The sequence below is a fragment of the Lynx canadensis genome, chromosome A2 (genome assembly GCF_007474595.2).
Source record: "Lynx canadensis isolate LIC74 chromosome A2, mLynCan4.pri.v2, whole genome shotgun sequence".
NCBI lineage: Eukaryota > Metazoa > Chordata > Mammalia > Carnivora > Felidae > Lynx > Lynx canadensis.
Genome location: NC_044304.2, coordinates 134127440 through 134199528, shown reverse-complemented (window position 1 = coordinate 134199528; position 72089 = coordinate 134127440). Strand labels below are relative to the sequence as shown.

The 72089-nt window shown below is 38.0% G+C and overlaps 1 protein-coding gene across 1 annotated transcript; it reads right to left on the bottom strand.

Moving 5' to 3' along the window:
* Nucleotides 1-23559: 23559 nt before the first annotated feature.
* TES (testin LIM domain protein) lies at nt 23560-70857 on the bottom strand. Its single transcript, XM_030308274.2, is given in 10 exon segments — nt 23560-24845; nt 30531-30562; nt 30565-30688; nt 31105-31320; nt 32571-32584; nt 32587-32905; nt 33790-33869; nt 33872-34041; nt 45397-45482; nt 70665-70857. Coding segments are annotated over 10 exon segments (1257 nt in total). The 5' UTR covers nt 70692-70857; the 3' UTR covers nt 23560-24656.
* Nucleotides 70858-72089: the final 1232 nt, after the last annotated feature.

Below are 72089 nucleotides of genomic sequence, written 5' to 3'. Positions count from 1 at the left end.
AGTCGGATGCTTAACCTACCTGGTTAAGCCACCCCGGCACCCCAAAAATCATAACATATTTAAAGTGTACATCGTGGTGATTTGATATATATGTACATTGTGAAAGGATTCCTTCCATATAGTTAATTAATGTATCTATCGCCTCACTATCTATTTTTTTTTAATGCTGAGACCATTTAAGTTCTCTTTTAGCAGATTGCAATTATATAATACATTTTTATCAACTATAGTAATTATGTTACACATTAGATCATCAGACCTTATTTATTGATAAGCAACTTTTAATGAAGTCGAAAGTTATTTCTTTGAAGGAATATAATTTGTTTCTCAAAAAGAAAGCCCACATAGTAACCTGCTTCAAAACTAGACAGCAGGCAGCTGTAATTATAGCATGAATGAAATTAGTATACTTGGTTTCTGTCCTAGCACAGCTATTGATGAGCTCTGTTATCTTGGAAGATCAGTCAGCTTGTATGTGATTCAAGGAGATTATGGGCTAGTTGGTTCCTACAGATATCTTTAAGGTCTAAATTTCTATAAAGTAACTAGAAAGTTTGTTGTTTTGTATTGTAGTAATGTATTTGCCAATGTAGTGGACTAAAAACTGATTGTACTAATATTGAGTACTTTTCAACATTATTTGTGAAACAGTTTTTTTTTTTTTTTCCAAATCTACCCAGATTCAAAGGAGGGGGTGGAGATTCACTATTATAAGAGAGGAGGTGCTATATCTTGATTTTCATTTGGATGACTCTTAGCTTCTAAATTTCTAAAACACACAGATTATAAGTAAACTAAAAAAGAAAACAAACTAAAATAAAAACAATCTGGAAAATACGACATGGTCATTTGGAACAATGGTTCTCAGATAATTTTATCTGCAATTTTTCTTAAGTATGTTATTTGTGCTATTATTCCTCTTTTCTCTACATTTTTGTTTTCCTTTTTTATTCACCTCCCTCAAACAGCACAACCTGGACTACTCTTATAAAGAAATAAAAGTCACAGTTTATGCTTCCATTACTACAGATTCTTGACTTTATAGATCTCAACAGAGATTGATGTATGAGGCCAAGGAGGCCAAGGAGGCCACTCTGCTCCTCTGCTTGACTTCAAGGCTGTCACCACCAGCCATACCTCGGAGCACAGCTCTGTGGGTGTCCTAATAGAGTCCTAGGCAAGAGAAAGTCTCCTACGTCATCTCATAAAAATCTGCTTATTTTAAAGATAAGCAAAGTGAGGATCAGACTTCATAAAAAGTGACTTGCACTGAGTGCAAACTGGATTCCAGTACTGTGATCTCTGAGTCCGGTCAACTTTACCATGTGCCATGCCAACCACTGGCATTCTGTTTGCACACAACCAAATCTTATATTTGCCCCTGGTATCAATTTTGTTGTTGTTGTTTTCCTTCTTAAATTGGTTTTTTCATATGCTGATTCCTCGGCTGTGGAGTCCTAAGTCTCACCCACTGAGGAGCCAACTACATTGAATAAAAATATGGCCATGAACTGATTGGCTTAACCTACTCTTACCCAAGTTCCTAGGGTCAATGATCTTATGGGGGTTTTACCCTCACTCTTTTCCAGGAAGATCAGTATCATCTCAGCTATTTCAAAGCATACCTAATGTTCCAGAATACAGGGAATATCGAATCTCAGGGAAAGACTGATTCTCTGGGGGCATATTTCTATGTTCACACCTTGTTCTTTTCAATGACCTCCCCAAGAGTTTCTGGAATGTGAAAGCTGCTTTCTTCTGAAGAAAAAAACCACTGGCCTACATACTTTTTTTTTTTTTTTTATTGTTACAAGGGGCACTGCTATAACCAGCAATATGAAATCTTGGACTGTTTCCTAGTTATCTTTCTGCTTGCTCTTTATCCACCAGCCTGAAAAGAGAGGTGCAATTTTGTGAGCTAGCTAAATAAATTAAATAAATAACAAATAAATAACAAATAAATTGAATAAATGAACAAATAAGTATACTGAAGAATAGGCACTAAACTGTGAAGCCAGTGCTTCCAGAATAGACTCCTTTCTTTCACATGACTTTCTTCAAAAATATCCTTTTTCTCCTAACCATTCTGCATTTCTAACACACTAGCCTTCCCTTAAACCTTCCTTTACTTTATTTCCTCTTTCTCCCCTTTCCTTCTTCCTTCTCTCCACTGCCACATTTTCTTCTTTAACCATTCAAACAAAAGGGAAATTTTAATTGTTGAATTGTACTGATGCTGTGTTGCAATCACTTATAATCCATAAATAATATTTAGATGTAAATTTTATTTTGATATTTGCTCAAATTTCCTCATGGTGACATAAGACTTTTTGTGGTATTAACAATGAATGTAGAAAAACAATGAGTATGTTGGTATGTGTGTTTGTGTATGTGTGAGAGTGACAGATACAGAAACAGAGACGGAAAAAGACACAGATTTCAGATGAATATTATTTTATATTATTTAGCATCACTAAAAAAAACCTAAAGGACATTAGTAAAATCAAAACTGTGTACTACTGGGGTGCCTGGGTGGCTCAGTTGGTTGAGCATCCGACTTCAGCTCTGGTCATGATCTCTCGGCATGAGTTCGAGCTCCACATTGGGTTTGGTGCTGTCAACACAGAGCCTGCTTCAGATCTTCTGTCCCCCTCCTTCTCTGTCTCTCCCCTACTTGCGCTCTCTCTCAAAAATAAATAAAACATTAATTTTTTTAAAAAAAAGCTGTGTGCTACTTAAGTGGAGTTAAAAAAAAAGTAGCAAAATATACTGGAAAGCAATTTTTTCAAATCATATAATTATGTAACAATGATTCTTTTGTTTATGCCAAGCTTTCTAGTTATGTTTTTATGTGAATGACATACAATGATTTCCTTAAATTTACTCCTGCCCTGTTCTCAGGGTGAAATCTTGTTTCCTAACATGTTTTAGGAAGAGAGGTAGAAGTCAGGCTGGCCTCAGAGTGACATGTGCCACTTCCGACTCCGGATCCATCAATTATAATTGGTCATGTGGCCTCACCTGATCTCTAAGTGGGACTGGGGATAGAAGGGATAGCCATAACCCCTGCCACCCTTGGGGGAATTGAAAATTCAATAGTTTTGGAGTCCAGAAAAACTATGTTCCCATCTACCTCAAACTCAGTGCAGGAGACAACACTTCATTTTCCATCAAAAAGCATGCTATACTTCCCTGTATTTCCAATCACATTTACAATTCTGCCATAACACCTAACTTTTAAATGTACATTGTTTGCTGAAGAACATATAAACCCTAACATACAAGGTTTATTGTTTTTATCTTAGTTGAGAACAGTGGTGTCCTATCCAATGATTAACATTTCCAACAAAATTAGAAGGGAGCATTAGAAATAAAAAAGGCAGAGAGGCATTTATTCTACTCTGTTTAAATGTGATTGAAGAAAATATGCATGTAGAAAAGTGTACATACTGTTAGTGTACAGTTCAGTGAATTTTCACAAACTGACCATACCGGGGTAATCACCCTCAGATCAAGAAATAAAACATTTCTGCCAACTCAGAACCCCCTTCTAGTCTAGAGCCTCCTAAGAGTCACCACTATCCTGCCTTCCAACACCACAAGTGAATATGTACTTTATATAAATGCAGTTGCACAGTATGTATTCCTCTGTGCCATGCTTTTTTCACTCAGCATTAAATTTATGTTATTACATTATGCTGTTAGGTTGTTCCCTCATAATGTATTCCACTGTGTGAATATAGCACACTATTAGCTTTGGGTTTATTTTTGACCATTAATCCCTATTGGATAGAGAGCTGGAAAGTATTTTCATAGGTAATTGATGTCCTGCTTCTCTTGATCAGTTTCCTGACTTCTTCTGGTCACTTCTGACTGCTTCCTTTTGAGGCTTATAGTCATTAAATTTCCATGAGGGCTTTGCTGGCTCTGAGGCAAATCCAGTTCTCTTCTTGTTTTCCTTGTTCATTCTTTCCTGAATTTCTCTGCTACTGTTCATATGTATATATATTATATATATGATCTATCTATCTAATATTTTATATAACACACATCTTTTTCATGATTATCTCATATATGAGTTATTCCCAACTTTTTCACACTGGGCTAAACTGGAGGTGATTTAGAGACATTTATATGACATGTGTTGAAAAAATTTATTATATAATTGTTATTTATATAATTATGGTAAAAAATATAGCGTGTTAATGAAGAAATTGAGTATTGTTTTTACATATAGATGACAAATAATTGCAGTTTAAAATGAGAAACTTAAGTTTGCTTTGGTGATGAACCTAATTGTTTTGTGTCACATTTTTATACCTGAAGTGGCTATAGATTTCCTGTGCAAGTCTTATTAATGATACAAACTCTTGGTAATTACTATTGATGTGACACTTTTTTTGTGCAAGTGTTAAAAGTATTAAATTCATTAAAATGTTGGGGTGCCTGGGTGGCTCAGTCGGTTAAATGTCCAACTCTTCGTCTCAGCTCAGGTCTTGACCTCAAGGTCGTGAGTTCAAACCCCAAGTTGGGCTCCACGCTGGGCATGGAGTCTACTTAAAAAAAGAAAGAAAGAAAGAAAGACAACCATTAAAATTTACAACGTTAAAATTGTATTTGAAAAATTTAACAATCTCTTCCTTTATTTCTCACTGATAATTAAGGATAGATTTTTTTTTTTAATTTTTTTTTCAACGTTTATTTATTTTTGGGACAGAGAGAGACAGAGCATGAACGGGGGAGGGGCAGAGAGAGAGGGAGACACAGAATCGGAAACAGGCTCCAGGCTCTGAGCCATCAGCCCAGAGCCTGACGCGGGGCTCGAACTCACGGAGCGTGAGATCGTGACCTGGCTGAAGTCGGACGCTTAACCGACTGCGCCACCCAGGCGCCCCAAGGATAGATTTTTAACCCAACAGAGTTTTTTTCATATTAAGCATTTTGAGATAACAACAAAGCTCTATTTTGGGATAGATCTACCTACACATCAGGGAAGCTACCATGTAGCCAGCACATCAACTGAAAATGGAAAGAAACATTCAATATATGGGAAGCTAGAAATGTGGGCTCACTGCCCTGAGCTATTCCCTTCCCAACATCCCATCTGCCTCCCCTCCTCTTCCTCCTCTCTACCAGGTTTACCTTAAGCTATTTGGCACCTCCAACCCCAACTACTTCAGCAGCCTCGCAGGCTGTGTAGTAAGATGAGTGGTGGTTCCCCAAAAGATATGCACATCCCTTAATTCCTAGAAGCTGTAAATGTTACCTTATTTGAGAAGTCTTTGCAGATGTAATTAAGTTAAGGATCTTGAGATGAAGATATCATCCTGGATTAATTGGATGGTCACTAAACCCAATGACAAATGCCTTTAGAAGAAACACACAGGAGAGACTTGACAGATGGAAGATGAAGAAGTGGTGTGACCACAGAGGCAGAAATTGGAGTAATGCTCCACAAGGCCACAAGTCAAGGAATATCACCCCTGGCCTTGCTAGCTTCCCTGGGGCTGAGGCTGACAGGATAGTGTAGCACGGCCAGTGAGCCCCCGCGACGCACTGTCCTGGGGGTGGTCACATGGGTTATTAGCATTCAACTCACCCTCTGCTAGTTATGCAGTTACCTCTCACTAAGATTACCGATTATCTGTGTTGGAAAGAAAACTACTTTCTTTAAAAAATATCCATAGTTTCGGTAGGAAAAATATAAGCTCAGGATGGGTCAGTACCAGGAAAATCACCCCTCAGAAAATATTCCCAATTTTTATTTTTATTAAAGCATTCCTTGAGCATAATACAAAAGAGCCTGAAGAGGTGGTAGATGGTGGTGGAAGCCCTTCTATACTGGGATTAGAAGTATCTAGAATTCATGTGTTTGTCTATATGAACTTCATTTTTATTAACTCTCTGACACATTACTTTTTGAGGGGTAACAAAAGTTTTGAGAAATTTTCTTCAGCCCTCTTCACATCACAATCTGATCCTTGCAGTTCCTTTACCAGTCCTCTGTCCCTGCAACCCCCTCCCCAACCCACCATGTGCTGCTCCTCAGGTAACAGTCCTCCTGCCTCTCCTAATAGCCTTGTGCCCACTTGTTTGAACTTTGCACTGGGATAGAGATATTTTCCCAAGGTGGCCTATCCTCCCAATTTATTGAAGAATTTTATAAAGAAAATACAAAAGTAGGGGTTCCTGGATGGCTCAGTCAGTTAAGCGTCCGACTTCGGCTCAGGTCATGATCTCGCGGTTTGGGAGTTCGAGCCTTGCGTTCGGCTCTGTGCTGACAGCCCAGAGCCTGGAGCCTGCTTCACATTCTGTATCTCCCTCTCTCTCTGCCCCTCCCCTGCTCGCACTATGTCTCTCTCTCTCTCTCTCTCTCTTTCTCTCTCTCTCTCAAAAATAAACGTTTCAAAAAAAAAAAATACCAAAGTAGACTTCTTGACAATTTAAAATTAGTGATTGATTAGCTTTTGGGCTTCCAGAGCTACAATGATAGGCTTATAGATTTCACAGTTGTTGGGGAAGAGTGATAAAAAAAGGAAAACAGGTTCCCTTCTTCTTCTTCTTCTTCTTCTTCTTCTTCTTTTTGAGAGAGAGAGAGCATGTGTGTGAGCAGGGGAGGGACATAGATAGAGGGAGAGAAAGGATCTTAAGCATGCTCCATGCTCAGGGCAGAGCCTGATGTAGGGCTCGATATGGGGCTTGATCCTACAACCCTGGGATCATGACCTGAGCCGAAATCAAGAACCTAACACTCCACAAACTGAGCCACCCAGCCGTTCCAACAGGTTGCCTTCTTCTAGGCCAGAGCATGGGAATATTAAACAAACACAAGCAGAGCATGAACAATGCCTTCTTGGGGTGATAGAAATGATGGTGGTCACAACAGCACACAGGGCATTCATTTCTAAAATTGTCATTGTATGAACAATCCTGGTGGAGTCCTCTTGTCTCATGGAATACTGTCTGAATTTCAGTTGAAAAGTACTAGGACAGACCCTTTGGATATAAGTAAACCCTCTTGTAGCTTCTTAGTAATACTAAGGATGGGCCCCTGGAGGAAGCTGGAATCTCCATTCATCTAGGCAAGTGGGATTCATTTTACTCTGACAAACTGATATAGCACATACTGTGACCACTGCTCTAAGTACTGCCACTGTTCCATTTTATAGATAGAAAAACAAGGTACAAAGGGATTTAACACCTTGTCCAAGGTCAGAGTTGAAAAAGGACAGTGAGGGTCAAACCCAGGCACTCTGTTTAGACAGTCTCTTTGATATGATTTGATTAGCTTTTAAATCCAGTAAAGAGAATGGAAGGGTTCTTCTGCTGTTATTCAAATAACTGTTCCAAGAAATAAAAAGACATTGTGCATAAGGTAGTTACATATTAGTGTGAGTTGGTGTCACAGCATGATGGGAGGGTATCTCTGGCATTTTACAACAGGCAAAAGTCATACAAGAATATCTTGCATTTAGTATTGGAAAAGTTGAAACTGCTTTATGTACACAAGATTGAAATAATATTTATTTCAGCAAAATATTTTGAGCCTGTTCATACCCTGAGATTTGGAAAACCTGACATTTTCTTACCCTAGCTAGTGTAATCTATTTTAGCATTGGTGTTCTCCATTTTCTAATAAAATTAGAGTTTTAGGTTAAAGGGAAGTCTTTATTAAAGCAAATGTTGTTTTCAATGTGATGTTGTTTAATTTAACCAAACTGGTATCCAGGATGCCCCTGGGACATAAGCTCTGTAGACTGTGAGTTTTAGGAAGGTTAAAACATATGTCCGCTGGGTATTCTTGAGGGATCTTAAAATCTCAGGTAATATGTTACAATTTTCAATCAATTTTTGAGAATCCATACAAAAAACTCTTAATTGCCATTAATGTCTAGGAAGCCAGGTTGTGACTATTAATCCTTAACATAAAATTGAGAATCAATTACTTAATATACCTGAAGTTTTCTTCTAAACTTAATTTTTTTAAATTTTTTTAAATGTTTTTATTTATTTTTGAGACAGAGCATGAGCAGGGGAGGGGCAGAGAGAGAGGGACACAGAATCTGAAGCAGGCTCCAGGCTCTGAGTGGTCAGCACAGAGCCCAACACGGGGCTCGAACTCACAGAGTGTGAGATCATGACCTGAGCTGAAGTTGGACGCTTAACCAACTGAGCCACCCAGGCGCCCCTAAACTTAATTGTTAAGTAAGTGGTTTATGTCAGTATCTTTTTGTGGAGAGTCTAGCTCATCAAAAAGATGATAAAATTTCATATATTTAGAGATTAAAGATTGAGTCCAAGCTAAAATTGAGTTTGCTCTGGGTCAAGCAAAGTTGTTTGAAGAGAGAAGCTGTCATTTAATTAAAAACACCAGCCGGTGGAGACAATCTTACGAAAAGGTTTTTTCAAAATTTCAGACTTTAATGTCCTTTGTTTTCAGAACTTCAGGCACATCTTACCAGGCATATCCCCCTGGATCTGATATTGGCATTTTAAAGAAACATATCCCAACAAAACTCACCATCTTTATCAACACAGAAACTCCCCAAAGCCCATCCCTTTTGGTTTTTTTTTATGGAGGCCTCACTACCTAGGTGTGATTGACTAAATCAATGGCCGTTTATGACTGATCTCAAATTCTAGCCCCTCTCCCCTCCCAGAGGGCTGAAAGTTCCAACCTTCCAATCACATGGTTGGTTCCTCTGGCAAACTCAGGTGTGCTTGAAAAGGGTTTCTTATGAATAACTGAGGACACGTTTATCTCTCTCATAGCTTAGGAAATCCCAAGGGTTTTAGGAGTTCTGTGCCATGAACTGGATGAATACCAAATATGTATTTCTTGTTATAAATCACAATATGACAGACTTCCTCCCCTTTGCCTCCTGGGTCACTTACACTCCTATTAATGGCCCAGTTCCAGTGTTGCCTTCCTCCCTGAAATCTGCTTTGCTCTCACCTCTATTCCCTTCACACACCCCTCTACTGAGGGCTTAACACATTACATAATCATTGCTTGTTTGCACATCCACCTCTCTACCCATCTGGTGAGCTTCTTGAGCTCATTGGCTCCTTGTACACCTTGTAAACATCACAGTCTTTTGTCAACTCTGAGCGACTGTTGAATAAATGAATGAACACGAGCTTGATGTTTTCTACATATTCATGAGACTATTATCTGGAGAATTTTCTGACATCAGCTCTACTTGGTGACCATATAAGATTATTGATAGTGAGAGAACTTTTGTATCAACCCACAATTACATGTATCTAAAATAGTTCATTTACTATTAATTTTCTTTTTCTCATATCACTCACCTACATTTGGAAATATATGTTACAAGGTATGTGAGCAAAATAGCTGTGTTGTTTCTTTTAATATTAACCAAAATTACCAGGTATCAGACTTATTTCCATTTATAAGATTCATGAAGTAAGAAGATATGATCGTTTTATTACCATGTAACCAGAGAAAACTTTGGAGCATAGATGTATTCTACATTTCTGAAACATGATTTGGGAGAATATGTGAGTTTGATACACTTAACTTTTAGGGAAAATACCAAGCTTATAGCCACAAATATTCTAATTTTTCTAGACATTCAGAATACCTTCACAAGCCTTTTTTTCTTTTTTTTTTCATTTGAAATATGTGGGTATTTTATGGGATTAAGAAGAAAAAGGATTTGGCTAGCATATCTAGTTTCTTTGAAGTGAAGTGAAATTTAGAATTTGATAGCTGGTCTAAATTTTCCAGATAGTGCATGTTGCTGATACATAAACCTATTTTCCTCAACCTAGTGTAAACAAATAAAGACACATGGTGGGATACAGTGTTCTCATGTCTATTCTGACTTTTAAAAACACACCTATCTTGTAATATTCCTTAGCCTTCTTCTTGTCTTAAAAGATATGACACATCGGAATGTATATTTGCTCAACAGAGTTGATGGAAGTCTTTGTCCATGGCAACCATGAATCTCAACCACACTTCACTTCAGCTCACCAAAAGATGGACTACTTTTATTACCTGAACAGGAAAACCGAGTCATTTAAAAGGGTCAAAAACCAGACTCTTTCCTAATCAGAGACCTTGGACCTTGGAACCCAAACATGTGCAACTTGGGTCCTGTCCTTTTGGAGACTAACTAATGGGAATAAATTTTTCATAGCAGAAGAGACATTGTGATTTTTCCGTATTGCACTCCAATTTTTTGAGAATGTGCTTGAGAAGGATGCTGAACTAAACTCTAGATTTCTGTCTTCTATTTCAAATACATTCCATGCAGATTATGGCACAAGTGTAGGGTGCACTACTCAGCCTCCCCACACACTATGATTCATACGGAAACCCCTTTTACTGGCTGCCAACAAACCAAGAGCTTGGGATAGCAGGATTTGAGAAGGCACGAATTCAGAGTGAGCTCGGGCTGGGCAGGAACACAGTGTGCATTCCAGGCTGGCAAAAGTGCCCAGTTTACAATTGCAAGGGAAGGCAGACCTGCTGATGCTGAAAAACAGTCAAGGAGGCTAATAAATACTTGGTAAATGAAGCCAAGAAGTGCACAATTTCTCTCTGTCTCTCCACATTTCTTTTCTTTTCTTTTCTTTTCTTTTCTTTTCTTTTCTTTTCTTTTCTTTTCTTTTTCCTCTCTCATTTCTCTAACGTGTTCTCAGAGCTGAGACGTTAACTGTAAATTTTCCAAAGTCCCTATTCCTTGTGTAACGGCAAGCCACTGTGTTATACTTAGCTATCTCTGCAGCTACATACTGATCCATCCTTAAACTTGTAATGCTAAAGTATGTGCTGGTTTGAATCGGCATTACCATACAAGGCAGCTTTGAATTCCTCATGGTAACCTTTTTATTACTCCTTTTGAATTTCCCAAGCACTGCCAAAACGTCTTGAACTTTGGGAATGATTATAAACTTTATAAACATAAACCTTTGATTCCACTTTGAAATCTGTTAAAGAATGCCAAAATTATATTAGCAATGCACACTTCAAAACCAAAGACTTGGAATACTATTTTGATTACTCTAACCCTAGAAAACATTTGTTGGTATCATTGGACAATTGATAAATGGGCCTTGCAACAGCTGTGCTGGTTTTCAGGAAGATTCTACAACCCAGAAACAAAGACTGGGCTGCAAAGCTAGCCTGTGTGTCTGTGTTTGTACATGCCTCAGATATTTAGAAAGCTGCCCCTTTAAAATCTCCAAAACATTTGTTAGAAACACTTCATAATATAAGTATGTTTCCCTTGGCACCTCAGCAGGGCAATTCTTGTTTTCAGCTCAAAATATGGGGGATTTGGTTCAGAAACAGAAAGGGTTTTGTCTTGAACATGGTTCTGCTGCTGGTTGTATGACCCAGAATCAATGCAATGTGGAGCAACTCTATAAGAAGGAGCTTTCTCCAGAAACTGGGTGAAAGCTTCTGAAGGATGCAAATGTGCATGGAATAAATCCGTATGGAAGTGCAAACAAGCAAAAGAAAACTATTTTTATGTGGTCTTGGTATAGTTTATATGAAAGGGAAGAGACATGTACTCAGTATGACAATATGGCAAGGTAAGAATTCAGACTTTGAGACTGGATTAACAAAGCTCGAATTCCAGTTCTTCTGCTTCCGAGCTTTGTGGCCTTGGTCAAATCACACAATCTCATTGTCCTGTTTCCTTATCTGTAAAATGATATAATAAAACCTACCTCCAAGGGAGTGAGTGTATATGTATAAAGCATTTAGAACAGCGACTAGGTCTGCCATTCAGAAGAATGATAAGGCAATTTTGATTTTTATTTTAGTTTATTTATTTTATTTTCAGAGAGAGAGCAGGGGAGGGGCAGAGAGAAAGGGAGAGAGAGAATCCCAAGCAAGGATTCCCACCATCAACATGGAGCCCATTCTGGGGCTCGAAACCATGAACCGTGAGATCATGACCTGAGGTAAAATCAAGAGTCGGACACTTAACCGAGTCCCCAGGTGCCCCTGATAATGGCAGTTTTAAAAAAGAGAGTGACTAAGAATGAACTTTGTTTAAAACAATGTAATAGCAAGCTCTCATGTAATAATGCTTGCCCCATCACTCATACCTAGAAAAGATCATTCTAAAGCTATTAAATTTTCCTTTGGTAAAATGCAGATTAAGTACTCTGAAAAAGGCTAAGATAGATCTTTTGGCTAGACATTAGTAATAGAAATCCTATGCTCCTTTTACAAGTAGAGAAGCATGAATTATCCTCAGCCTTTAATGAGGAGACTGACCCCTCCCTCTGGGATGCAACCCCTTACAGCCGGGCTTAGCCTGTGTTCCTACTCTGTCTTATGTCACCATAGAACAGAGGGGAATCCTTAATAAATATTAAATGGTGATGATGATTTCACAATAGTGCCTTACAGTTACCTCCTAGATTTTGCAAAACTGCATAGGGTATTTCTTGATACTGTAAAATACGAGTGTAGTGCCATTTAGTAGAAAATAATGGAAAATCAATTCAGAATGAAAGTACTTTCAGTTGCTGTGGTCCTATATGGTCTTCCAGCTTTTCTTCCCAGGCCCCATTTTAAGTCCATTAGCAGAACTTCTTTTTCAACAAAGAAAGAAAGAGAAAATGTGTGTGTGTTGGGGTGGGGGGGGGGAAGTACTATATGCCTTTGTTAAGCAGGACTGCCAAAACTCTCATCTCTCACATAATCCCTTATAATTCACTCTTATATATGCTTAATTACGTTGAAGGTAACTGTATAAATTGTATAAATTGCATAAATTGTATAAATTGCAATTCAAGAGGTGCCTGGGTAGCTCAGTAGGTTAATTGTCCAGTCAGCTCAGGCCATGATATGGTTTGTGGGTTCAAGCCCCATGTCAAGCTCTGTGCTGACAGCTCAGAGACTGGAGCCTGCTTCAGATTCTGTGTTTCCTTCTCTCTGTGTCTTTCCCCGACTTGCACTCTGCCTCATTCTGTCTCTCAAAAATAAATAAATGTTAAAACAGTTTTAAAAATTGCAATTCAAAGGAATCAACTCATTTTTAAATGTGAGAAAAAATGGTAAGAAATTGGGTAAATCACTGATTATGAATAGTATTACATACTCTTTGATAAACTGTAAGTATTGACAAACTTCCAGGCTAATCTCCAGATTTTGTCTCTACTATTCTACTTATCACAATGGATTGAACACCTATCTCCCTTTTAATATATAAGATGTGAACTTCTTGAAGGCAAGGCCATATTGTACACAGTTTCACACCGATAGTACTTGGGAGCTTGTGGGTGACTAATCAGTCCCCCCTCAATCTTCCTTAAATAAATGACTTTTATTTCATAGAACTTAGAGAATAAACAAGGACCTGTGTTCTAAATTCTTTCCCACTGAATCTTTAATAGCACTAAAGGTGTTTCTCATCTTGGCAACTGGAGTGCTCAGGATTCCATTTGTTCAGCATAGGAATTCAAGAACTGAAGATTCCCAGTAGGAATATAGGCCTTCCGTTTGCTCCAGGACAGTGATCCTAACCTCCAGAATGTACTGTCCTGAAAACAGTACTCACCAGGGTTTCTGAATCTGGATTATTATGAATGTCCTTATGTTTATAAACTCTACAGATAGAGTTTATGGGCTTATGTTTATCAAGACTGCATATTTGTATAAATCTTTAAGCAAAGGGAGAGGAAAGGCAGACAAAAGGATGAGTTAATACCTTAAGTAGTATTTTTGTATAAATAACATTTTGTAGTATATGGAGTAAATTTACGTATTTTACAAGAATTCTTCTTTATGTATCAACTAAATCTGTTACATAAGTCTTACAGATACTATGGCTGTATAACAAATTACCCCCAAATTTGTTGAAACACCCATTCATTATGTCCATGAAATCTATGGTTGGGAATATGGACAGGCCACAGTGGGTTCAGCTTGTCTGCTGACATCAGGGCTTTAGCTAGAAGACTTGAGGTTGGGAATGGAATAGTTTGAAGAATCATTCACTCATGTGTCTGGAAGCTGATGCTGGCATTGGGCTGGGCCTCAGTTCCTTTCCATATGGACCTTCCCACATGGAATCTCCATATGCGCTACTTTGGGACTCCTCACACTCTGATGACTGGGCCCCGTCCCTTGAAATAGCCTAGAGAGGTCATACTTGTTGTGATCTAGCATATGAAGCCATGCCTGCCACATTCTGTTCATTTTGGTAGTCACAAAGTTCCCCTCAGACTCAAGGGGAGGGAAGATAGATTTCAGGTGGTAAGTGGCAAGGTTCTGGAAGAACATGTGAAACCATAAATATTACTATGGCTATTTTTGAAAATGCAGTCTGCCACATAGGGAATGATATTCCCATTTTATGGAGGAGAAATTGAGACACAAAAAGGTTACGTGGTTGCTCAGAACTTTCAATGTCTATTGTAGAAGTTCCCAAACTGCTGATTTTTAATTCACCAGTAAAGAGAACATAGTGCCTTAATTTTACCCTGGAAAAATAGAGAGTAACATGAAAATAACTTCAAAAATATCATTAACATACAGTCACATTTCATAAGGACACTAGTACCCTTTTTTGTAAGTTAATCTGAGATGCCAACATAACTTTTATTCACTGACTTCTTTATCTACATCTCTAGCTAGGTTTTCTTCGGATTCAGATTTCAGGTTCCAGAGTATACTCCTACACCTGCCTCAAGTTCAACGTTTTCCAAAGCAAACTCATTCTTCTCTCAACCTCCATAAGTTTAAGGAAGCTCCTCCATAAGGAGATCTTCCATTTCTGTTGATGTCACTGCCATTCTTCTTACTGGCAGGAATAGTGTTTTGGGGTTGTCCTTGACTCCTCCCTGTCCTTCAATCCCACTGTGACTAGGTATTTTAGACTCTGGTTTTGTAATGCTTTTATTTATCTATCCACTAATCTAGGAAAATGGGAAAATAGCCTCTGTTATTGGAGAAGACATTTCAATATCTCAGTCACCTTTTTTTTTTTTTTTAATATTTTAATTTTTTTTTTCAACGTTTATTTATTTTTGGGACAGAGAGAGACAGAGCATGAACGGGGGAGGGGCAGAGAGAGAAGGAGACACAGAATCGGAAACAGACTCCAGGCTCTGAGCCATCAGCCCAGAACCTGACGCGGGGCTCGAACTCACAGACCACGAGATCGTGACCTGGCTGAAGTCGGATGCTTAACCGACTGCGCCACCCAGGCGCCCAATATCTCAGTCACCTTAAGATCATTTCTGTTGTCTCCTTTCAGGAACAGGATGTCATTACTTTAATGTTCTGTTTACTTGTTTGTCTCCTCCAGGAGGCTATGAAGAACTGAGAACAGGAGTCTTACCTTATTTACCTCCAGTTTCCTAGTATCCCAGTGTAATACATGATGTAGTCAAGGTATGTTTGTAGAATTAGTAAGTGATCTACTTTATCGGTACTAGTTAGGAAAGACTATTAACTCCCATGACAAAAACCTTAAACTCAGTGGCTTAAAACAATAAATGCTTACTTCTTGCTCACATCATGTTCCAGTGGGCAACAGTGTGATAAAGGGCTCCTTTATCTCTTGGCTCCACTATGTTCTAGGGAATCTTAAGTTTTAACAGCCAAACCTAGAGTGCCCTTGCAGTGAATTCTGGGAAATAGAGTCCCACTGGAGATAAGTTTAGTTATCATCTAGCCAATATCACACAATCCTTTCAATGATATACTTATTTTTAATTATAATAGTCATCTTGTAGATCTGCTGGCCCTCCCCCTCCCCCTTTATTTCCATTCTATCTCCCCCCCCCACCTCATTTGGGGAGAGTTTTATCTGTTTTTGGCATAAACTTGTTTGCCAAGTGTGACACAATTGGGGTTAGATCATCTTTTGGGGGGGATTTGGACTCAGAACCTAGAGGTGGCCCCAGTCTCTCAGTGTGATGAAATTTGTAACCTGTGAACCCAGGAATGTCAGGATATCCATCATTCACTAATCATGTGAACTGAGGACCAGAACATGTCCACAGAAAAAGAAAAATGGAACAGATATGCATGGAGGAACTTGGATGAAAGCAAGATGGGGGAAGAGAACTGGTGGTTGTCCATCCCCGTTTCTATTCTTTCCTTAGGCTGACAACTTCCTGCCTGTACCCTTATAATGAATAATGCTTTGGAAAAATTTGGAAAAGCCAAAAAAATATGCTAATCAGAAAGACACTTTCTGCAAAGAATTTGAAGCAGGTCAAAAGGAGAACTCATATAATTAAGTTCTCTGGAAAAATCACAGAGGTATTTAAGTCTCTGTGTTGGGTCATATTTTGCTCAAAATCTCCTGGAAGTCAAAATAAATAGAAGAGATAGTTATTTATGTCACTCTCAATTTCAGAAATGAGGAAACGCATACCTGTCTTTGGATAGTAATGCTCTGGTAGCACTGTTAGGGAGGAAGAAAATTTCCTCTACTTTACTGTGTTCTTTGGCTGATAAATTGAATTAAGACAGATTAACAGGAGAAAAACATATTTAATTACAAATGTGTGGGAGCCCCATAAGAATATGAGACCCCACAGGCAGCCAGGCAGTTGAGCCTCATATACCATCCAGAGCTAAGGAGAAGGGGGTAGGGAGTCTGGGACTTCCAAGAGGAGGAAGACAATTTACAGGAAGATGGGAAAAACAAGTATTTGGTAAACAAATGTTTGCCATACCATACAAAGACAATGGGACACAGAGAGGAATTTGATCTCCAGACCAGGCTGAGCTTCCCCCAGCTTAACCACACCTAGCACATATTCTTTGTAGTTATCTCTGGTGATAGTCTTTCCCTGGACCAGACACTCTGTCTAAATTCTTTTAGGCAGATAAGGGAAAGGGAAAGCTTTTCCCAAGTCTTTGGACCTTGATTAACTTCAGCTCAAAATAATCCACATGCCAAATTGGCAAACTCATTCTGAAGCCCTTCAGCACTAAGCTCTAATAGTAATTTCTTAGGCAGTGGGGTATAAATGATTCATGTGGGAGAGTCCACAGCCTTCTCTCAATCCACTGAGACTATCAAAGAGGATCCCAGTTCTCAGATATTAAGATAAAGGCAAATACTTGGAATCTTAGAACAATTGTGATTTCATTATAGCTACTATGCATGCCCTTATTGTCTAATATTTTTAATGGCTTTGACCTATTTGTATATTCTCTGATCTTGAATCTATTTTCCCCCATTTGGCCACATTTAATTTTATGTATTAGAATTCTTTACTTCCATTCTCTCTAGAACATAAAGCACCATGAGAACAGGGACCTTGTCTTATTCACTACTTTGTTCCCAGTGCCTGCAGGCATTCCAGGCCTATAACAGATGTTCAATAAATATTTATTGACTGTGTGAGTAGTGAGTGAATGAATGAATGATTCAATGGAGACAAGTGGAGATGGAAGAGTGCAAGAGAAGAGAAGTTGGGTAAGACTGAAGTTTGGTGGCCTTGTGAAGAGAACAGCTAGAGGTGTGGTGAAACAGTTTGGAGAGAAGAGGGAATTTTAATAAGTATTGCTGAAGGTAATGTGTTTTGATCTTTGTATCATTATTTTTTAAAAGCTAAAGTAACTATTTTTTCCACTTCCCTTCCCCCATGGTCTTCTCAAGTTCTACATATGAAACCATATGATATCTGTCTTTCTCTGACTATCTTATTCCACTTAGCATAATAGACTCCAATTCCATCCATGTTGCTGCAAAAGAGTTGAGGGGGTGGTGAAGGGGGAAGAGAAAAAGGGTGATGGGCATTGATGAGGGCACTTGTTGGGATGAGCACTGAGTGTTGTATGTAAGCAATGAATCATGGGAATTGACTCCCAAAACCAAGAGCACACTGTATACATGTATACATTGTTTTTTATCCAACTTGACAATAAATTATATTTAAAAAATAAATAAATAAAGTTGAGCTCATATGGACATGCATATACATAAAAATAAATGAAAACTAAAGTAAAAATTTTTTTTACTTACTGAGATATACTTCTTCTACTGATCTATTTAAAAACAAAATTTGACTGGAGCACCTGGGTAGCTCAGTCAGTTAAGTGTCTGACTCTTGGTTTCAGCTCAGATCATGATCTTGCATTTTGTCAATTCAAACTGTGCATTGGGCTCTGGACTGACAGTGCAGAACCTCCTTGGGACCTCTTCTCTCTCTCCCCCTCTCTCTGCCCTTCCCCACTCACTCCTCTCAGTCTCTCTCAAAATGAATAAGCTTAAAAAAATTTTTTTAAATAAAAAAATTGATCAGATGAATTCCATCTCAACTAGTAAAACTCTTACCTGGTTTCCTGGCCTATTCAGATGTCAATTCATTTTGTTATTCACCATTTTGGAAGCATATATCATGTGTTGAGTGTTCTATTGGATTCCAGGGAAACAACATAAATAATATATTCTTACACTCAATTAGGGCAATGATATAAGTAATCTAGTAGTATAGATCAAAACCTTTGTGGCAGCAGGGGATGGGTCTCAAACTTAGTAGGATGTGAAAGTGTCATGGATCAGCTTCTTAGAGGTAGCTGCCTTTGCAGTCTTGGATGTATGAAAGAAGTTGCTAACTTCAAAAAGCTGTAAGCATCTGGGTATGACTAGATAACAATGAATATGTATGAATAGTTGGAAAAAGAGGCTGGATCACTGTTAGATTTTTAAGTAAGAGAATAGAAATTCCATCTTTGTATTGCACTGGGGCAGAGTAATAGAGAACAGATCAGGACAGTGTTTCTCAAATTGTGGACCCAGATATCAGCATCAGCATCACTTGGGAATTTTTTAGGAATGCAGAAATCAGACCCCACTCAAGACCTACTGAATCAGAAACTCTGGGGAGTGGTGTCTGGTAGTCTGTATTGAACAAGTCCTTCAGGTTATTTTGCTGCATACTAAAGTTTGAGAATCATTCAGTGAGCATGAGGTTGAGAGGGTGAGACTATAGGCAGAAAGGCCTAATAGGAACTTAGAATATCCCTGGTGAGGAACAGTGAGGTCATCAACCATAGTGTTGGGTATGGTATTGGAGAGGCAGGCGTAGACAGATTCAAACATATGTTTCAGATGGTCAGATAAGTCAGCATTGTAGGGAGATCAAGGAATAAGATATAGATTGAGAGACAGACTTTAATGGAGGAAGTAACAATGACCTGTGACTTGAAATGGATCAGAAAGATAGAATGAGATGGAGAGGGGAACAAGTCAAGCAAGATCTAGTAACCAGTCACTTCAATGACTGCACAGTGTCTCTTGTTGTGACTCCACATCACCTCTGTCCATTTAAGTGGCATCCTGCCTAAGAAAGATATCCCCAAATGATGCCCTTGTCTCATCTCACAAGCCAACAGAAACCCCAAGCCTCAGAACTAAACAGCTTCCCAGCAACCCCATACCCTACAGGTAAGGAATCTGAACTCTAAATAATAATTTGCCACAATGTTGAGTTGCTTGCCAACACAATAGCCATTACCCTTCTTCCTATATCAGCAAATTAATATTGTTCTGGGTGGTCATATGCTCAGCCCTTAGGGTATGAATTATAATTGACAAGTCAACCATAACGATGGCTTTCCTTTTTCTCTGAGGGGACCTTGTTCTAGCCAATGAAATGGGAGGGTAGCTAAGTCTGCTGGGGGCTCCTGGGAAAGACTTTACTCCCTGTTAAGACAGTAAAATACCCTTTTGCCCCTCCTCTGCTTTGTACTTTGGGTACTGTTGTGTGAGGGAGAGGTGCTTGAATGAAAGGACAAACGAGAGTGGAAGGCAACACATACAGGATGGCAGAGCAGAGAGATTAGAGAGAGCTTGTTCTGAGCCAAATTTGGACTAGCCTATGTTTTGTCTTTAAGCCACTCTTAGCCGTGTTTTTAGTTACTTACAGCCAAATGCATTCCTAATTGATGACTCATTCTTCACTAGCAAACTACCGGAACTAACCTCGGTATGCCTCTCAGCTCTGTTTACCCCAGACATCTAGATTTTTTGGCCTCATTTGGAAATCTGATATCCATTCTGCCTTTTAAATTTTAATCTGGCCCTATCCCTTCCCACACTCTCTAACTTTACCTCTGTGTCCTCTGCATGCAGCTTCTGTGAACTGCAGACTCTCTGCACCCTCAACTGCTTCATCTCCTTATTCCAACAGATAGTCAATTATCCCTAAGGTCTCTGTTTCTTCCATAGTATTCTCTAGTAGAAGCCAATTATTTTTGCTCTCATATGGGCATTCCACAGTGCTTGCAGTGTCCATGTCTTCCTCATTCTCCATTGGCATTGCCACTAATTCCTTTTTTTTTTCCTAAAAAAATCACAGCTCTTTAAAGTATATGTAGTAGATGGCTTTGGACTTTACCACCTATTTCTACCCTCAGTTGTCATCTTCTATCAAATTCCAGGATACCTCTAATATTTTTTGATAACTGTGGCCTCTGGCTCATTCTTCTCTCAACCATTTTCCCTATTGTTATTTTTGGTAACTTCAGCATATTGATATATGTGGGCTTATTATTTCCTAGACTCCTCGAATTCAATGATTTGTCCTCTATCCTACTCAGCTATAACTATGAGGAGGAGAGGGACAATCAATGGGACTTGGCCAGAAGTTCTCTAGACTCCTAAACCCAGCCCTCCTTTGAACTATATCATGATGCCTTCACAGTCAGTCAGTATTTATGGGGGCATAAACTCTGACATCTCTGCATTCAGTAATGGCTAACTCCAAGAAAGATAACTGGGTGCAAGTTGTTTTGTTATTGTCTGAAGGTCAAGATATTCTGGGGGGAAGTATCATTGAAGAAAAATCAATAGCAGCCTTCATAAATGTCAGAATAAAATGCCATTCAAAACTTGTATAAAAGGTTAATGATATCTTATTTTGAGTGTTTCAAAATACATGATCAGATTAAATAGAAGCTACAATGTCATGTTTTTCCCCGTGAAAAGACAAAGTAATTAGCTAAAGCTATTTAAATATCCTGATAAATATATGAAAAGTTGTCATTGAACAGTTAAATCAGGAGAGGTCAGGAAAGGGCAGAGTAAGAATCTGTGGTAAAATGCTATTTTATGGAGACATTGAGGGAGTCGTATGTTTTCAGAGGAATTAAGCGAATACCCAGGAGACAAGTTCAGATATGCCAGGGCATCTTGAGACAAAGCCTTAATACCGATCTTGGGTTATGGTGTCTCTTTGGTAACCATGGTGAAGCTGGATGAGCCTAAATACTGTGTGTTGGAAATTCCTCGAGAATGAGTCAATAGTGAATCTCTTGCGGGTAAAATTGGGCTGAAATATTTCAAAGTCAGATTTGGAAATCTATGCTCGAAGACTTCAGAAATATCAGCTAGAGTTGGTTAAAGGACAAACCTCACAGGCCCTTATTAAAAAAAAAAAAGATATTCTACAACAAATAGGCTAGTGTGTCTCTTGAGCAACTTGTATTTCTTAATGGGATCAAATAACTGAAATCCACTGATTTCTCAAAATTATCACTGAATCCATGTGTTATAAGCACATTTCTGCTTAGAGATGAACAGGATATGTGCAGATTCTGTGAATGAGTTCATGATTAATCATTCTAAAGAGTCATATTCTTCCAATAAGGATGATAAATGTATTGCCTCAGTTTTCTTCAGCAACTGATGTATCATAATCTTCTGAACTTCCTGGGTCAGGAAACTCTTCTGTTCTCAAGTACTCACTGCTGAGTAGGGAATAAGAGAATCAGAAGTCACCATTTTACCTTTTAATATCCAAGATGGTGGCTTCAGCAGATGGGAAAAAAACATTTCTCTTACTCTCTGTGGTGCCTTCATCATGGTTCATATTCTGGTGCCTTCTCTTTCCTAGTCTAGTCCTTCCAGGGTGAGTGTCTGTCTGCTGCTGTGTAGACATAGTTGTTAAATGCCTGCTATACTGAGTACAAAATGATAAGATAGATCTCTATTAGAACTTAAATGGAATTTGGATGATAAAGATTTCCATTTATTGACCCATGAGAAATTAGTAGATCCAAAGCTTATTCTTCAATGTCTACTTTTTAAGAAAAACAACGCAGGGATCCAGATAAAAACATTTATTACTTCCCTATCTTTTTTCTATTGCAAGGGGAGGATTTAACTTTGGTCCCTATACCAAGTAAACCATTGTTTAGAATTGAAGAAAATGCAAAATATAAAATGATGGTGGTGAGGGAGGGATCTCACTTTAAATGCTAAAGAAAATACTAGAAGAAAAATAAATCTTAGAAAATCTAGTAACAATCTTAGTCTTTTGTTAAGTGTTTATACCACAAAATATTGAAGAGACTTTGTTTTTCCAAAAAAAAAAAAAAAAAAAAAGCAAAACCAAAACTGATTAACAATTAAAAATGGCACTCATTCTCTTGTATTACATTTCACTATAGTTCATTCTCTTGTATTACAAGACCAAACTAAAAATTAAGTCAGGGTAAAGAGTAAAAACCAGTGGCTCTGTATTTCTCAGGTAAAATAGTTTATTCTTTTAGGTAATGCCTAATATACATGCACTAACCATACATGATTAGTGAATGATGGATTTGGTCAAATTTCTTGTATGGAAATTTCTTTTAGGCTATGGGCAGACATGTAAAGTGTAGCCATGTTAATATGCAGGGGAGTTGCTTCAATTTATTCCCATATAGCCATGCCTGGGAAAGTAACTTATTCAACTTTGTGACAAAAAAATGGTATGGAAAATGTAATTTTTTCATTTGAGATAAAGGTAAAAAGAGCAAGCATAAAGTGATATTTATAGACAATGATGGACATTTGTGATACAACCATTTAAAATTGTATGTAGGATTAGATTACTCCTTTAGATAAGGTGAAATGTGTTCAAGCCCCAAAAGATACTTTTTCATGACTGGGGAAGGCATAGTGCAGAATAATGTATAAATGTATATATCTGTATGTTAGTGATAGTGTGTGAGTGGTGGGACGGGGTATGGAATTTAAGAAAAGCGCCATCAGCCAGACAATCATGAGATGGGAAAAAAAAAATCCAAAGCGAATTATTTTGAGTATGTGCCAGAGAAAACCACTACTCCCACTATGACAGAAATACTTTAGACTGGAAAAAAAAAATCTCATGATCCACTAATACCAGAAAGAATTAATCCCCCACTATTCCACACTTGCTTCCTTTTTCACATTAGGTTGCCATAAAGAATTGTTAGAAAACCAAAAAACAATTCAAGTATGAGACTAATATTTATGGGATTCATCTTCAAAGAAGATAGCTTAACTTCAGTGAAACTTCAGTGAAAATGACTTTCCTTTTCTGAAACAGAAAACTCTTGCATGAATTGAAAACCAACTTAAATGCCTTGATTTATTTAAAACTTTCCCTTCTCCATCATGAAAAGCCTAGTTTCTGTCTTGTCAGAAACAGCCTTTATTTTTGTATGAGGTTTTATCCATGGAGACAACGCCCCCTGCTGTGACAAGTGCTTAATTGCAAAAGTATTTTCCTTTTTTTTTTTTTTTTTTTTTGCTCTCAGAAAGGCTATTAAGACTAAAGGTACAATTGTTGAAGTGAAAATGACTTTATTTTGAATATACATATCATTCATTCAGTTTCATTTTTATATTGCATAGCCTTGTATGGAAGTATATAGGGAAAAATAAACAGAAATATCTAGGCATGGAAGTATACAAAGAAGACATTCAATACATATCCTTGAACAGGCTTAGTAGCGTTGTAGGACAGTATCCATTGGAAAAGAATGGGTTCATGCAAAAAATCTATCCAAACAATGGTAGGCAAGTGCAATCAGTACAAGTTATAGTTTTTTGGGTACAAAAAGTATACATGTTCTTTGGATTGAAAACATAATATAAATGAATGGCTTGGCTTTTATGTCTAAGCCAAAAATCATCTATAGAAGATGTGTGGATGTCACATGTGACAATAATGTGCTTAAGGCCACAGAGGTCACCAGCTGACAAAGAGAATGCTGAGAGGTAGGGCAAGTAAAAAAAGAAGAAAAAAAAAAAGAAAAGAAAAGAAAGAAAGAAAAATAAAAAGAAAAATAAATGCAATAAAACCACCTCTGCCTAAATTAGAAAATAGCAAAGGCATTAAATGATAACAGCTCTCCATACTATGCTGCATTTCTATTTTCTGTCAAAACAATTCACTGTGAATCACTACAAAGTTCAGTGAATAAGATAAGGCAACAAATGTAAAGCCTTGGCATTAGGGCAAGTTTAATTTCCTTTCATTTTACACAGGAGGGGGGAAAAGAATACAGAACTAGAAAATGCGCATCTTTCCATTCAACAACACTAATTTTTAAATGTTCATATATACTGTGTTTGGCACAAGAGGGATAGGCACATGAAGATTAATTAAATCTCAAGCTTCCACCTCCAAGATTTTACATATGGAAAGCTAAGCAAAGATAACAGTTCTTTACTGTTTTAAAAATCAAATGCTTAAGCAGGTTTAAAAATTGAGATGAAAAATATGATAAGGAAAAACAGCAAAGAAAGATACTGAACAAAATCTCCTCGTTTCCTTTACAGTTCCTTTTTTTCCCATTTATTTTTTCCAAATTGCATTTTACAGCAGAAATGCAGACCACTTAGGATAGCTATGGCTCAATACTGCTTGGTGCTTTCCTCTTAAGACATCATCTTCTTACACTCCACTGAACAGAAAACCATCCCTTCTACTGGCATGAACTTCTGCCCAATGAGACACTTGCTGCAGCAGGAACACAAAAAGCACTCTGTGGACGCATGCCAGCTGAAGTTGTTATAGGTCACTCGCTGCACTTCAGGATCAATGGCATTGTGGCATCCTTGACAAACCTGTTAAGTCAATTACACAAATAAGAGAAGAGGATGAGAGATCAAACTGTGATGGTAACATTGTCATGTAGGAACAAACAACACATTTCTTTCAGATGGTAAATTTAACTGAGAATGGCCACCTCAAGAATATACAGCTGAGAGTGACCTTCTGGTTAACCTTTTTAGCCAACTTAATTGGGGTCTAAATGTAGAGCACTGTGAGGAATAACAGGTGAAGGCCAAAAGGTGATTTGATGCTTGTAAGATATCCCATGATGTTTGAAGCAGAAAGTCTTGATGGCAAGTTTCAAAGCAGTTTCCTTTCAGCGTATTCTACTAGACTGCATCTTAGTAATTATAAAAAAAAGTCTTACGATTTTTCCTATAATACCAAATGCTGGTGAAGATGTGGAACAACAGGAACTCTTATTCATTACTGGTGGGGATGCGAAATGTATAGCTACTCTGGGAGATAGTTTAACAGTTTCTTAGAAAACTAAACCTACTTTTATCATAAAATCTAAAATTGTGCTCCTTGGTATTTACCTAAAGGAGTTGAAAACTTAGACCCACAAAAACCTGCACATGGATGTTTATAGGATCTTTGTTCATAATTGCCAAAATTTGAAGCAACCAAGATTTCTTTTGGTAGGTGAAGGGATAAATACACTGTGGTACATCCCGACAATGGACTATTAACCGGTGCTAAAAGATATGAGGTATCAAACCATGAAAACATGGAGGATTAAATGCATATTGCTGAGTTAAAGAAGCCAATCTAAAAAAGCAACATACTGTATGATTCCACCTCTATGACATTTGGCAAAGGCAAAACTATGGAGAAAATAAGAAGATTGTGGTTGCCAGGGGTGGGATAGGGAGGTGGGAGAAAGGAACAGGTAGAACACAGAGGACTTTTAGGTCAGTGAAAACGTTCTCGATGATATTATAATGATGGATGTGTGTCATTCGCCTGTTCTACACATTTGTCCAAACCCACAGAATATACAACACCAGGAATGAACCCTGAGGTAAACTACGGACTTTGGGTGATTATGATATGTCAATGTAGATTCATCCTTGGTAAAAAATGTAGCATTCAGGTGAGTGATGTTGATAATGACTGATGTTATATATGTTTGAGCACAGGGGTTACAAAGGAAGTTGCTGGATCTTCCTCTCACTTATGTTTTAAAAACTAAAACTGCTTTAAAAAAATAGTCTTAAAAAAAGATTTTTCCCTCACTCTTTAAAGCTTTGAAGTAGTAATTTTACTAGCTTTACCTCTGACACATGAGATTATTAACACACTAATTTCTATACAGTATGAAATGAAAATCATGTTCAAGGTAATTAAGGGACTCAATTAAAATACTGACAGTGTTTGAGAATAATTAGTTTGCACTAAAATATAACTTGTAGTTAACTGGTTTCTGTTCTAAGTCATAATTTATGTATAATCTAATATTGTAAAACATTAATACTTACATTCTTTGTACCATTCAGTGTATGTTATGTACAAATAAATATATGGCATACATGCACATTCACACCCAGACACATACATAATTTTCTCCTTTAGCTGAGCATGTATATGAAGAAAATACATGAACAACCCTCAGTATTATAGGAGAAAACAAAACTACCCTATTAAGACCTCCAAAACACTAGACAGACCATAGGCCTTCTTGTTTATGCATGTTCTGAATGAATGTGACCATCTAAAGGTTTTGTTTTAAGTATTTTTATAACAAGTGAAGAAAGGAACGAATTGTCCTGCATTACATAAAAATGTCTAATCTTCCACACCTTTGGTTTCTTAATGTCTGTCAGGAATCACTGAGAGCTGAAGGTAGGTCATTTAACCTGACCCTCCTTACTTAGGAGACCTTAAAATGTGGCTACTGTTCAGTAGGGAAACTGGTTTAGGGTATGATGTGAGACCTTGTTACAAATATCCACTTCGAACATGCAATATACTTTCCATACTTTATAGAGCTACACGGCTTCTAATTACAGAGACTATAGCTGCTTAATTCACAGGTTATGTCAACCTAGTGTTTCCTGAGAAGCAAGGGAGAGATTCTCTCTCCATGGTCAATACACTCTTCCTGAATACAACAAAAATGAGTGTTTTAATTACAAATGCACTCTTAATTTGTAGCTGTACCAGGCAAGCAGTTGCTTTTGCAAATATTCCTATCTTGTAGCTTTCTATTTAGAATGTAGTTCTATGTAGTTTTTATGTTTCATATTAATTTTTCAATATTTTAAACACGCTTGTATAAAACAGAAGCATGTCACACTCAATTTTTTTTAATCCCTTGCTTTTAGACCAAGACATACCTTTATTTCATTCCTCTAATAATACTTGTGGATCTTTTTATAATCTTTTAAACTCATGTTGATTTAAAAAAATTTTTTTTTTCAACGTTTATTTATTTTGGGACAGAGAGAGACAGAGTATGAACGGGGGAGGGGCAGAGAGAGAGGGAGACACAGAATCGGAAACAGGCTCCAGGCTCTGAGCATCGCCCAGAGCCTGACGCGGGCTCGAACTCACGGACCGCGAGATCGTGACCTGGCTGAAGTCGGACGCTTAACCGACTGCGCCACCCAGGCGCCCCTAAAACTCATGTTGATTTTAGAACTTTTTAATATTTATTTATTTTGAAAGAGAGAGAGAGAGAGCGTGAGTCGGTAAGGGACAGAGAGAGAGGGAGAGAGAGAATCCCAAGAGGCTTAGTATCATCAGAGCAGAACTTGATGCGGGGCTCGATCCCATGAACTGTGAGATCAGACCTGAGCTGAAACCAAGAGTTGGACGCTGAACCCAGAGTTGGAAACCAAGAGTTGGACGCTGAACTGAGCCACCCAGCGCCCCCTTTCATTTGTGATTTTCAAAAAGAGATAACTACTATTCAATTATATGTAAAATTGACGGAATTGTTTAGATTAAAAAAAAATGAACTAATGAACACACTGAATGGTATAGGAATTTAGGATTAGTGGTTTCGTATATTTAGTTTTTGCTAATAATTTGTCATTCGTCCGAAGTCTGACATTTAGTCCAGCTAAGGTCTACTGCTCTAATTTTTCACAAATCTGAAAGTTGCCTAGGCCTCATTGAGGGTCGGGGGATTATGGAAACAATCAGGGGATAATGTGTTTTTCACTTCTTCTGCTTGGCAGTTGATTTTCTGGGCTCTTAAACCTCTGATATTCAATTAGTCTTATATCCTTAAATTTCTCCTACTTCTTTTAGTTTATTTATACACATGTGAAAAAGCTAATGACACTGGTTTAATGAGCTCTCTGGCGGGAGGTTCCTGTGAGATCTCAGAGATGTGAAGTCAGGGGGTGGCCATGTGAGACCAGAATTCCAGAGACCATGCAGAGACAAACTAGGTGTATTTCCATTACCCTCTTTCCAAGTTAATTTTTATCTCAGAAATGCCCTGTTTGAGTTCAGTTCTTGCCTTCAGGTTTATACATAATTTGTTGTTTGAAGATTAAAGATCTTAGCAGACTGATGCTTCTGAACTAGATAATCTTCAAAATTTTACACCATTTAGTATGTGGCATGGGTAGCTCTTTTTGCCATGTGCTGGCTTGTTCAGGCAATGGAGAGAATGTTCATTTTACTTTTAGACAAAGGGCAACAGTGCATCGTACTGAGAAAGTAAACTTTCTAAAGAAATCACACCATACTGTAAAGCTAAATAATTTAGACTCTCTCTCTTTTAATAATATCTGTGGTTATTCCTCTCTATTTGTTAGTTACAATATAATGAAGACAACTTCTAACAGTTAAATAAGCAGCTTCGTCTATTTAAGCTTTATTCAGTAAATATTATTGAGTATCTACTATGCTGTTCTAGTGTTGGAAGTACAAAACAAAGCAAACAAAATTTCTGCCCCGTGGGGTCTGCATCCTAGTCCTTGAGACCAAGGTCACACACCCCTACAATAAAATACATATTATGGTAACCCTTTCTTTTCCTTTAGAGAAACTGTAGGAACAAAATTCAGAGAAGCAGTTTTTAGCTAAATTATGTACCAGGCCACATGGTGATTCATTATCTTTTCCCCAAGTACAATGAGGGTCCCTGTTGATCCCAAAGATAATGAGAAATATTAGAACACAAATCAGTCACTCAAACATTTCCTAAGGGCAGACATTAAGGACATGGAAATAAACAGGCAAGCTCTATCCACCAGCTACTTATAGTCTAGGCGAGGAGACAGATGGGTGGTATTAATTACATACAGATGTGACTCATGGGAACACAGAGAGGCATTGTGGCCAGAGAAAAGGGGTGGAGCTTGGGGCAAAAAAATCAAGAAAGGTGTTCTAAAAAAAGTTAAGCCTACATCAGTTCTGGGGAATATACAAGCATGTCAGGTAAAATAGGGAATAGGAAGGAGGGTGGATCAGACAAAGGAATTAGTGTGAATAGAAGACCAAGAACAGTGTATAAAACTAGAAAATGAGTAACTTTGTGTTAGATAACTAGTAGAAGAGGCTGGGCAGGCAAGAAAGGGCTAGATCTGTTAAGAAAAGGCTTGATGATACGTTTGCATTTCAGAAGATTATCTTCCATCATAACAGAAGGTGGCTTTGCACAAGGTGAAGAATGGAAGTGGGGAGACCAAATTCGAGGTCACTACAATAATCCAAATGACAAAAAATAAAGGTCTGATGTTGAGTAGTTGTAACTGTGAGGATCTGAGATTTACTGATAAGGCAGAATTGACAGAAAATGATGGACTATACTCGGGAATGTATAAAGGTTGAAAATTTTGGCACTGGCATCAAAACTAGTTACTTTGTTTTCCGTAGTATCACACTCCTGGAATGATATAAATATTTCATTCTATTCTTTTATGCTTTACTTGATAGCTCATGGGAGTCTTTAGCTAGTACATATTTTCCTGCTTATAAAGAAGTAAATGTCTATCATTTTAATACTGCTGGATTAAAGGGTTTACCATATATGGTCAATTTTCTTTATATACTCTTTATCTAAATTACTTATCTCTTGGCCATCATGCAATAGCAGCTCTGTGTAAGCAGGGTAGAGCTAAGAAAAAATATATATTATTTTTTATGTATTTTATATTATATTTTATAAATATATTTATATTTTAAGTATATTTATCATTAATATTTGAATGTTTGGCTGATGCAACTAAATCTAAACACACAGGTCAAATTTTGTTAGACTAATCAATTCGCAATGAGGGTTTTAAGAACTAGGCATTGTACCAATCTCCAGGTTAAAAATAAAAAATGAAGCCTTAGTGGGGGGCTTTAGGAACATGAACAGAAATCATAAACACTCAAATACAGCTAAGGAAATATGAACAGCCCTAAAAATATTAATGTAAATGACTCTGATCTATATGATGAGAATCAATCAATCTCATTCCCATTAAAGACTATTTTTTAGTGGGGATTTGATTACTAAGTAGTGCTTATAATCTACAGAATATACTGTACAGATAGAAATCTTGAGGTAGCTCACAGTGAATGTATGTATTGTTTTTGAATTACCTGAAATTTAACACCCTGTGGTAGGGATTACATGTTTCTATTTAAGGGTATTACCGTCTGTTTCTCATTTGTGAGAGGGTCAATAAAAGCATAATGTAAAGTCCTAAAGCAGGTCAAGGCGACCATATGCCTAGAATGCTCCTTACCACAGCATGATTCTTCACATAGCAGGGCTTACCACGGGCTTGTCATTGACCATCACGTATATTTCCCCAGCTAGGATGTTGTCACAGTCAAAGCAGCAGAAGTGTTTCAAATGCCAATTTTGGTTTTCTGCCTGGGTGTACTCATTGCTGAATATTAACTGAAAAGAGGGCAAAAATAAGATGAATCATGTATTTTCCTTTTTGGTACAAACGACAACGCCAGGTTCTTTAGATCAATAAAGGTTTTAGATCCACAGATAATATCAACCTACTTTCCTGGCCCAAAGTCTAAAATAACCTAAAGCTTACACTCGGCTTATTATTTAGTTTAGCGCAAATCAATCTTTTTTGTTTCTAGACGGTCTTTCATTAGTCAACACAATTAACACGGTCACTCAGAATGACTGAAGTTAAAAGATTTTCTTTTCCACTCATCTCCTCTGCATGTAAATAAGCAACTGATGCTTGGTTAATTTCATGTCACCTTTCTGCTAAGGATGGCCTTGTTAGATGGTAAGGGGACTCTATGGAGGTACGAGAAGTAGCCTGCCTGCGGTGGCCGCAGAGAACATACCTCATCACAGCCAGCACATCGTGGTTTCTCACTGTCACAGTAATGTCTGCCACAGTATAGCTTCCCATTCTTCCAGAAATAAATCATGTCGACCAGGAGTTCCTGGCAGGCACTGCAGACGAAACAAGCCGGGTGCCACAGTTTATCATAGCCGGCTCTTTCAGCGTAGATGGCTGGGTCACCCTCCTTCATACTCAGTTTGCAGCAGTAGCAGGACTGAAAGGGAAGTCATCCAAAACAATCTGGTCATCGTAACCTGGGCATTTCTCATCATCAGTTTACCAGGAATTCGGAGAAAAAATTTACAAGAGATGATTTCTACTAACATTAGTAATTTGTCCATGGAGACAACCAGGTGTTCTTACTTCCAGAAGTGGCTCCCTTGGCTTCCTCCAGTCTCTTCAACCTAATTTTTGTGCCCTGCTGGTAACAGAGCACTGTTTCCTTAATTAAAGTCACTTACAGAAAAGGGCTAACAGTAATTTTCACCACAATTTTTAAGGGGTTCTCTCAAAATGATTACCTTAGAGCTTATTATTACCTTTCTTGCTAAGCCTTATTGGTTGGATCTAATGGGAAATATATTACAGGAAGTTTGGCTCTTACTCTTTGTTCATCTGTATCATAATTCTCTTCTACTTTCAAGGCATAAAAAAAAGACTTCAATTTCTCTAAGAGATTTTTTAAAAATATGATTGACTATATAGTTGACCCTTGGACAACACAGGGGTTAGGGGTGCTGACTCCCCAATGCAGTAAAAAATCCATGAATAACTTTCTTTTCCACATATAAATTTTGACTTCCTCAAAACTTAACTACTAATAGTCTACTGTTGACTGGAAGCCTTACCAATAACATAAATGGTCCATAACACATATTTTGTATGTTATATGTATTATGTAATGTATTGTTACAATAAACTAAACTAGAAAAAGAAATTATGAAGAAAATCCTATGGAAGAGAAAATACATTGTATAGTACTATATTGTATTAATTAAAAAATCTGTGATAAGTGGACATGCACAGTTTCAAACCCATTTTTCAGGGTCAACTGTATACTCACACAAATTTAAATTTGAATTTAGGCATGTTCTCACAAAACAAAACTGAGTTAACCAAAGCATATATCATTCTTGTTTGTGGGAAGAGATAAACAATAACACCAAGATTATGTTTAGAAATAGATCTATATTAGTATGTCATATTCCAGCATGACACCAATGCTAACTACCATGTACACATACAACTCCCAATTATTCCTTGGCAACAGATAATCAGAAAACCTCGCTTTAGACAGAGGTTTCCAACATGATGATTTGCTAAAATAAACCTAAACTGAATTTAATTTATTTCCTTCACCTACCCTTTTGGAAAACAGAGGAATGGCTCCTCAAAAAAATGTTCAAAGAAGGGAAATAACCAGTAAATACACCAATGAGCCAATGGTGTGACCTCTCTACTTACATACTGAGTTCTTTGTGTTCGGCCGATTTGCCCTCCATGGCCCCCACTGCTGCGGTGGTGCTTCTGTCCCCTCCAGGGAGAAGCATTCTGTTGGGGCCTTGCGTGTCCATCTCACGGGGAAGTTTGACATCTCCTACTCCCAGAGCCTCACTCTTATATTTCTTCACAAACTGCTCCATCTCCTTCACCTCTTTGGGAGACAACTCATGGCACTTTGAAGGGTCTTGATCGTGTGCAGGGAGCTGCTTTGCCAGCTGCTTCTTTCGGTACTGTGCCCCCTCTGAGCCTGCCACGGGCTGCTTCTCCTTCGGCAGCATCTGCATGTATTGCCTGGCCTGAGCCACAATGAGACCAGTGTTAACTGGGAGATGGTCTGGCCATTAGACAAGCAATATTTTATAATACCATCAGAAGCGAGTTATTTAAGAAAGAAAAGTGTTTTATCCATTTGTAACAGTCTTCGTAATATAAATATGTTGAGATGAAAACACATTCAAAAAAGGTACAGCAAATAGATTTAGTTCAGTAAAAATAAACACATTTTTCTCCATGATATGAAAGCTTTTTTTCAGCTTATAAAAGATTTTGCTTACTAATGTCTACTTGAGCTAAATATGCAAATGTATATTTGCAAGAGAACATCAATTTTTAGAAGGCACGTTTAGATGTTTAGAATGGCCTGTATAGATCAAGTGTTTTCACCATTATAAAAAATATTATCACAAGGTTCACTTGAATGATTTTAACTAATCTTCTTAAAAGACTTCCAAATGTCATATTTAGTTGTTATTAACAGTAAAGGGAGTTTGACACAAAATTGCCCTTTTTTGGCCTTACATAGTAAAATATACTGTTTAACATTGTTTCATTCTAAAAAAAAAATGACAGAAAAATTCTATTCTTTACCTATCTTTGCTATCTTAAGAGAAATCTTCTCAAGAGTAAGCTAGAAGTTACTAGATTTATACCAAAACATCTGTTGTCATCTAATTATTAAGAATGTCAGACCATTCGCTCAAAAAGATAACATATCTAAGTAGTCAAGAAATTCTATGAAGTATCTAATCTTAGTTTTAAAAAAACCAATAGCAGTTGGAAGTCAAAGTAACAAGAACCCCAGAAAAATAATGGACTTGGGGTTGATTAGCTCACTAAAGGACTGCCCTAAATAAGTAGCCTCAGAACTTTAACAAGAGATGGCCCTTCCCCTTATTATTACCAATGCCTGATTCTGGACAGGAGGAGCCCACTCGTAGGTAACTGTATTGATCGAGACGTTCTTCTTGGCAGCAACTGGATGGTCAGTATCATAACATTGCGTTGATACATGGGAATTCCATCTGTTTTTAGCTTGGCAATCAGGGTGGTATATTTGGTGTCTTCAAAAAGTTTTCCCACTTTTCGATCCTCTTCATTGCTCAAGAGGACGTCATGCTCTTCTTGGCCACACTTGCAGTTACGACATATTTTTCTATAAGTTTGGAGATAAGTAAGCAATAACTAATATACCTAATCAATAAGTAATATACTCAAATATTTATAGTTTATAAAATACTTTTTTTTTTAATTTTTTTCAACGTTTATTATTTTTGGGGGACAGAGAGAGACCGAGCATGAACGGGGGAGGGGCAGAGAGAGAGGGAGACACAGAATCGGAAACAGGCTCCAGGCTCTGAGCCATCAGCCCAGAGCCTGATGCGGGGCTCGAACTCACGGGACCGCGAGATCGTGACCTGGCTGAAGTCAGACGCTTAACCGACTGCGCCACCCAGGCGCCCCTATAAATACTTTTATATGCATTCCATATAATGGTACAGAAAGGCAAGCCACTGGGTGGGGATTCTAAGTACCTATCCATAAATTAAGCAAGGAAACATAAAAATGGTACCTTCACTTTATAAAACCTTAAAAAGTTAGGTTTTGATTAAGTGTATGCTCAAGGGGGCATGTCTGAACATTCCTCATTTTCTTAAATAGATAAGTAAATAAAATCACCAAAACACTATCATAGAAAGAGGTTTCATATTTTATGCATGGTAACATTTATTTCATAGTCATTACCCAAGTTTTTGTTTTTTTGTTTTTTTTTAATGAGAGGGAGGCTGATATAACTTCTCTGATTAAGGACTATTATCCTAGATTTAGCTTTAGCTTTCCTCATTCCTTTCCTGTCCCCTTTCTATTTCCTTTCCTCTCCTTTTTCATTTCCTGTTTCCTTTTTCCTTTCTCTTTCTTTCCTTTCCTTTCTTTTACTTCTTCAAACACTCAGTGACCACTTACTATGTGCTTTCTTATGTATAAAAAAAAAGATAAATGAAAGTCTCTGGACTTTTCAAGAAATGAAATGAAAGATACCACTAAATGAAAGACACCGCTCCCCTTCCCCAATCTGGTCTAGCAGGTAATCATTCTTAATGCAACATATATGAGTGTCCATGTGCTAAACAATGTACTTTATTGATATGCCCTATTACTGCATTTGTGATAGGAAAGAAAAGTACAAGGCACTTTGAGAGGGTATAATTTTGACTTGGAACTGGTGAGAAAAGGACTCCATAAAAACAATTCCATAAGAAAGTAATATATTTAGGTTGAGGTCTGAAGGATGTATAAAACAGCATGAAATATGTTTGTGTGTGTGTGTGTGTGTGTTGTGTGGTGTGTGTGTGTGTGTATTGAGATGGGGTAAAGAAAGAAGAAGAAAAAGCCTCCAAATATTGAGTAGAAAGAGTATTTGTGGTGGTCCTGAATTAGGAAAGAGCTTGTGCCCTTAGGTCCCATGGTCTGAGAGAGCTGGTATGATTGCAGTGAGGTAAATAAATGGGGAGTGACAAGGTTGGAGAGGTAGGCAGGCATGAGATCATGCAGGGACTTGTAGGATACATTAAAGAATTTGGCTTTCACTCTAAGAATAAGCAGGAGGCACTGAAGGCTTTTAGGTAATGGATAACACAATTAGATCTGTAATACTTATAGTATGGAAAATGGGTTAGGGGTAGGCATAATTGGAAGTAGGGAGACCAATTAACATGTCAGTGGTGCATCCGGTTTGCAATGGCATGGTTCTAAGTAACAGGGACTACTTCACAAGTGGAATTTACATCTTGGATGGTTATTGTTGTAGTCTACATAAGATGTGTTATAGCTTGGACTAGAGTATTTAACAGTGCAGATTAAAAAAAAAAAGTAACAGATTTAAGATCTCCTTGAATGTAAAACTGACTAAACTTTGTGGTTCATTTGGATGTAGTGATGGTAAAGGGAAGGCCCAGTCTGTCAAAAAATGAACCCAGGTTTCCAAGATGAGTAAGCTGGTAGAAGAAATGTAACTTATTAAGACAATAAATGTAAAAGAAGAATAGATCTTAGGTATTAGGGGAAGATTGATGAAAGTCCTCCAAAATTCAACTACTGAAAAGTTTGAAATGCCTATGAAACAGTATAAAGGTATCAAGTAGATTGTAGGATATAGAAATCTAGTGTTAAAAACTGTAGCCTGGTAGAAAATATAAATTTGGGAATCAGGGTATGACCCATTTGCATATAAGTTGAATAGATCACTTTCATCTCCTGGGCAAGAAGAGAGGGAAAAGGTAGAGGACTGGAGGAAGGAAGGAGTCTGGCAAAGAAGCAGAACCTGGAGAAGGTGACAGAGGAAAACAGTGAAGTAGAGAGATTTTGTGGTGTTAAAAACCTGAGCTGGAAGTAAATATAGGGCAAAAAGAATATATAAATCAGAGGGAGGAGGTGAGAGTTTTAAAAGCCATTCGAATATTCTTACATTGTTCAGGAAGATATTGAAGATGTAGATTAACATTAGATGTTGTTACTACATATAATTTCAAACATATAGAGAAAATGGAATGACAATATAAAACTCAATTAATTAAACAGAAGGCAGTAAGAGAGGAGGAAAAAAGAAACTTAGGACATTAGGACATTTAGAAAGCACAAATTAAGATGGTTGATATAATCCAAATATACCAAAAGTCACAATAAACAGACTCAATTCTCCAGTTAAAAGACAAAGGATTTCAGTCTGGATAATACAACAAAATCAAACTATAGACAACTCGGAAGAAACACTTAAAATTTAAGGACACAGAAAGGATGAAAGTGTAAAGACGTAAAAAGATACATCAGGCAAATACCAACAAAAAGTAAGTTAGGCATCTGTATTAAAATCATGCACTTTGGACTTTAATGCTTTCATTTAATCTGTAGTAAAGAGTGTGACTACATAGTGACAGAAGTTTAAAATCACCTCTATGATGTAACGATTCTAAAATTAATATAGTCTAATAACCTAAATTCTAATTATATAAGCAAGACACCAAAACTTTAAGAAATAGACAAACTTATTATAGTAATGTTAAAAAATTAGAAATAAAGATTTGAGTAACACAATAAGCCTGATCAAGCAGACACATAAAAAATATCTTATCCAGTGACTGGGGAACACATTCTTTTGGGGAACATTTGAAACACTTCAGAAAACTGAACACATACTGTGCCATAGACAAAGTCTCAAATGCCCAGGAGGGGGCGCCTGCGTGGCTCAGTCAGTTGAGTTTCTGACCTCAGCTCAGGTCATGATGTCATGGTTGATGAGTTCAAGCCCCATATCAGACTCTGTGCTGACAGCTCAGAGCCTGAAGCCTGCTTCGGATTCTGCGTCTCCCTCTCTCTCTGCCCCTCCCCCACTCACGCTCTGTTTCTCTCTCAAAAATAAATACACATTTAAAAAATGAAAAAATAAAAAAAATAAATGCCCAAGGAATCACCATCAACCACATTATCTGAACAGAATATAATTATGCTAGACATCAACAGCAAAAAAGTAACTAGAAAGTAATTTTGGGGTGCCTGGGTGGCTCAGGTAAGCATCCGACTTCAGCTCAGGACACGATCTTACGGCTCTTGGGTTTGAGCCCCACATTAGGCTCTGTGCTGACAGCATGGGGTCTGCTTGGGATTCTCTGTCTCCCTCCCTCTCTGCCCCTCCCCTGATCTCTCTCTCTCTTTCTCTTTTTGTCTCTCTCTCAAAATAAATAAACTTAAAAAAAAGAAAATACTTTTAAAAGACTCCTAAAAAATTTAATATTGAAACAATCACAATAGAAATGAAAAGAAATAGCATTTTGAGAAAAGAGAAACAAAACTATTACTTCTTGAAATGCAGAACACAACTAAAGGGGTGCTTAGGAGAAAAGGGACAGCTAACATGCTCAAGTTAGAAAGAAGAGAGAATAAAATTAATTAACTCAGGAAGTTAAAAAAAAATTAGAAAAAATAAGCCTGAAGTACATGGAAGGAAAATAAAGATAATAGCAGAAACTAATAAAGCAAATGTTTGCTTCTTGTAAGATGCAGGAAAAAAAAACATTCAATACATTTCAACATCCCTTCTGATTATATTTTGTTTATTCATTTTAGCTATAGAAGGAAACTAGACAGGATTTTAGAAAGGGTTTCTGGAAAAAAGCTCAAACTCAGCACACATCATTAGTGCATTCATTTTAGGATGTGAAGCAAGGAAGCAACCTTGCCATCACTTCATTCACATAGTCCTGTGGGTACTAATCAGAGAAGTAAGAAAAATCAAAGAAATAGAAGTTATAAGGATTCATCAGAAAGGAAAAGTTAAACTGTTGTTAATCACAGATGCAATGATTGGTCATACAAATGTATTAACATCAGTAAGAGTTTAAGAAGCATTCTGGATTTAAAATAAATAAAACTGGATTTCTCTACACCAAAAAAACTAGGAAAAACAACTAAATATTTATTAGATTGATCTCTTTACTAGATAACAAATTATTAAATAATTACAGATTTTTGTGTCCTGTTTTCTTAAGGTGAGGTGTCCAAACCAAAAATATCAGATCTGACATGTGCAGTCCCAGAAAGAGATTGAGACAGAGAGGGACAGAGTCAGAGATATGAAGGCTAGGGGGGCAAACTAATTTCCTTGTGCACAAATTGGTCAGAAATCTTTATTTGGTAAGCATCTGAAGAGTCTGCAGATTCTAGTTCAGCTATAAAAGACTCTTATATCTGGTTATCTCATACTCCCACCCAGTGGAAAGGAGTATATTGTTCTATTACAGTATGTTCTTCATTCTTGTTCATCAGTTAACAAAAATGATATAATTATTTATAAAACCATCACATTACTTTTGGATCAAGTTTAAAATCATACTTTACTGAGGGGAAAATGGCAGGGTGGGAATTTAGTTCCTAATATAGATAAATAGATCCTTATATGGCTGTGAACTATAGCATGCATCCTAATAATTAGTAAAGTGACTGACTATAGGAGGAAGTAATCATGTTACAAGGATATGTGATGAAAGGTATGGATTTCCTCTGGAAATGTTTATTATCCAGTTCTATTCCAGAACAACATGTACACCAGAAAATAAGGGGAACTAGATTTTAGAATTTGAAAGACAAAAAAGCACCTGAAAAAAAAAGCCTTCTGGTTTTCAATTCACAAGCTATGACAAACTGTAACATGAGTAAATAAATTATATTTACTATGAAAATGTTATACATAAAAAGGTATATTAACCAATGATATAAAAGCCATCTCTATACTTTTTCTTATTACTTATATCAGCTATTTTTGGGAGATTTACATTCTGAGAATACATATATTTTCCCCATCCACCCCTCACCAACCCAACATACCTTATTAAGCAAGTAAAATCGGTTAAAGCAATATACCAATAGCAGCAGGAAAAAGAAGTTTTCAGCTTTCAAAGTGGGGAAAACCTGATTGATTCATGATAGCTTTTAAAATCACAAATACATTATAAACCCCATCTGCATCCTTGCCGCAACATGGTGGTCTGTGGTAAAGAGCACTTGGCAGGAATGTGACTCAGCAGGGGTGGGATGGTTTTTCAGTTAGAGTTGTCATCATGACAACAGCTGGAGTGACCACAACCCTTCCAGACCCCTTACCCTGGAGCTCCATTTTTACAACAAAAAGGGATAGCCACAAACCACAATTCAAGAAAGAAACCTATAAAATCTGGGCCAGGTGCCAGGAACTATCCATTACAGAAACGTATGCTATTTAATACTTAAATCTATGCTATTTACTAGTTAAAAAATTTTTTTAATAATTAATTTTGGGGGTTTTTAGTCTACAGTGTTTTACATTTGAATCACCCATATTTAAATTGGAAAACTTTATTTTTACAAATATCTTTTAAGAACTTTTAAACTCATTAGGAAGACAGCCTGTAAGTTAATTGAGAGGAAAATTCTGTTGAGGAATTGGGGGATTTTCTTGGTATCTAAGAAAAAGCATAAGAATGAGTAGGATATTTATCACATAATTTCAACCTGAAATAACGCAGATTCCATCCTTAAGAAAATGAAGAACTTTAAAAAACTGGTTTTATGCCAACTTATAACAAGACAACAATGGCATGGGTGAGCACAGTACTCACGTTGCTGGGGTGTGTACAAACATGTATGGTTTGTTTAGTATCTTTCCTCAGATGCTCCACCAGTAATTTTTGATGATATATGCAGACAGATAGCCTGTTTACTACATTTATTTGATAGCAATTTTGGGGGCAGTTGTAAGTCAGTTACCATACTTAGCACAGTTGCCAAATCTCTAAATCTTCTAAACTGTCCTAGAGCACTTGTCCCCAAATTATCCATAGGATGTTAATAAAAGTTATGTGGGGGAAGAAAGAAGGGAGGCGAATTCAGAATTAAGTTTATTTAAAATGATCTTTTTTATGACTTTTTAAAAAGATGCAAATGTAGTCTGAGAGAGTGAGAAGGGGAGGAGGATTATTTGTATGAAAAAGTTCTTTGTAAAAAAAAAGTTGAGCATGTTAACACATACACACGCAAAGGTTAATATGAATGACAAATCAGGACTGTAAACTCAAATTTTTACATTACAACTTCAGATTTCTTGAGTTAAATCCAGGAGAGGGAATGCCAAACTGTACCAAAGGTACTACCTCAGAAAAATACATAGATTTACAGTTTCAAGCTGAAAGCAGTCAAGAAACTATCCTCCATCCCCAACCCCAAAGAGAAATTATTTTTGTATCACTATTTGTAAAATATATATATATTTTTTTGTTTTTACAAGGCAAGTAGTAGCAACTGGAGTGCTCTGACATGCTGCCAGCACTCACAGTGATTTAAAGGTATGGTCATGGCACTACTACAAACCATATTTTAAAAGGGCTGGAAGCTGCCCGTTTATAAGAGGGATATACTTATATGGACTTAAGCATGGGCCTCTTGTTACAGAATTCAACACAAGGATTAATCCATTTATGGTGTGGAATTTTTAGTTTTCAGCCAGCCCTAAGCCAATCGGAAATTCTCTGAACAGATGTATGCTATATTCAAGTAACATTTTTCTTTTAAGATGCTACTGTTTTATTAGATGGATTTATGGAAGATAAGACAAAAGAATAATTTTATTGCTTACGTAATAAATGATCTATTATTCCAAATAATATTACTATACTTTCATATGAAATAATTGATTATAAACTTGAAATCTTGGGTTTGCATCTTAACATTTCATAAATATTTGTTAGCTCTAAATATTACTTTTCCTTGACAGTGTGTCCAGAAGATAGTATAGCTCTTATTTGGTAAGTATCAGGCATCCTCAACCTTTTATTTTCTCCTAGTCTTATAATTATTGATGGAGTGAAGAAAGAGAGTGCTCACAGATAAAGCATCATTGTCCAAAAAAGACATATGTCACAAAAGCACCACACTATAGAAAAGAGAGCCTGGTGCAGTCCAAAGTTCACTGGTCATGAGCGTGTAAACATGGGTTCTAGTTTCTGTTCTGCTGTCTAGAGAGATGGTTGAGGAGGAAGGTTTTGGCAAGCTTTGAGTCCAAATTCTAGCTCTGCCACCTATAAGCCTTGCCTTTGGTAAGTCATTTAACTTCCCTCAGTGTTTGATTTCTCATATATAAAATGGGAATACTATCACTTATCCCAAAGGATAGTATGAAGATTAGTAACAACCAAGTATGTAAAGTGCTATGATAAGCAGAAGTTTAAGACAGCCCCTATGACCTGCATTCTCTGGTGTTAATCTCATGATTATGTTACTATGGTATGGCAAAGAGAAATTATCTAGGTGTGCCAAATCTCATCACATGAGCCCTTAAAAAACATAAGTTTTCTCTGGCTGGGAGCAGAAGAGGAAGTCGGAGAGATTTAAGGCACAGAAAGGATTCCAAGCACGTTATTGACTTTGAAGACAGAGATGGCCATGTGCCAAGGAATGTGAGTGGTTTCTAGAAGCTGGGAACAGCCCCTGACTGACAGCCAGCAAATAAACAGGGACCTCATGCCTGCAACCACAGGAAATGAAGGAAGTGAATTCTACCAACATTACAAATGAGTCTGGAAGCAGATTCTTCTCCCAATTTCCAGATTAGACCTCAATCTGGCCAAAACCTTGATTTCAAGCCTTTTGAAATCCTAAGCAGAGCATCCAGTTAAGCCTGCCTTGACTTCTGACCTAATGCATAAATGGATGTTTAGTCAATTAATAGGTGTTGTTTTAACCTGCTAATTTGGAGTAATTTGTTGTGCAGCATAGAAAATCATTACAAGTGCTTATTAGCATGTGACACATAGGAAATCTTTATAAATTATATTTCTTATTAATAATTAATAGGCTCAAATAAGTCATTTTAACTTCCTTGGGTTTTAGGTCGTTGATCTATAAAATGAGGTTTGGCTAACTAAGTTCCAAGTTTTACTCTAAACTTCCATAAGTCTAAGAATTTATTTTTAGTTTTTTATAACTGTTGTGACACACCTTGACAGGCAGTCATGCCTACTGAATCTCTTCCATTCACTCTCTACATTCATTCCGCACCCTTCTGCATGGTACCCTGGGCCATGCTATAGGAGGCTGACCCCTAAGGACTGCAGCAGTGGGCTACCTTGTCCCCAGCAATGGAAGATGCCAACAGGAAATCTGAATGATGAAGATAGTAAGGTCTTATTTATTTGCTGGCTCCTACAAATATATAGGATTTTATTTTTTGCCAATTTTGCCAAGGCCAAAAATGACCCTTTACTTGGGGGTATGCAGAAGTAGGAAGAGGGTGGTAAGGACTGAATTGTGTCCCCTCCATGTGACTGTATTTGTAGATAGAGCTTTTAGAAGATAAAGTTAAATGAGGTCATAAGAGTAGGGTCCTAATCTGATAGGACTGGTGGCCTTCAAGAAGAAGAGAGAAGATATCTTTCTCTCTTCATATGCATGCACAGAGAAAAGGACATGTGAGGACACAGAGAGAAGCTGGCCATCTGCAAACCAGGAAGAGGTTTCTTACCAGAACCCAACCATGCCGATACTGAACTTCTTGAACTTCTGGCCTCCAGAACTAGAAGACAATAAATATCTGTTGTTTAACCCACCCGGTCTATGGTATTTTGCTATGGAAGCCTGAGCTAATACAGGGATCAAGGAAGAGTTCTCAGAGGTAATGCTTGACAGAGACTTGAAGAATAGGAAGGACTTTTGTTTCACCATAGTGAAATGTAGGTTTTTTCCAGCTGAAGGAAACATACCAAAAAACACACAAGTTCCAGGGAGCAGCATATATCTCAGCAGTTAAAACAGAGGCTACTTGGAAGAGAAGTGGGAGAGGAGACTGGACAAGCAAGCAGGAGTAGAAAGCAGTGAGGGTTCTTAAGCTATTGGGAAGTACACAACAGTATCCATTTTCAAGACCATTCTTGTGGCTGAATAGAAGTCAGGCTGGTAAAATGTGGAGAATAATTTAACTCTGATTTTCACAATGTGCCCCATGAAGCCCTTAGAGTCCTGGAAGTCAAGGGTTACCATGAAGATAGAGGAGGAAGCTAAGTGGACAGGATCCTGGGACTCCATGTCCACTGCAGTCACAGCAGTCTGTGGCCTTGGACCAGACCTGGGATCTTCATTACACTCAAGACAACCGGACTTTTACTTCAAAGACTGTACTGAAAATGGCTATCTGGAGGTCAAAAGCACCTGCCCTCCAGCCTTCCAGCTATGGTGAAAAATTCAGAGAATTACCAAGAATTCTGAGGGAGAGATGTGTCCAGATTCATGCCAGGAAGAAGACGGATTTACTAAGTAATACCACCTGGATGAAGCATATAAACTCAAGCTAGGTTGGAGGCTGTGGCAAAACCATAGTCTTTTATGGCTCTTAACAGATTCTCAGAGTCTATCAAGGTAAGTAAATGAAAAAAATTAAAATTAAAAAGTGATTTTCATGCCACAGAAATCTGCTCTTCTCTGACATTTTTTTAAATCTGAAAATCTCAGATTATAGTGATCTGTAATAAAAAAAAATATAGCACAAACAATAATTACTCTAAACCAACCTTCGGCTTTAGAGAAAAGATGCTATCACTTAGAAATGAGCTTTAAAAATCTCATTAGCAGTTTTTGGCAACTGTATGGTCAAACTAAAAAGGTTTTTAAAGATTTTTTAAGATTTTTAAAGATTGTACAGTTAGAACCATGCCCAGCAGAGGGCACTGCAACTCTCTCCACAGCCCACTGTGAGCACCACTGAATGGTGTGCACATCAGGAGCTGAAATATTCTAGTCCATGAAAACTATTTTGTGTCTAGTGACTTAATGTTTCAGAACCACAACAGACATGTTGCCTAACTTCTATGTCCCTTAAAAAGGTGGCACAGGGAAGATCCATGAAAGTCTTGTAATTAAAAAACTCCCTGAAAAATTTTAGCTCCTTACAAATAAAGAACTGTACCATCATTTCTGCATGGGCTGAGGTTTCCACTACCTTCATTATTTAAAACAACTGCCGTTGTTTCCTAAAACTTGCTAAATAAACTAGCTTTTAAAAGAACCTAATATCTCAAATTTTAATTGTTTATATTCTCCTATAACTTACATTGTACACAATCCCAATAGCTGATGAAATTTTTTATTCTAGGGAGTTTTCCATGGAAATATGCAGCACAGAAATTGTTCTCGAGTGAGATTTATTCTAACCAGGCATCTGACATCCTAATAATGTATAGTTGATCACTTTAACATTTTTCTTCTAACAATGATGTGCTGATTCTAATTTGAACAGACTTAGATCAACTACCATTATACTCTTGACAGCCATTAATGAACAAAATTTACATTCTTCATAAGAACAGGTTTAAAATACCAATTTTTAGGTTTATATAACATACACTATTATTTTAAAATATGTAAATAAGATCTACACAAAATTCACATTTTGATCCACCAACATTTGTCCTCCATATATTTGAACTTGATACAAGCCAATGATGGCAATGAATTATTTTTTTAATTCAAGTGTTAAACCTAAAAATTTCGAAGAGTCCTTAGATACCAGTCTATGTCCTGACAACCAGCACATGAGTGCTTAATCATATTTATTGTTTATTGCAAATATATAGGTAAAATGTGCAAAGTTATCAATTTTTAAGAAAAGAATTATAATTAATAAACAGTCCTAGAAGATTACCATAAACTTATCTGCCACTCAGGAAAGAGACATAAATTCAGTATTCTAGACTCATAGGAAATCTGAAGGACAGCAAATACACAATTTCAAATATAGTTACGATGGTCCAATTAGCTCAGTCACACTTAATGGTAGGAAAACAGAATAGCTTTAGCCTTTATTTTTTAGAAAAGAATATGACAGATCTACAACTTAACAACCATGCTAGAGAATTTATAAGAGATCCCCACTGTCTGAGGAAGCAGTGCCAAAGAGCAGAAATTACTAATGTGGCTGTCATTTTCAAAACATTACCTCCAGAAGTGTAGTTCGAATCCTTCACATTTTTCTTTGCATTTTAAACAGGGAGCTCCAAATCCTTGCTCATGACCTAAGCCCATCTGTTAAGTAGAAAACAATGTGTGTTATAACATTTTTTAAAAATCTAAAAAATTCAATAAACTGTCCTTCTAATTCTACTAACCACTCCTGTTTTTTTTTTTAAATTAAAATTTTTAAGATTTCTTAAAATTTAAATCCAAGTTAGCTAACACATAGCGTAATAATGACTTCAGGAATAGAATTTACTGATTCATCACTTACATATAACACCCAGTGCTCATCCCAACAAGTGTCCTCCTTAATGCCCATTACCCATTTAGCCCATTCCCCCCACCCAATACTGCTCCAGCAATCCTCAGTTTGTTCTCTGCATTTAAGAGTCTCTTATGGTTTGTCTCCCTCTCTGTATTTATCTTAATTTTGCTTCTCTTCCCCTATGTTTATCTGTTTTGATTCTTAAATTCCACATATGACCACTCCTGTTGATAGAAGTTGCAAACAAATCTTTTATGAGTATCACATTGTTTGGTCAATGAGGACACTTAGGTATGGATATGGGGACTCCAAATACCTACTCAACATACCTTGTATTCTTACTGATTTTTTCATGAAAGGAAAAGCATCAGAATACAACTGTTTAGAGGACTACAAATACTGCAAGTTGCAAAAAGTCATGAATTTATTTCTTTGGTCACTAAATGCCCTGTATGCAATAGGAACAGGGAGTTAAAGAGCCAGAGCTTGGGAAGCAAGCCTGTCCCCAAATGACATATTTTTTTTAGCAAACAAGGAATATAAAAAAGATTTTAGGAATTATGATTCAAATAATTTTATTTCATTTATTATTTATTATTCATTTATTTTATTAACATATGGTCAATTTTGTTCATTATTTCTATATTTATTATATTCAAAATGTTATTATTTATAAGTATAATAGCAATAACATATGTTGAATGCAAGGAATAAAGGTAAGCACTTATCAAAACCTTATAAAATCTCAAAAGCAATATTATTCTCTATTTTAGAGATGACAACTGAAATTCAGGAAGGTTACATAACTTGCTTAAGACCAACATGTAAATAAATGGTAGAGAAGTGATCTGAGTCCAGGTCTTTCTGACACCAAAGCCTGTGCTTTTACGCCTGGGGTGGGAATAGAGGGGGTGTACTACTGCCCTAATTATAACAATCTATTTTTTAATCACAATAAACAACAATCCTTGGGAACTTACTGAGACATGACTTAATAAACAAAAGAGGAAAGAGTGAAGATGAGGGAAGGACCCAAGAAGGCAATGTAAGCTCTTTTACCCAACTATTGATATTAAAGATCAGCCCACTTTATATCATCCCATCGGCAAATCACCAGCGACCAGGCTACTCTGTTTTAAATATCACATCAGTGACTCCCGACAAATTCCTTAGCAGCTAGTGCCTGGGGTAAGAGTTCAAGCTGGACAAACAATAGATTTTCTACCATGGCACCCTTTTGTAACTTTGCCAAGTTGTGTTTTTGCTACGTAATCTAAACCACACTGTAATTTGTTCCTTGAAAGCTCAGTCTGACCATGCCCTGAAGTTTAGATGAAGCCCTTCCTTTTTTTCTCTGAAGAAAATGACCACATCCTCTTACCGTAACGAAGATCTACCCAGCTGCTCAGGGGAACCTACATTATTTTTAAGTCAGACCATCTCAAACTGTCCAGTATTAACTAAATTTCATTACCTTTGCCATGCCCCCATTACCAATTTTCAAAAGATGTTGAAATTATATACTTTAATACTAGATGACACTTTATTATTATTATTATTTTAAGGAATTAAATTGTTTCCTTGTCGCTAGTGATCACAGCTCATACTACGGAAGTAAAATGGGTTAAGCAAAAGAGAGAGAGGAACGGATTATTTGAATTTTCTGGTCTTTTGCAAGGAATGTAATTAAAGAATTTTCTCCATTACGATATCCAGACTAAAATGAACAGCAAATCTAAAAAAAGTGTATTCTTTTTCAAGCTCTTTCAAGTTTTCCATTACAGGAGAGTTAAGAATCCTGAATCCACCTGGTGTATGGATTTCCTTCATACGGTGTTCCATTCATCTCCTGCCAAACTCTGCTCCCACATGAAAATTAAGATGACGTTATTAAGACTTAATCACATAGCTTAGCTCAAATCAGCTGCTTCTAAACTCTCCTGTGCATCATTCACAGTAAGAAATACATTTATCTCATGACAGATATATGCACACACATATGGAATTAAATTAATAATAAACAAATTCTTACCTGCCTTCAAATCTGAATCACCTGGTCTGAGCAACACTGGCCTTACTAAAATACAGCAAGCACAGTGGAAAAATACCATCTCGTTCTCGAATTCTGAATGAATTTTGGAAGCTTAGCTAATATAACCAGAACCCTACTTGGTCAGCAGAGATATGACAGTAAGGCCCAGCATAGTTCATTGCCAACATAAAGTCAGCATTGGAAAGGGCCAAGTTGTTTCCTTCCTACCTGCTTTTTATTCCTCTTAAAATAGTTATCAGTTTATCTATTAGGATTATTAGAACTGGTGATGTTTCATGAACATGTCTTTTAAAGTGGCCCACATGCTCTTATTGCTGGACAGGCCTGGGCATCCCCCCTGGTGTAAGAGGCCGGGAAAGGAAAATCAAGAAAGCAGTTCTGCCCTGGCTGTGCAGCTAGTCAACAGCACGCTGATCTCACACCCCATGTGTGGCAGGCCCTCCACTCAGTGCCTTGGTGGAACTTCCCTGCGGCTTCCAAAGATTTCCTGGCCCATCTCTGTTTAAAGGGAAAGGGCTACAAATGCAGGTGCCTGAGCGCTCTAGATCGGGAAGATATGAATCTGTCAGGAAGGTTAGGAAGGCTGTTTTGAACAAATATTGCTTGAACTGCGCTGAAAGGATGAGCGGCTCCTAACTCAGTGGGGAGGGGGAAGGGGAGGAAGCACATTCAAGGTGAGGGGACAGTTATGCGAAGGTCTGTGGCAGAAGCGGGAATTGTTAGAGCAGGGACACCTCAGAGCACTCAAAAGGTGATAGGACCAGACTTGCCACAGGCAGAGTGGGGTTTTGTTTTCACCTTATCTTTTCCTTTTCCCAAGGAAAAAATAATCTTCCAAGGATGAGACTGGTAAGGAAGAAGCACTAGAGAAAGGCACTGGGTGGGGGGTTGGGGAGCAAGAGCACCCACCCCTCAAGCTCTGCTGGCCAAGCCACAGAGGGGACCCCTCAGGGAGATTAGAACACCTGACTCTGAAAGAAGACGTAATCTGAGAAAATGGCTCTGCAGCCTGCCGGGAGAACTCAGAAAGCACTGCTCCCGTGTTCTTCCACCCACTCTGGCTTGCCTGGAAGGCCAGCTAAGTCTCCATACAGGTTCCTCCTACCACGGTTTATGACCACCTGAAGAAAGTTTCCTTCCCACCTCTCCACACACACACACTTTCATCTTCCCCAAACACTCAGACACAAGTTGTGAGGGGACTCTGAAAGTATCATAGAGAGGGAACAGGAACATGAAGGAGAGCGGAATGAGATCATGGCAGTATGATACACTCTCCTGCCACAATTCAATGAAAGCAGTTCTAATTAAAAATAAACCCACAATAAAAAAGACACCTAGTTTTTAAAACCATTGCTCACAGCTATCATGATTAGTAAGTTTCACACTGGGAATGAACTTGTTTTCCTAGAGGAATTTCACTAAAAGAAATTATTTTTATAGCTATAAATATATAGGTATAAAAAAACCTGCTTGATTCCCAGCAATGAAGATCTCTAACCCATGTCACTTACTGGGTGAGAACTTCTTCCATATTCTTACCCTCTTTATAAACCTCTGTTAGGATAAAAAAGCATAGTGCCACTAATAACAAAGAAATGTGGTTCACACTCTAGTGTGTGCCTAGTTCCACATCTAGAATGCAATGTGTTCTCTAATCCTGTTAAATCCAATTTATATGATAAAATTGTACCAGAGCAGACATATTTCTACTGGTATGAGGCAAATTTCTTCTGTTTCTGTTTCTGCCACAACTTAGGCATCTAGGCATCTGCTATCCTTCCCTTCCCAAGTCAAACATATCACGTGAAGGCAAGTGTACAAATTCCACTCTATAGTAAAATGAGTTTCAGAGCCAGAGCTGCCTCGAGCAGTTTCGCCCCTATTCCAGACCTTTTTGGTCAGAGATCACAGAAGCTGAGATTCCCTGGCTCTTCCAGTGCAAGAGTATGGAACTCTATTTACCCTAAGGGCTCAGCCAATTTCTCTCCCTCCTTCACTTCTGTATTGAGGATTCCCTGAAGTGCAGGACCCAGGACTCTTCTGCCTAGACTTCTTCCCTCCCCTTTATTCTTAGCACAGGCTGAACCCTCTGGTTAGCATCCTTCTTTCCTCAAGAGCCTTGGTGGTTACTCTCAGACATCCAGATCTTATAGGTTGTTCTCTGCCCAGGTGTCCGCGCTTGAGAATTCTTGGTGAGGGGTAAGAACAGACAAGGTGTTACATGATGACACCCAGAGTGTGTGCAGGGGAGTGAGGGCCCAGAAAGTGCTGGCAACCTGGCTGTTTAGAAAGTGAAGTCCAGATCCCTGGACTAATATAAACACCAAGATATGTGTGCTCATAGGTAATATGTTGTGAGAATTAGTCATCCCAGGTATTAAGGAAATGATCAAGAATGACTTGGCTAAACAGAGAACTGTGAAAATGTAGAAAGAGCACTCAAGGGAGTTGGAAAACTGTGGTCTGGTCCCAGGTGTTACTGCTAGGCCTAGGGATTTCAGAAGTCATTTTCTTCTCTGGATTTCCTCATGTGGATAATGAAATGAAGGGATTGAGTTAGATTAACTCTAACAAACTTTTTAATTCTAAAATTATGACTGTAAATCATGTTTCAGATTAACTTTACCTGAGTTTGTTATTCAGCATAGTCATCTGCTCAACATCTAAAGAATAAATAGACAGTAGTCATTTGAGAAAGCCAATAGATTATTGCCTCTTATTGGTCAGAATCCTTTGGAATTCAGTGTGGAGGAGTTGTTTATATAGGAAACAAAAAAAATTAAGTTCTGAGAGCTGAGATACAGTTCTGTTACATGTAATCATTTTAGTAGCAAATGTGACATGGTATTCCCTGCAGAATCAACACTTGGTGCCTAAAAACACATGTTTTTCATAAGCACACAGGTCCCAAAGCTCTCTACTTACTTCATATAATTTTAGTAACACATTCTGGCCAGCGTCAATACAAGGATATGACAGATTAATTTTTCTTCTTCAGTGTCCAAAAAAACAGATCCTTTGGATTGACTATATTTGGAAAAGCTATGGTCAGGCTTTAGGAATACCTATCAAAGTCAACTGAAAAAATAAAAATGACTATAGTATTTATCCTGAAATGCTAGTCCTAGACAAGTAAGATTTTTAAAATATCCTTAACTATAGGCTCCAGAACTTACATTACCATGATCTGTGCCTCCAAACACCCCTTGTCCCCTGCTTAGTATTCTAGGATAAGAAATGGGATCAATTTCTCTGTATTCATAATTTCAGGTAACCAGATAGGTTGGCAACATTTCAAGTGACCCTTCTGACCCAGGAAAGGCTATTGCATGTCAGATACTTTAAAGAAAAAGGAAAGAAGGTTATGGAACATCTGGTATTTCAAACATGGTCTGAGTTGATTTGGAGATAATTTGAATCTGGAAGATATTATGCAGCATTCAGGGTGAGATCATCTGATTCATGCTGTTTTCATAACCAAATTTCCCTCCGGAGCAAAGAATCATATGTGGTTACTAAACAAGCAAGTGTTACTAAGACTTCTTTAATCATTTTGGAATGAAGCAGACCAAGGTAGATTATATGAAATATACATAAATTCTCTCTCTCTCTGTACATGCACATGCCTATTTACCTATCACATATGTATATATACATATATTCATATTATATTCTTAAAGAGCATTTTAGATCTTGTTTATATAAATGAATATTCTGAACAAAGGAACTACATTTCCAAAAAATGATCTCTCTCAGCACATAGCTCTTTTAGAAAACTGATCTGTGATCTGTGAAGTTCTCCCCACCTGAATCAATTCATTTTGATTAATTTGTGACACAAAAACTTAAAATGTTTTCCATTTTTTGTTCTTTGGCTGCTTTCCAAGCTCTGTCAACAATGGCAATACCCACCTCCACCCCCAGAAAAAGGCTAGGTTACACAGAAAACCAGACTTAAATATAAAAATAGAGGTATCCTTCAGCTTTTATAGTTTGGCAAATTTCTTAGATGGGAATACAAAGAGATAATTTATCATGATTAAGAACTACTATTAATCATTTCTAATAAAATTGCTCTATCTTTTTCTTTGCTTATAAGAACAAAAACTGTGCATCTCTCACTAAAGTTTGAAATACATAAGAGGAAGAATGAAGAAAGAGACATCACCACTCACCTAGTCACACAAACTGGGGCCCAGAGTCCTCCTTATCTCTGTGTAGCCATGCTTACTATGCTCCAAGTCTTGCTGGTCTGTCCTCTAAGAACTACATGGTTTGTTTCCTCACCTCCACTCCACTGCTCAATGTTCAAACTCCTATCAGGTCAGCCTGGGACCACACTTTCCTAGCTGACCACTCCATTTGAAAGCATCCTATTGCCACTCTCAAAATTATTTTAATAAAACCTAAAGATGATCACCACATTCCACTTGTTAGATGAGTTCAATGAATTCAATGAGTTCAATGAATTCGACATGCCTTAGCATTGCAGAGAAGTTGGTTTTCAACCCACACCTCCCTTGCAAACCTCTGCTTCCAGAAAAGCTTTTCCCTTTGCTGGATCTCATTCCCTTTCCCCTCCATCTGGCAAAATCCTACTTTCTATAGACCTAATCCAAACATCAGTTACTGCGTGATGCCCTTCTTGGACTATTCTCAGCCAAGTTCTAAATTCCTATCACTCTATTATTTAGTCCCTTTCCAGTACACTATGATATTTACACATCAGTTTACCCCATTAGACTACAAGTTTCTTGCTCATATTTGAACTCCTGATGCTTGTCATAGAGGCTGAGCTTGACAGAAATGCCAGCAAGTTTTATTTATTTATTTATTTATTTATTTATTTATTTATTTAATACTGGTCTTAATTATCTAATGACCTTTTAACATGATACTTTTACTTCAGGAACTCCCATTGCTTTTCAAAAAAATAAAAATTAAACTAATAAAAAATTTTTTAAAAAGAAGAAAAAGAAGAAAGCTGTGGTAGGGGTGGTTTTTGCCAGGCATGGTTCTAAGACTTTTACACGGATCATCTCATTTTATCCTCACAGCAAACCTATGAAAGTCTGAAGTACTATTAATTATTATGTGCATTTTCATACAGATGAAAAGCTGGAGCAGAGAATTGTTAACTGCCTCAGGTCAGCTGTATTGCAGAAGGCCCATTCTTAACCACTAATGCCTAAATGTAGGTCATGAACATGGAAAGATCTTGGATTAGATAAAGAGTAAATTAGTTTTTTGAAAATAGAAATCAATATAATTTTTAACTTGACACCAAGGATTATAGCTCAAGAATAGAATAATCAATTAACAGTCTTCAGCTGTCAATAGCACTTACAAATGGGAATAAAACTCTTCACTGTAGATTCCACAATTCATTTCCACATTCCTTCAGTTTTTCAGTGCCATAACTTTCAAAGCCAGAGCCCTACATGAACCTATATCATAAAATCCACTGTGAGCCAAATGGAGTGACATCTTTTTGTTCGCACACAGTAGTAAACCATCACACAGATTATTGTATTAGGAAAAAAGGAAACAAGTGATCTTTCAGCCTAAATAGTTTATAATAAATTCTATTCTGGAGGTACTGTGTCAGTCTTCCTGGAACTTTAATAAATTAAATAGATAACTCCCACTCAATCTGTCCCTACATTTCTTAAGGCAGTACCAGTATCAAGTAAGTGACACAGGGACTGTCACCAAGGCAATTTGTCTATTTTCAGTCTGAGATGCAGCAGATTACCTAAGACATCTATACAACTTCAGTAATTATGGTAAATTTTTGACAAGATCAGAAGTAGATCCTGCTGCCTTCTTCTACAAATCAATAATGAATTTTAGTTCTGGTATGATATCTTGAAACATTTCTAATTATATATTTTTTTATACTTAATGACAGTGGTATTTATACCTCCACCACCACCAATTGTTAAGATGTTACTACTGCCAGGCACAATACAGACACCATTTCATTTAATTCACAAATCAACCTATGGGAAAGGTTAATCTTCCCAATTTCACACACGAGGAAACTGGGACTTGGACAGATTGAGTAATTTGTCTAAGACTGCCCCGCTAGCAAGTGGCAGAAGTGAGATTTGAATCTTAGCAATTATAACTCCAAATCCTGAGCTCTTAACTACAAAGTCATCATTTTTTCTTCTCCAAAATGAGAGTTTGAAGACAAATAATAATTTAAATGAGTAATATTCCTCATCTGTAACTCCTCTGGAACAATAGGTTTTGATCTCAAAGACTGCCTATTCGTCACTAGACGGAGCTCCTCCTTCTTAGACAAATGTGAGACTGATGACAAGGAACCTGAATGTCTGGACACCAGCTGCACTAACGCTAAAGGCCCTGAGGTGATTATTCACACATGCAAGAGGACCCTCAAAAGAATAGGGTGTGGGTCAAGGAAAATCTCCAGGATCCTGATGCAAAATAGGATTCTTCCAATGGTATAACAAGAGAGAAAATGTTTTAAAAGAAACAATGAATCCAAAGTATTTTTATATCATCCCCTGGAAAAAATAAAAGTGAAAAATAAAAACAAAAAGAAACAGTGAAATACAAATGAAAAAGTTAAATCTCAAACTTGAAAGATCTTTATTCAAAATATGTAGACTTATCATTAATACTAAAAACTATTTGCTATGTTATGTATTTATACATCATATAAAAGATTCCATATAATGCCCAGGGGTGATATAATGAGGCAAAAACTGAAGTAATACTTGTCATGTTTTTCAAATCACAAAATTTCTACATTTATAATGGAAAATCTCTGTATTGGTTACAAATTACCCCCAAAAGTTAGGGGCTGAAAATAAACATTTATGATCTCACAGTCAGCCAGCTGGGAGTGGCTTAATGAGGTGGACTGGCTCAGGGCCTCTTCCTACATTGCAGTCAAGGGTCAGCCAGGGATGCAGGCATCACAAAGCTTGACTGGGGCCAAGACACACTTTTAAGCTGTCTCACAGGGGTGCCTCATGACATGGCAGCTGGTTTTTCCCAGGGCAAATGATCCCAGAGAGAGTGAGAGCACCCAAGATGGAAGCTGTGGCCTTTAATCTCGGAAGGGACATACCATCACTTCTGCCATGTCACACTCTTTGGCAGCAACTGACCAGGTCCGGCCCACTCAAGGGGAGGGGAATAGACAAAAGTATGAATTCTAGGAGTTGGGAATCAATGGTGGCCATCTTAGAAGCTTCCTTCCACAACCTCTTTTCTGTTTTGATTTTAAATCCAAAGACTAAGTGATCTGTGATGAGACAGACATATTACAAAGTAAAGGGGTATAGGGTGTGCTTATCTACCACTCTTGTCTTTATTTTTTTCCATTTCAAATATTTAAATGTCTCTTCAATCAAATGGGCATAGTAACAGAGCTTTGCTCCTTACATATAAATATTCTTATTCCTCTCAGTCTGTTAGCTATTTACTCAGTCAGGCCCAGGGAACAGTCTTCCGGAAGACAGGGTAGAATATGATTTTTAGTCTCTCAGTCTTATTTTCCATCAATCTCAGCACATATACACACTTGTGTAGTACATATATACACACATATTTCTTGTGTTTTAGAACACAATCATAAAATAGAATACAGAATATCAGGTTTGATTACCAAGAAATTTTCAAAAATATGTTTAAGACAAAAAATTCACTATTTTTTTTCTTTTTTTTTTTCAACGTTTATTTTATTTTTGGGACAGAGAGAGACAGAGCATGAACGGGGGAGGGGCAGAGAGAGAGGGAGACACAGAATCGGAAACAGGCTCCAGGCTCTGAGCCATCAGCCCAGAGCCTGACGCGGGGCTCGAACTCACGGACCGCGAGATCGTGACCTGGCTGAAGTCGGACGCTTAACCGACTGCGCCACCCAGGCGCCCCTTTTAATTTTTTTTTCTTTTTTTTTTCAACGTTTATTTTATTTTTGGGACAGAGAGAGACAGAGCATGAACGGGGGAGGGGCAGAGAGAGAGGGAGACACAGAATCGGAAACAAAAATTCACTATTTTTATAACATAGTCCTCCTCCACATTAAAAATGGAAAAAGATTTATATAAACTTTGTTCTATTACATAAATCTATCTGGTGATGGAATTAAGTAAAAGAAAAAAAATATATAGCCCTTCTTTGTGATGTCAGGATGCAAATTACTTAATTCCAATTAGGTAATATTTATAGTCAGCAATTCCTAACTATTTTTCTAGTACTGCTTACCTATTGAAACCCAATGTATCCTCACAGTTTTACTATGGAAAAAATAATTTAGGTTTTTAAAAAAAATCTACACTCATTTTAGGTAAGCAAATGATTTAAAAATGTATTGTCTGTTCAGTTTATGCTGGTTCCTTATAAACATGTTTCGAGCTGACTACTATCAAGTTATTTCTATTCTATTGCTTAAAGGAAGTTGCTTGAAATATTCACCAATAGAATACCTCCTTTGTAGACTCTACTCAAAAAAGGCCTTCTCTCAATCCGTTACTTTGAGAAAGACAATGCAGGCTATAAAAATGTCATAATTAATAGGTTATGATTGCGGCTGAAATAGTTTTTTAATAGGATTGGCTGAGCTCCGGCTCCCTGGAAGGACTCTGCAATGGCATGTGCTTTTATACACAGCCCTCAAAGCTTCCCAATTATTAGCTATAAAAGGGATTTTAAAAATCTGAGTCCAAAAGGTGTCTGTAGTAGTCCCTTGAAAGAATTTAGATCAAACAAACAATCCTAATTTGGTCTTGTGTCACTACCTCAACAGCTGACTGTAAAGAGTGTATCCCACACATAGCTGTATATTGAGAGGCCTTTATTAAGACTCTGTATATCCTAAAACTTGAATATTGGCATCATTTTTGCCAGGCCTAAAGGCTAGAGTATCATTTCTTTAGGAGTAACCTGTTATAACAGATGAGTGAGGGCGTGGGGAAGATGACTATGCACTTGTGTTATTTATTGCCACTAGCTGCTTATCTAATCAGAGCACAGGCAGGGAGAGAGCAGTGCAGGTGTGTCCTCACAGAGCAGAGAAGGGGAGGCTTGTGGCACTGGCTGAGAGTGCCATTCCAGGAGGCTGCCCAGGAAAGCCACAGGATCCAAGGGAACATAGAAAGTAAAGGCCAATGGCGAGAAGGCATAGGAATGGCAACGAGGAGTGGGGGAGGATGAAAAGTACAAAATGACAGGATTTGGATTTTCTACTTTTGCCCAGGATTGGCGTCAGGGGCCTTTAGAACAAAAACAAAGTCTAACAGCACAGATTGGGGGTCTCGGAACCTGGGAAAGGCAGGGAGAGATGTAGGAAACCCTAATTCCAGATGCTGCATGCATATTTACTTATTGTCTATAGTTTTTTCACACCATCCCTTACTCTGGAAAAACAAGAGAATTATGTTCATGTGGTGTTCTGTGTAAACATAAGAGCCTTAACTAATTTTTGACCCATTTTTTTCTTTTCTTTTTAAAAAATGTTTATGTATTTTGAAAGAGAGAGTGAGAGTGAGCGAGCACGTGCAGGGGAGGAGTGGAGACAGGGGGAGAGAGAATCCCAAGCAGGCTCCTCACTGTCAGCACAGAGGGGCTCGATCCCACAAACCATGAGATTATGACCTGAGCAGAAATTAAGAATCAGTTGCTTAACTGACTGACCCACCCAGGTGCCCCTGACTTGCTTTTGATGTTTGATCCATTAGAGAAATGGTACGGATTCACATGCTTTTTATTTTATAGTTAGACCACAGTCCAAAGATTTCTGTGCTATAAAAGGTACACAGACATCATTTTAAATTTGTCTAGGGTTCAGGGGAAAAAGACCACTTTCAAAACATGCATATACCACCTTTTTACAATTAGGATCAAATGTCAGTTGCAGATGAATTTAAGTTTCCTTTATCTTGATAAACAGAACAATTAGTAAAGAAATAAAACGTAGATCTGATATATTAGAAACAGCCTATTCTGAAGTGACCAGTGATGTCAGGGAAGCTACAGTGTCCTGATTCTTTTTTTTTTTTTTTTTCCACACATACAGAGGCTATGAAGATAACTCAGAGTGAGAAAAGCCTTTTCTAAGACCCTTCCTGTAGCTTTCAGTGTGGGAGGCTGAGAAGACTTACATTCTAACAATAGAGGGTGTGTAAATTATGATTGACTGCCTAGCAGTACTTAAATATACTGGCTTAAAATAACCATTCGTTCTGAAGTTTATGATCATAATATTCTGCTCATGGCTTTTCCAGTTTGGCACTTTGGACTGGGTTTAGCTGGATGGTTTTTCTAGTCTCAGCTAGGTTCACCGCATCTGCCGTCACTTTTCAGGTCAACTGGGGACAGCTGGCCTAGAGGAGCCTCAGCTGAGATATTTCATCTGTTACATGTGGTCTTTGATCCCCCAGCAGGCTGGGGTAGGCTAGCTCCATAGTAGCAGCAAGGTTCCATGAAAGTAGAAGGAGACAAGGCCTGTTGACATCCAAGCTTGGAGCACACACAACATCACTGCTACCATACTTTTTTGGCGGCCCAGAGTCAAAGGTAGGAAAATAGATTCCATTTTTTAATGGGAAGTGTTGCAAAATATTGTGGCTATTTTTGCAATTTATCACAAAATCTCTGAGGAAGATTCTGTTTAGGAAAACATACCTAGTCATGTTAAATCAAATGCCCCCTCCTGAGAGCCTCATTGATATAGCTTTGAATCTTTCCTATAGTGACTAGCGCATGGTGCCTGCTCAAACAAGTACTAGGAACGATGACTTAAAAAATCTTTACTTTTGGGGTGCCTAGGTGGCTCAGTCAGTTAAGTGCCCAACTTCAGCTCAGGTCATGATCTCACCATTTGTGGGTTCGAGCCGTATCAGGCTCTATGCTGACAGCTCTGAGCCTGGAGCCTGCTTCAGATTCTGTATCTCCCTCTCTGCCCCTCCCCCACTCATATTCTGTCATTCTCTCTCTCAAAAATAAATAAACATGAATAAATTTTTTAAAAAATTTTACTTTTAGGGGCGCCTGGGTGGCTCAGTTGGTTAGGCATCCGACTTCCGCTCAGGTCATGATCTCACGGTCCATGGGTTCGAGCCCCGCGTCGGGCTCTGTGCTGACAGCTCAGAGCCTGGAGCCTGTTTCGGATTCTGTGTCTCCCTCTCTCTCTGACCCTCCCCCATTCATGCTCTGTCTCTCTCTGTCTCAAAAAAAATAAATAAATAAAACGTTAAAAAAATTTTACTTTTATTATAAAAATTAAAATCAAAATTTAAAAATTACAAAAAGGAAACAAACTAAATGAAAAATATATTACATCCCAATTGTTGAACTTTAGATATTTTTTTGTGTCCAACAAAGCACCAAGTATCAATTTTATCCTGAGAGCGTGCTGTCACAAAATTCTTGATGATATATTCAGGTGCTTATTAAATGGTTTGAAGATCTATGCAGGATTTTCTTCCTTCTAGATTGTATTTATTGATAATGATCATGATACATCTATTTATTGTTCAGGCACCATACTTTGCTTTAAAATGTTCATTTCAATCATCCTTACACCCCTGTGAGACAGATAGTTGTAACCCATTTTCCGATCAAGATCTCGAGGTTTAGAATGTTAAGTAACTTTGCCAAATTCACACAGCTTGTAAGTGCCAGGGCAAAGAACTGAATCCAGGATTGTAAAGCTGATAACCACTGCAATTCGGTTCTCCCAGCATTTACTCATTGATGCCAAAGTCTACTTAACTAAAACAAACAAACAAACAAACAAAAAACTGGTCAGGGAACATTAACAACATTAATAATTAACACTGATTGGGGCACTGGGTGGCTCAGTTGGTTAAGCATCCAACTTCGGCTCAGGTCATGATTTAACATTTTGAGCCCCACATGCAGGTCTATGCTAACAGCTCAGAGCTTGGAGCCTGCTTTGGTTTCTGTGTCTCCCTCTCTCTCTGCCCCTCTCTCGCTCATCCTGTCTCTCTCAAAAGCAAGTAAACACTAAAAAAAAAAAAAATGTTTTTTTAATTAACACTGATAAAGCAATTGCTAACACCATTCTAAGTATTTACAAGATATGCTTTATTTAGTTACACAATAACCCAAAAAGGAAGTAATATCCATGTTTTATAGATAAGCTCTCCTGAAGCCAAGAAAACTAAGAAACTTGTCCAAATGTCCAGGGGACTATCAAATTGGGATTCAAACTTATGTCTGGAGACATCAAAGTCTGTTCTGCGCCCTCTAAAGTTCCCGTGTTCGGTGCAGTGAGCAACAGTGGCCCACAGGATGATCCCATCCTCTGCCTTGACTTCATCTTGATCCAGGAGAAAAGTACTAACGAACAACATCTCTATTGTTTTTCCCTGGGACATCTTAAAAGCAATATGGATATTAAGCTATCAAAATCTGTCTTACCTCCCTCACCTTTCTTTAATTTCTGCCAATTTCTCTTCAGTTAATTTTCTATTCTGCCACCCCTGGCACAGTCTAACACAGAGCAACATTTGAACATTTGTGAACTCTATTTTCAATTTGTCGCAGTATTTAAAAGGTCAGGATTTGTAGCCACCCCCCCCTCCTTAAGAACCTTTGGCAACTTGCCATTTTCTTTTTTTTTTTTTATTTTTTTTTCAACGTTTTTATTTATTTTTGGGACAGACAGAGACAGAGCATGAACGGGGGAGGGGCAGAGAGAGAGGGAGACACAGAATCGGAAACAGGCTCCAGGCTCCGAGCCATCAGCCCAGAGCCTGACGCGGGGCTCGAACTCACAGACTGTGAGATCGTGACCTGGCTGAAGTCGGACGCTTAACCGACTGCGCCACCCAGGCGCCCCAACTTGCCATTTTCTAGAAAAAAAAATTAGTTCTATATTTCTTCACATGGAGACTGTATGACTTAGCTGGAGTGAATTTGGAGAGCTCTGAGTCTAAAAGCTAACAGAAGAATGACGAGGATAAAAACAAGGATGCTCTGGGTGCCTGGGTAACTAACTAGGTTAAGTGTTTGACTTCAGCTCAGGTCATGATCTCACAGTTTGTGAGTTTGCGCCCCACATCGGACTCTGTGGTTACAGCTCAGAGCCTGGAGCCTGCTTCAGGTTCTGTGTCTCCCTCTCACTCTGCCCCTCCTCTGCTCACGCTCTGACTCTCTCTCTCAAAAATAAATGAACGTTAAAAAAAATGTTCTAAAAATAAAATAAGGGATACTGCAAGGTTACTTTTCCTTTATAATTTTTCAGAAGAGCCTCTGAGCCTCTGAAAAATCAGTAGTCTGTGATACCGTGTAGACTGCTGATACATGAGGTATCTTCAGAAAAGTATACTTCAGCCTGCAATATTCAACAATCCCACTGTGGTATGTGTGGCGGACTGAAGTAATAATCCCAATTCTTCATTTCCAGGTATTAAACATTCACACCCCTGCCATAGCCTCATAGTCACTAGTAGACTGGACTTCTCTCCTTGATGTCAGATATGACTCCTGTGGCACAAGCAGATGCTTAAAATGGGTTCCTACAGTTGGGCATGCCCGCTACAGTTCCAGCCTTTTGCTTAAGATATTCAATGATCTAAGGAGGATGAAAGGTCTGTGGAGTCAATGTAGTCCCAACCCACAACTTGGAGCCAAATCCAGACTACACAAAATAGACTCCGGTGTGAAATTTCCTCCTGGACTTCAAGAGATGACATAGTGTAATAAATAAGAATCAGGGTTAGGATAGAGAAATAGATCCTTAGCAGTAGGCGTCTGTACTAGCTCAGTGACACAATTCCCCGATTCAAACCTGTAACCTAGTAGAATTAGAAACCACTGTAGATCATATACCTTGGCTTTATTTTAGAAGAGTCAAACTGAAAATGTTAATGGTATGACTATCAAAGGCTTACTGACTTTTCACAGCTGTGTTCCTTTGGTTCATGCTATTTATTCTTCCTGCAGGGCCTTCTTTGCCTAATGGAACCTTATTTATCCTATAGGAGTTAGTTTGGATGTTGTTTCCTCCATAAAATGCTCCCAAATCCACTCAATTCAAGTTAATTACTTCTGCTTCTGAGACTTCTTACTAGTCGTCTGTATTCCTATTATTGCAGTGCTACTCAAAAATGTGGCAATCTGCAAAGTCTTGGATATCAGTCTGTAAAGAGACATATAAAGAAACTGAAAGTAAGCTATGAGGAATTATTAGCAATTTGACAGAAATTTTATGTCAGATGCCCCTAATGTAAAAAAATTTTTTAAATGCTTATTTATTTTTGAGAGAGAAAGAGTGCAAGCAGGGGAGGGGTGGAAAGAGAGGGAGACACAGAATCCAAAGTAGGCTCCAGGCTAGGAGCTTTCAGCAGAGAGCCCGACATGAGGCTCGAACCCACAAACCATGAGATCATGACCTGAGCCAAAGTCAGATGCTTAACCAACTGAGCCACCCAGGTGCCCCTCCCCTTAATAATTTCTTAATTGGCCTTGTATTTGCCTTTTTTTTCTTTTAGTAATTCATTTTTATGGTGTTTTCTTAAAAGTATTGGTCCATGGGGCGCATAGGTGGCTCAGCTGGTTAAGCATTCGACTCTTGATTTCATGGGTTTGTGAGATGGATCCCTGTGTCGGGCTCAGCACTGACAGCAGAGCCTACTTGGGATTCTCTCCCTCTCTCTCTCTCTGCCCCTCTCTGGCTCATGCTTGCATGCTCTCTCTCTCTCTCTCTCTCAAAATAAATAAACATTTAAATAATATTGGCCCATGACAGATTCTACAGTGACAGCTATTTTGAGCAACACTGTGTTACAGCACTTCTTTCCTTCTATCCAGTGTGGTAGTTAACTTACATAGCTGTCTTACATATCAGTTTAGTTTGCCTGCCTGCCTTTTTTTATCTACCAAAGCTGCTATCACAGTGTTTTGTGGAATATAAAACTCAACAGGTGATATTGATAGAAATGGAATTTACTTTTTGTAATCTTACATTTAAATTGCCCTTTTAATATTCTCTATGAAAAACAAAGGGTAACTTTGTTTTGTTTAACTCCCAATTATTTTTATTGTAGGCCACTACCCCATGAAGGAAGAAACATTCTTTACCTTTACTTTGTGACTCATTCTATCAACACTTTCAGATATTACACTCAGAGAAACAAAAATCCACCTAACATATGCATGATCATTTTGCAATGAAACATGATATCACTTTATCTTCAGTCAAGGGAAGGGCAAATTCACTGTAGCTACACACTTACTAATGGAGTCAGCGCCAAGGCATGTGTGCTGAGCTTTCAGCCTCTTTTTTTGCAAGGCTCACTGCTTAGATAAGAAACTATGCAAACGACAACCTGAAACCTCTTTTACAGTTTTGCATGGTGGTCAGAATGTCACAATAATAAGCACAGCTGAATCACTTGTAATCTGAGGACGATCCAGTATTTCAGAGATTTAACATATTTGTATAGCAGTAGTCTTGCTGTCATTTGGCAGATGAGATCTCAGCGGTCCTCGCTGCCTGGCTTTTCATACAGCTCCCCCTTCAAGCCTGGCCCAAACTCAAGCAGTCCTGCATTCTTGCAGAATACCTAAGGACCAGACAAATTGGAAATCTTAAACTATGCTCTTCTCCTTTTTAAAATATGACCAGAATGAAAGTCACAATACCTGGAACAAACCAATTTTTATACCTATGTACTCAGTGTGATAGGAACAAAGAACCTTCCATAGCATGTTCCTCAAATATACTGCATGGGTTTCTTGTGGTTCTTTTTTCAATCACCTTTTGTTCTTTCCTAATATTTTTGTCAGAGGCAATGAGTAGTGATTATAGTGGTTGATGAGAAGGAAGAAAGAGAAAAGCAATTAAGTCATTTTTGGGTCACAGCATGAACTTGCATTAGAAAATTATAATCATGCATACTCTTATCTCCCCGATTCCCTATTATTTAAGTAGGAAGTTGAGTAGATTGGGCACTTAAGAAAAAACAGGTGAAATAACTCTAAATATGACTACAGCTCTTTTACAGGAAAGTCAAAGACTAGAGCTGGATAACTGAAAAGCATAACCTTTACATTTAATCCGCTAATAACAATGCTCAAGGCCAATTTTAATACATGATATTTACTCAAAGAGCAGAGGTGAACTTATCAGTTCACCTTAAATCTTGAAAATGTATGAGGTTTTGAAACCTTTTTTCAATTGGTTAGTTTTTTCTGTTTTCGTCTCCTTGAAAAAGTTGATTTCATAATTCACGATTTATATAATGTTCTCTGAATGTCACCACCCTGTAAAGAGCAAAATAATTTCCTACCATATATTAATGATCTAACGAGAGAGTTTTAAAAAAATCATAGTTTCATGGCAGTAGTTACCAAACAAAGACACAACCAGAAAACAGAACCCAAGGAATGACTCTTGTAGGGCATTTGTAACCAGGAAGAACTTAGTTTGTGTAACTTCATAGGCATAAAATTGTAACTAATTATAGCATTGTCCATTCATGAGCTTTTTCACATTCTAACACATAAGAGCTGCTTTCTCATTTATTTTCCATTTGCCAATAAGATAAATATAGAAGAATTCCTAATTACAAAGTTTACAAGACCAGGAACCGATACTAAGAATTACCACTAAAACTGCACATTCTCTACGTCAGAAATCTAGTGTACTGCTGACCTGTAAGGAGTTCACTAAGGGGTATAATCCCAGTTGTGCTTTTTATCATTTATTTTGTCATTTACTTTGCTCTATAATTCCTTTTAGCAGTGTAAATTCTGTGATACAAGATACCGTATCTTTTCTGTTCATGCTACACCCACAGAGTCTAGAGCAGTGCTTGACACATAAAATACTAATAATTTTGAAATAAATCATCTTATTTTAGGAGAGAGAACTTTTAAAGACAATAAAAAATCCATTATTTTTCACTTACCTGTAATTAAATACCAAGGAAAGTGATATATCACATCTAGAATTATTTGATCTATGGTAAAGGAGCAGTTTATTATGCATTTGAAGCTTCCTATTACACATTTAAATTAGTCAAACATAATGTATTCAAATATCTCACAAATATTAAAAAGGCAAATTAAGTAAAAACAAGTTGAAAAATAGCTAAGATTTAAAAAAAAAATTGTTTAATGTATAGGTTTCCTCATGGAATTCACAGAACTACCTAAACATTATACACTGTACTATTTTATTAAGATCACACATATTTATATATTCTTGGCTTGTGTGATTTTTAGGCACCATGGAACTCTGTCTACTTGGTAGGCTACTGCTAATATTTATCACAGTTAAAAAGGATCACAGTTCCCCTATTAATTTTTATAGATATGGAAACTGAGATCCAAAGTGGCCAACATCACAAAACCTAGAGTGGACCAAGATCTACTAACTCAGCTCAGAGTGATTTTATCAACATCACACTGATAAGCAGAAGTGAGAAAGCTGATATACTATATTTCTTTCTATACCCTATAACTCTTTACATTTACTGGGACTTACTGACCTTTTCTATTTTCTGAATACACTGTGGTAATAGGTTTGAAAAAAATTTATATTCAAATTAGCATGGGGCCAAACTGTATTCCTACTTATAATTCTCAGAAAAAAAGAACATAGGAAGGAGTCCTCTTTTGCCAATTTATCATTCTCTTTCTACTAAGTAGGGCCCTCACAGTAACCCTTGTTGTTCTCTGATGGTCCATGAAGTCAATGCCATGCTCACAATGCTGGTATAATCAATCCTATAGCTCAGGGAGAGCCTCATGAAATCACTGATCATTTTGGTGTTTCCCATTGCTTCTTAAAAGATCTTCTTGAATCAAGAATGGGAAATTTAAAACAATGACAACAACAACAACAACAACAACATTCTTAGCTCTCTGGTCTGCTGTGCCAGTGGCCCTCTGAGCACTTTGCTACTGGGGGATAGAAAGGTTTAGCCTACCATACTATAAGTAAGGCTTTCTGTCACCTCAGGGATTCAGCAGGGAGAATGGACTCTTCTACAGCCCATCCCATGAGTGCTTCTATACAGTTCCAGATGTCACTGAAATCCCAAAGCAGAGAGCCAAACACAGGGTTACTGTTGTTCAAAGACCATATTAAGCTACTAGGAGAAGTTGGAAGAATCCTAGAGGATACAGTCCAGAATATGATTGGCACTTGTAAAATTTCTTTGTTTGTAAAAGTCTCCAAGAAGTCCCTTTTTACAATACTTTTACTTTATTTAGGCTTTGTCTTTGTCCAAAGAAGGTCTATGACAAATTACACGAAAGGGCAAACATATAACACGGATAAAGTATAAATAAAATATAGAAAACCAGTAGGGTGGTAATTTTATTGGAATAGAAACCACTTCTTCCAAATAATTCCTTTAAACAAAAATGTTGAAATGTGTTTTAGGTTATTCCTTTTTTTATATAAGGGTAATTCATTCAGCATATATTTAGCAAACAAGGCAAGTATATAAGAGGACTCAAGGGCTAGAGGGCATGATGCAGGAGCATGGGTTCTGAAGACTATAGTTCAAGATCATACTTAGGTTCATCTGAAACTGCCAGAACCTATCCACACCTGTTTCTTTATCCTTAAAATCAGGCTAAGGTCTACTTCATAAGATTGCTTTAAACAACAAACAAAACTACACAAGTGTAAATAGAATAAGAATTCATTGCCCAAGCTTGAAATTTAGGAAAGAAGAAAATCATAATCTAGAAGAAGAAACGAATGAGTGTACTAAGAGTTACAGAGAACAAGCTTTGGGAATTCAGAAGAAAGATTTTGCATCTAGCCAGAACAAGAAGAAAGATTTTCTGGAGGATAGCATGTGGGGTGGGGGGAGAAGGGGAGTGTCTTAAAGGATGAGTAATATTTAGTATTGTAGATGAGAAAGCGAAGTCAAGGAGTAAGGTGATGGGACATGGTAACAGCCAGCAGAGATATAAATCCCCAATTCTACTTCATAGGATAGCACAAAGGAAGAAAATCAATAGAAAGCCTACTACAGTTCTATTCAAACCAATATTCAGGGCAAGTTAGAGAAAGTGACTTTTCATATCCAATTAATGTAATGAATCACACCATGGGTTAGAAGAGATAAAAGCCCAGCTGAGGACCACTTCACTTTCTTCTGTACTTGTTCTGAGGGACAGAGTAACTGCCTCTAAGGCAAAGCCCTGGCAGTACCTTGCCCTCCCATTACCCCCAGCTTTGCCAATGATTCTCGCAGCAAGAATGGCTTCAAGCCGAGAATCCAACTGTAGATTTGAACATCCAGGTTACCGTTTACTTACCTTTTCTACTTCAATCAAGGGCCACCTATGAGAAAAGTCTCATTCTAATTCCTAATGGAAATAATCTTTGTGGTTCAGTAGTCTTGCCAACTGCCATCGCGTGGTTTTACTATTTTTCTTTGGCTAATGACAGAAGCTTTTAAAACAAGTTTGGATGCTGAGAAAGGAGATTTTTAGTGACCTGTAATTGTTAAAGTGCATCTCATCTTTTTTTTAAAATAAAATTAAAGAAACAAAGAAGAGAGTCCTAGGAAAAATAGGTATGGTGTTAGGAAGGATCAAAAGACAAAGGTTAGAAAAGGAGGTGAAAACTAAGATGTAAAATTAAAAGCCCTGCAGCAATTCCAGGCAGCATAAGGGAAATTATTGGAGTTCTCTTTCTCTCTGGTATGTTTTTAAAGGGAAAAAAGTGATTCTCATGGGAGAGTAACATAGCAAAGAAAGAGGAAAACAGCTGGCTCTGGGCCATGATTTACCATTCACCACAAAATGAGACTCTGTTTCTGCTTCTCAAAGGCCATTGTTTTTTCCAAGCAGACACGGGCTCTACTTACACGAAGTCAATTATAATGAAGAGACATAGGACATAAGGAAGAGATCTAGCTAGACAAATAACTTAGAAGCAGGGCACAGACATAAGAAAGTCAAATTCTACTCTAAAATATTATTAAAACAAAAACTCTGTACAACCAAACTAGCTCTACATCCTAGCAACAGCTCGCCTGCTTCAAACAAAACAAAATATAGCAAAATCTAATTATAAAAATCCTTTGTCTTTGTGATGGTGGGACTGGTAATTAATCCAAATCTGGGCAAATGATGTGGACACCAAGTTCTTCTTTTATAAACCAAGAATCCTGTAATAGTATCATCTGCCTAAGTTTTTGTGGAATCAAGACAACCCTTTTTAATTCTTTTTATACAAAATGTTAATGGGAAAAAAAGGTAACATTTTTCATATGCCTGGGGAAAATTCCTTATGAAATCAACAGTATAAGGGTTTTAGAGAGAAAAAAATACCACGTATCTTAAAACAGATGTCAAGTTTAGTTTTATTTAAGTGGTTGTGTCTTTGTTTCAACTTCCAACCTGACTTTTTAAAAAGTCTGTTCAAACTATTACTTTATTTTGTACACCCAAGCCAAAAAGAAGGGAGACTTGAAAACTAGGTGGCAAAACAGGGTGAGAAGGCTCTGCTAGTAGATCAGAGATAATCTTGTAATGTTTCCTTCCAGAATGTTAGAGAACAATTTCTAAAGGCAATGCAAGTCTCTTTTTGAGATTATGGCTACAGCTATGAATTGTATTCCTAGGATCGCCAAACTCTGTACTGGGAAACTTTTGTCGAATCCACAGGATATCAAGTCTGTCAAGGGTCCTACAAAGGCACAGAGAGGGTAGGGCCGGTGGTCAAATTGGACATTTTGGGGTCTTTTAATAGTTTCCAATTTATGGGTTGAGGACTCTTCCCTGAGAACCAGCAGTGATGACAAGGTAGTGAAACAAGGATTTGTTACCATCATGGCATTGTAAGAGCTTTAAATTTATAGAATCTTTTTTGCTTTGGGGTGGAGGAAGGAGAAGAGGAGGATTAGAGAAAAGGATAAGGTTCTTGGTTGAAAAGGTTACACCACATATCAAAGGGCATTTTTTATCATAATCCACATTTTGAAACTAAGGAAATTGTTTCCAAATAATGTCTGGATGTTTTCCTTGTAAGGACGCTAATTCTTAACTTTGGACTTTCTCCCTCAGAATTACTTCCTCTTTGTCCCAAATAATTTTAAAATCACTTTTAAATGTTGACTCCCCCTCCCCGTTGTAAGTACATATCCTTTTCCAGAGCACAAGGTATGGAGTTCCCATATACCTCCCTATACCTACCCCCCCCCAAATCCTCCTGCTGTACCAATATCCCACACCAAAGTGGTACCTTTGTTACAAACCAACGAACCTACATTGACACATCATTATCCCCCAAAGTTCAGAGTTTATATTAGGGTTCACGCTTGGTGTTGTTCATTCTATGCATTTTTACAAATATTTAATGACATGTATCAACCATGGAGGTGGTGTACAGAATAGTCTCATTACCCTAAAAAGCATCCTCTGTGCTTCACCTATTCAGCCCTCCCTCCCAAAAGGATGCCGAATTTTAAAAAGGTCGTTTTTGTATCAATGTTTATAAGCACAGTCAAGACCCCACCTCAAATTTTAGACGTGAGTAGTTCTTACCCACTTGAAAAAATAAGCAGTGTTCATCAACAGAACGCTAACTAAGCAGCAAACAAAATGCTTTTCTAGTGGCAAGCAAGATTAACAAAAAATATTAGTGTCGTTTAAAAGTGAAGAATAAGACACCAAACAGGAAGAGAATAGAATGCAGTCACATTAATAATTTACATTATGTTTTCCTGTCCTTATATTCCTTTTTGAGGGCTGGTTCTAGTCCTAAGTGATGAACTGTTTTTCTACTTCAAGTTTTCATTTTGCAACATCTTCCTAACCTAATATTTTGCATTTGCCTACATTTTCAAAAATCCATTTCTGGGAATGAAACAGAATTAATGCTCAAGTCAGGAACTTTGTTTTTAGAAGATGAAATAATGCAATATTGACAACCACAGTGGGCAAGAGAAGCAAATTCAGTTCTTCCTCCCCCCCCCCCCCCTTTCTCTCACTCTGCAGAACTTCCTTCCCTATTTGATAAAGGGCAGCTAGCTTAAATTTACCGCAAAGTAAACAGGACCAATTCTCTGGAACCAGACCTTTCACAAAGAATGTTACACTGGAATGTGACATCAGCATTCCTTCTGAGTCACAGTTTGGTGCCCACCCTTTTCTCCCAGGAGACGTGAAGCTCCCATACCAGGGAGCAGCTCAGGTAGGGCTGTGGATCATGAAGTCCCAGGGGCGGCAGAAGGGGCGCGGTGGACAGCCTTGCGGAAACCTCTCCTTATGCTAAACCACTAGTGACAATCTCTCCTTAGGGGCTAGCTGCCAAAATGGAAGAACATTTTCTTTGAGAGATAAAGCACTAAGAGGGAGGCAGTGCTTTAGAAGTCAATAATGAACAAAAAAAGAAAAAAAAATCACTTGTCACGTTATCACTAGCCTCGAGTAGGAAGGAAATGCATGAAATCAGCACTCACTTTTGAGAGACACACTCCGCCAAGATGGGAGGGAAGGAGGTCTGAACTGTCAAAGTCATATCAGTGCTCCTAAACCACAAAGGCTTAATAAAGTTGAACTTCCTGAGACAGGAAGAAGTGTCATGATCTCGCCCGAACTTGCCCTGCCCTCATCCTTTTTTTTTTTAGGTAGGCACAGGCGCAGCTGAAACAGACTAAAGGAAAGTTTCAAACACCTTCAACCGTTGGGCTTGGTTAGACTGGAAGAAATGTCCCGCGCCCGGTCTAGCTCTCGCGCCGGACTCTCTGTCGCTCCCGGATTTCAGGAGTTAGGGGGGCTGCCAGGCACCCCCGCTGCCTGCGGGAGAGACCGGCACCTGGGCCAGCGCACAGGGGACCCGGAGCCAGCTCGCGCCGGGCAGCCCGTGCACCCCACCCGCTGCCCGCAGCCAGGGGGCGGCACCCTGCGCAGGTGAAGCGGCTGCTGCCCACCGTCCGCGCCCCCCTACCTTCTTCACTTTGGCCTCCAGATCCATGTTTGTGTGTCAAAGGAGGTCCTCCTCCTGTCCGGGATCTCACTCCCAGGATCGCCTGGCCTCTGGCTCCGCTGCGGGTACTGGGGGAGGATCTGCAGGGACTCCAGTTACCGGAGCCGCTCCACCGGCTCCGTCAAACTTCCGCTGCCCAGTCCTCCGCAGCCTTCCTGCTGCGGGACCTGGGAACAAAGAGGCCCAGGCAGCCAATGGCAGCCGGGCACTGCCGGGAGGCCGCCAATCACCGAGCGCCGCACGCACCTTCGCAGCCAAGCTGGTCGCAGGCAAGGTGAGGGGCGGGGCCGAGTTCGGGAAACTCAGACCTGGTCTCTGTGGGTGCACTGAGCTTCTGCAGATTCTCTCGCAAAGGAATTGGGGTCCACCCAGCCTCTAGCTGAAGATGAGGAAGACCCCTTTCCATTCTGGCAGCTTGTACCTGTGTTTGCCTGAGACCTTAGATATGTGTCCTGGGGAGTACTTATCTCACTGTTAGCTTCTTGGTTTATTTTTGGGAGCAAAGAGAAAGACAAGAGATAGTGGAGACTTTTAGGGATTTCTGTGATGGGCGTTGCACCCTAATTTCGCTACTGAGTTGTAGAGGTGACCATGTCTCAAATGCTTTTGTCCATAACCCCAAGCACTGGCAAAGAACTTCATCTCACAGCCCCGATCTATAAACAGAATTGTATATATGTTTTCCTAGCATTCAGTTGTTCAAAAACAGGGATGATGTGAATCACTTCAGAGACAGGTTGTGCCATTCCTTTGGAAGTAGAGGTTTGCCCTTTGTCCCTACTACCTGAAATGGTGTGAGGTGCTCATGTTCTCAGGCCTTGATGAAGTTTCATAGGCATGGCAAGCAGCACTAGAGAAGCAGAGCTATTTCTTGGCCTCATGCCAGAGTGATCACAATGAATACCATCGGATTGGTGGGTCTGGAAAGGAGCCTAGGGATTACTGAGTATAGCTTTCTAATTTTTCTGGGAACTGAGGACCACAGAGGCGTAAGGATCTGCCCAAGTTCTTAGTGTCTTGAAGGCAGAGCTAGTGCTCATGAGTCTAAGCAATGCCTCCAGCATGTTTGGCAGCATAAACACAGTATGCTAAGTAAAAGACAAGAGCCCATTTCTTTTTCAGTTTGTGGTAATGACAAAAAATTATAATGTGCAGACAAAAGGTGACCTAATCGAGCATCTATTTTTAAAAAGAAAAAATTCCCCCAAATGTAGATATCTGGGTACACATGTCTCTTCCTTTGCTCTGAAAATTTGGTATGGAAAACACCCAAAACTCATTTTAGCCAACACTCTGAAACCTTTACTTACTTGGCTATTTGTTAACATTGTTCAACAGAGCATTGATGTATAATGTGTATGTTTTCCTTACCCTATTAATAAACTA